Consider the following 60,948-nt stretch of genomic DNA (forward strand, 5'->3'; position numbering starts at 1 on the left):
GAGGGAGGAATAGACAAATGTGTCCCGAGCCTTGTTCTGGAGCAGACAGAATGAACAGCTGAAACGTATAACATCCAACTTGAATTGGTGAAGAAGATTCAGCGGGTGATACCGTTTGCAGCTGGGAAGGGCATAGGATCCCTGAATAAAGGTAAAATCAAGGATCTGGGCAGGAGAGTCTGCCAGACATATCTCTCTCTCTCTCTCTCTCTCTCTCTCTCTCTCTCTCTCTCTCTCTCTCTCTCTCTCTCTCTCTCTCCTTTTTCTTTTCTCTCTTACCCTTTTCTCTCCATTTGATATCATTTGTGCTCTCCTTTCTCTCCCCTAATTCTCTTTTCTCAGGTGGTTAGTTGTAGTGCAGTCATAGGTGTCTTGAGTATATTTGTGCTTTGTTCCCTTTGTGTTGTGTCCTGTTAAGAAGAATTTTATTTTGTTTGGCCAGGAGCTAGAGAGTGAGCCACATTAATCAGACACCTGGAGAGGAAACTCCATTCATGAATGGGTCAATAACACCCCAGACACAACTACAGAGGCAGGAAGAAGGCACTAGTGAGGGAGAGGGTATGAGGGAGGGAGAAAAAGAGGAGTGTGTGGTTATGTGAGGTGTGTGTGTGTGTGTGTGTGTGTGTGTGTTTGTGTGTGTTTGTGTGAGTGTGTGTGTGTGTGTGTGTAGGTGTAAGGCACAGTTAGATCCCGCAGGACATTTAAGGGGCATGCTAAATGGGCTTGCCTAACTACGTAGCCTTGGCTACCATTGCAAACAGTACCAGGAGGCCAGCTTGTCCTCAGAGGCCTAGCCTTTTTGAAGGGGAGAGCTGTTGTAACTGGGAGCCCAGCCTCACCTCCACCCAGGGTGCCCTCAGAGAACACCTGAGACTCTTCAGACACCCCTGCCAGGGATCTTCCACCTCAGCTGTGGTCCCACAGTGAACAAGTCTCCAGCCTGTTCATAGCAGCACGATTTACAATAACTAAGGTTTGGAAACAGCCCAAGTGCCCATCAGCAGATGAGTGAATTAAACAACTGTGGTATATCTACACAATGAAATACTGTGCTGTGATAAAAAAGGAGTTCTTAACATTTGTAACAGCATGGATGGAGATGGAGAGCATTAAGCTAAGTGAAATAAGCCAGTCAGAGAAAGATAAATATCACATGATCTCACTCATTCATGGAATATAATGAACAACATAATCTGATGAACAAAAATAGATCCAGAGACAGAAAAACATAGATCAGACCATCAAACCTCAGAGGGAAGGCAGGAGAGGGTGGAGGTAAAGGGGAGAGATCAACCAAAGGACTTGTATGCATTATTTTAAGCCTAACTAATGAACACAAACAACAGTGGGGTGAGGGCATGAGTGGGAGGATAGGGGGAAAGATGGGGGAAAAAGGACACATATGTAACAACTTAATAAAGAAAATAAAATAATAAAAATAAATAAAATAATAAATTATATTAAATAGACAATTACAGAAATAATCCCTATGATTTAAATTGCTCAATTTCTTTTAAAAAATATATTTATTGATTTCAGAGAGGAAGGGAGAAGGAGAGAGAGATAGAAACATCAATGATTAGAGAGAACCATTGATAGGCTGCCTCTTGCATGAGCTCACTGGGGATTGAGCCTGCAACCCAGGCATGTGCCCTTGGCTGGAATCGAACCTGGGACCCTTGAGTCAGCAGGCTTATGCTTTATCCATCGAGCCAAGCTGGCTAGGGCTAAATTATTCATCTTCTGAGCACTGTGATGGAATCTTATGCCATCCATCTCTGTCCCATCTGGACCTGAATTATCCCTCTGTCCACACTGTATGTGTTACCTGCTAATTATCACTAAGTAGCCGTCTAACTTACCAGATCAACTATTGTGGTATTGCAGTGCTTATGTTTAAGTAACTCTTATTTTATTTACAAACTGGAGGCCCAATGCACGAATTTCGTGCTAGGGGCTTGGCTCTTGCAGTGCCAGCTGCCTTGGCCGGCCCTGGCAGCCTCACCCAGCCCTTGCAGCCCTGGCTTAGTCCAAAAGTCATCCAGAAGGACAGCCGGAAGTTCGCGGGGCTGTTCAGTCTAATTAGCATATTAGGTCTTTATTGTATAGGATAGCTCCAAAGCATAAAAGTAGTAATGCTGGCAACTCGAATATCCCAAAGAGTAGCTATGAGGTCCTTCTTTTAAGTGAAAAGTTATGTATGCATAGGAGAAACGCCATAGTATGTACAGGGTTCAGTACCATCTGAGGTTTTAGGCATCTAATGAGGGTGTTGGAACATATCCCCTCTATATATGGGGGACTACTGTACGTTAGTAATTCTTAAGATGTTTCTACTTCTTCAATTCTGATTATTTCCAAACTCCCACTGATAGCTTCATTTCTACTTTGCTGTTTCCATTATTTTAATTAGCCTGGAATGTTTTATTTGATTTAACTTATTTTAATACATCTTTTCTGTTGTTGTTTTCTATTTTTTACTTGACTCTTAGATTTATAATATTAACTTCCATAACTGTCTTAGAGAGAAAAACTAGTAATGTTACTACACAATGTATCATCTATATAATTTATGTACTTTTAAATTTCATTATTTCTATTTTTTATAGAGCACTGACAAAAAGACTAGGACAGAAATGAAGGCAAGTTCAATTACTTGGAAATATATTTTATAGGTTCACAATGAGGAAAAACATGATGTTTGAGCTTGATCTGAAAGAAGAGAAAGGAGTTCAGTTAAGGTGAGTTGCAGTATTAAATACCTTTGAAAAGATTACTATGAGTAAACCATAGGCACAAAGCAACGGAATAAGTTAGAAGCTGTTAACTATTTAGAAGACTTTCTTCTTTCCTTTTACTCTGATTCATCCAAACTTCTATTTCGTTGAGAGAAATAGTGTCCTTTTGATGAAGTTATTGAAAGCTTGTTTCACCTGCTTGTTCCTCAGGGTGTAAATGAAAGGGTTCAGCAAAGGTGCCACAGAAGTAGTGAGCACAGAAACACCCTTATTTATGGCCACCTCATCCTTCGCTGAGGGCTTGATGTAGATGAAGATGCAGCTGCCATAGGTGATGGAGACCACAATCATGTGGGAGGAGCAAGTAGAAAAGGCCTTTTTTCTTTGCTGGGCAGAGGGGAATCTCAAAATTGTCCTCATGATGTACGTGTAGGACAGAACCACACACAGGAGGGTAATAATGAGTGCAAACACAGCCACCAGGATAACCATTTGTTCAATTACCCATGTATCTGAGCATGAGATCTTTAGGAGGGGGCCTGCATCACAGCTGAAATGATCAATAGCATTGGAGTCACAGAATTCAAGCTGGAGGCCCAGGCTTAGGGGTGGGAGAATGATCATCAAGCCAGACAGCCAACAGCAGAGGATTAATAAGGTACACACCCTATTGTTCATGACGGTCATGTAATGAAGGGGTTTACAGATAGCAACATAGCGGTCATAGGACATGGCCGCCAGGAGAAAAAATTCTGTGGCTCCAAAGAAAATAACAAAAAATAGTTGGCTTGCACAAGCATTATAGCTAATGGTGTGATCCCCAGTTGATATACTGTACAAGAATCTAGGAATGCAGACGGTGGTAAATGAGACTTCTAAGAAGGAAAAATTTCTGAGGAAGAAGTACATAGGAGTTTTCAGATGGGAGTCCAGCAGTGTGAGGGTGATAATAGTCAGGTTCCCTGTCACACTGAATATGTAGGTGAGAAATAGAAAGATAAAAAGCAAAATTTGTAATTGCGGATCACTTGTTAGTCCCAGCAGGATAAAAGTTGTTACTGGTGTGTGGTTTCTCATCACTGAAGTTTGAAATCCACCCAATCAACCTGTAAAAATAAGAGATTTTTGTGACGACATAGGTATTCAAATTCTATAGCAAAAGACTATATTTAAAAACCAAGCAAAGCAGTCTACATTTATTTTCTCCTTTCTCATTGTGATCAATATTGCCACTATTTCAATAAATTTCCAGAATATTACTTGTATGAGCAGTAGATTATTCTTTCAGGATTCCGGTTTTTGTTAAATAATCCAACTTTTTCTCAGATCATTATTTACTCTTCAAAATTTATAAATGTCCTTTATTATAATTTATTATATGAATTGGATTTACAAATAAATTAGGAAAAAATGATGATATTGCTTAAACCTTCTTTATCCAAGACAAACCTTAGATATAGGACATATCCAGATGATTAAGAACATGAATTCTCTTCAATTGTTCCAATCAAAGGATTGTTTTAAGAGTAAACTGCATTTCTCCTGGAAAACAAACAAATAACAATGACAACAAAATATAATAATGGATCTTGAGATTTTTCTTTGTCTATTTATTCTTCTTCACTTTTATTCTTTCTTCTTAACCCTAAGATGGTACAATGGATAATTAAATTATCGATAGTGTTAGAAAATGTTGTGTTCAAGATGTTTACAAAGGAGTATCTCCATCTGTTATTTTTCAGTTAATTGACTCTGGTATCTTTTTTTCTCAAAACCCTAAGGCTAAAATTACATTTAATATCACTAACTACAGTATAGTCTTCCAGGCAGTGCCTTTTGCATTATGTTTTTAATTTCTTTAACAAGAGAGCAGGAGTAGTTCTACCTTTTCCTCTTACCTCTACTTAGTTTAGGCTTTAAGCCTCTGCAACCTGACTTTCACTTCCAACCCCTCCCTACTGATTTTCTAACACCTACAGGAACTTCATTACTATAAAGCCCAAGGCTAGGCTCTGTATTATAAACCTTATTTAAGTTATAAAAAAATATTCACTTTAGTTCATTAAAGCCAGGCACCAGGGAAGAGGGGGTAGGTGACAGTGGAGAAATTAAAAATCAGAATAATATCAGTATGATAATCAAGTGTTTCATATGCATATTAATATTTGAGAACCATCCAGACAGTTAAGGAAGTTGTTTCCCAAACTTGACATCACCACATACACTGAATGGCCAGATTATTAATATTATTAATATAATCTCTGAACGCATAATAATGTGGCCACTTAGTGTACATCCTATATAATAAAAGGCTAATATGCAATTTGTCCCCTTGACCAGCAGGCAGGCTGGCCAAACGCCCATGTCCCCTCCCCCTGGCCTGGCTGGCTGGACCACACAAACATACACACACACACACACACACACACACACACACACACACACTAGTGGCCAGATTATTATGCGTTCAGAGATCATAATAATCTGGCCACTCAGTGAATATCCACATCTCCTTTCCGATCGGTGCTGTTCATTATATCATTGTAACCACTTAAGTTCTATATTTACATTATAATTTCAGATACACATGAAGGATGAGTAGGATACTAACTGGCTTCTTTTTCCTCTATTATGAGTCTTATTTTGTTAATATTATTTTTGAGCATTATGTATACTCTATTTCTAATTGCTTCTCGTCATTAACCATCATTAATTATTTTCAATGATAACTATGAAAATATGTCGTATCTGAATACATAGTCTTTAGGATTTCTGTTAGCTTTTTCCTTCACTGAATAAAATGGGATCTCCCCAGGAGACATTAATTAGTTTTTCATATGAATCCTTTTTCACTCGGTTGCTTTAAAATATATCCTACAAATAATGGCCCTCTGAGTCTGGAAAATCGATTCCTTTGTTTCTATGGACATGTGTCTTATAAAATTCCATGAGACGCACATAGCAAAGCCAATCTTGCTTTGAAGGCACGAACAAAAAAAAAATAAAATGGATTAATAACGAAAACAGATTCCTTAGATGATCCTTCTACTACCAAAGGAGTAATCTCTTTTTGAGCCTTCAATCAGTAGCTTATACAAGGTAATCTGAGATTTTTCGTGCCCCATCACCCTCTTTCTCTATGCAAATTCTATTTTTGCTTTTGTTAGATAAGATCAGTTTATTAGTGATTTTTCTTACATGCAAGTGGTGAAGACTAAACCTCATTTAAATTAGCACTGGGAGGGCCTGAAGGTGAAGATCACACCCTACCTACCACTCATTGTCTTCCCTCCAACAAGATGTTTTTCTATTCTCCTCCTCTAACAGGAAGAAGAAAGATCTTCCCTCAATAGACAATCACTCAGCCAAGCAGAGACCGTTAACAATCAGCCAAAGAAAAGCCACTGGATGTTAAACTGCCATGGACAAAAGCCCGTCTGAATTACCACTTTCCTCTCCAAAAGAACCTCCTCTCTTATTTCTTTGGATGAGCACAAAGATGGCCATTAGGTCACATGCCCCAAAGAGTAATTTTTTGTGGTCTAGTTATTTAAATTTATTGAAATAAAATATCATATATAATAAAAATATTAAGGGTGTTATTACTGGTTACAGTTTTCAGTATATTAATAAGAAATCCAACATTTTAATCCAAGAATGACACCAACTTTGTGTCACAGCGACAAACATGAAATTAAATGTTGAATACCAAATTGTGATTCCTTTTTTTCTGGTGAAATATCTGGCTGTATATTTGTTGAAGGCCAACAAAGTGAAATTGTGTGCTAAAAATTTGCTATGCTTAATTTATCCTTTGCTTTTTCCTTAAATTTGATTTATCTTGGAAATATTTTTCTCCCAATGACTCTAGGACCATAAAAAGGAACAAACTATAAAGTAACTAGAAATTGACAAACTTGCTCTCATCTTCTTTTCCATCCTTCTCCTTTGAATACACAACAGGCAAAAATGGTCTTAGTGAAATAAGCTTTTCAATTTTGGAAAAATGTGTTTTATTCTTGGAAATCGTAGAGAGAGCAGTTGAGAGTCTAATAAAAAAGAACCAGAATAGTATGTGAATGTGTGTGATCAGGCTTCCATAACCCTAAATGGGTCATGCTTCTTGTACCAATACAGTTTTCTTACACCTCTGCGGAGTACTTCTTAAGCAACGCCCTCTTAGGCTCTCAAATGATTGCCAGGTGTATTTAAAACCACCTTTTTTTCTCCCTATTTTCCTCTTCCCCCAGCCTTTGACAAACAGTATTCCTCTTTCTGTTTCTAGTAATTTGTTTTAGGTATTTTTTAAAAATATAATCATATAGTTAACACACACACACACACACACACACACACACACACACACACACAGAGAGAGAGAGAGAGAGAGAGAGAGAGAGAGAGAGAGAGAGGGGGGGGGGGGAGACTATTTTCAATCTTGCTGCTATCTTGTGCAATAAAAAGTGTCTCTCAGTCATTGAATTACTGAATTACTCTGGTGACTAATTTAGATATTAAAGAAACATTTCTGTTGAACTAATAAATGCGTAGGAAGAATGGAATAGCATCTGCTTAAGGTTTTAACAACAGAAAGATATTAACAAGTTAGAAAGTGTTCAGACTTGCCCTGGCTGGGTAGCTCAGTTGGCTAGAGTGAGGTCCTGACACACAATGGATACAGATCTCACCCTGGGTCAGGGCACACACAGAATCAACCAATGAATGCATAAATAAGTGGAACAACAAATTGATGTTTCTTTCTCTGTCTCTGAAATCAACCAATAACATTTGTTTTTCACATCCTAAAGGTTTGGCTCAGTGGATACAGTGTTGGCCTGGGGACTGAGGCATCCAGGTTCAATTTCAGTGAAGGGCACACGCCTGGATGGCAGGCTCAATTCGCAGCCGATCAATAATTCTGTTGCATCATTGATGTTTCTATCTCCCTCTTCCTTTCTCTCTGAAATCATTATATATATATATATATATATATATATATATATATATATATATATATATATATATATCTTATTTGAAAAGCAAAGAAATTGTTCACATTTTAAGCAATGTAATATTCTTTTGGGTATAAATTCCAGGGATTTGGAAAGTATATTTCTGTATGTTCTTGAGATTGCACTACATGGGTGGCTACCTATGGATAAAAAATATAACCCTGGCTTTGCCCTTAGTCTTAGAAAGGACTATTGTATAATTCATAACATTTATACCACAATTTTCCATATTAAACATTGAAACAAGCTTAATTAACCATGTTACAGAACAATATGCCAACAAATACCTTTTTTTTAAAATCACTCAAAAAGGAAGGTAACTCACATATCTATCTACCTTATGACCCTTGTCCTTTTGACAATTTTCCATGGTTTTCACCGGCAGCTCCTCATTGTTTTTAACTGTGCCTTGGGCAGGAAGACATGTCTCTATGCCGGTCTAACAGGGTTATCAACCTACCCTTACTTTCCAGGGATCTTCTCCCGTTCTTCAAATTTCTCATTTCATATCATGTTAAGACTCTCATTAGTTATTATTAGTTATTCTTTCTTACTGTAAATGCTGGAAACATTTTCCTTTGTTCTCTGTCACAAAGGGAAAAAAATCCTGAGGTAAGGGAGGAGAATAAAAGAACTTCTTCTGGGTTTTGGGAAAACTATGATGGCTTTGAGCAGGAAGTTGGCTTTCCTACTCCCCAAGTAATTATATTTATGTTTTTCTGCTCAGTCTTCTGGAGGTGCACTGGGATCAACTGAGTGAATAAAATAAATAATCACTGGAGACCCAGGTTCTAATCTCACTAATAAATCTTTTGCATCATAAACTTTGGCAAAGCAACTAAAGTAGCAGCATCAGGAATGCTGTCCTTTGAGACACTAAGATAGAACAATAGCAGTAGACAGAGGCCAAGTGCTCATCCTAGTATTAAAAAAAAAAAAAAAAAAGCACAAGCCTGATTTAAGTATAAGCCTGATTTAAGTATAAGCAATTTAATAGCTGAAATATTTTGGTTTACCTAATTTCCCATGATATAATTGCTTGTAAAGTATTTAATATGAAAATATACACCAAGACAAATTCTTATGTAATCAATGATATTGTCGATTAAATTTATATTTTTTAATCATACCCTGTTTCCCCAAAAATAAGACAGTGTCTTATATTAATTTTCTCTCCCAAAGTTGTGCTAGGTCTTATTTTCAGGGGATGTCTTATCTTCCCATGCGCTAGGTCTTATTTTCGGAGGAAACACTGTAGAAGCATTTATCTACTTTTGAAAAACTGGAGAAATATCACATATATATTCTTTATTCTGCCTACAGATGATACTTTTTAAGACCATTGTTATATGGATGACTCAGAAACAGTTTACTTATTTAAAAAAAAAACAGTGATCTAATGATTTTGGCTTTGAAATATTTGCCCCTGAAATTTTGAAATATTTTTATATTTTAAAAGGAACCCATCTGAGAATATTTTAAAGACAGAACATTACCTTAGAAACCTCCTCTTAGTCCATCTCTAACTACATTCCACTTTATCCTTAATTGATGAATTCATGGGGCCTTTTGTTTTTGTTTTTGCTCTTCATCCTGCTCAGATATTTGGGGAAGTGGGGAAACTTAGCAAAAATAAACCAACATTTTTGGATGCTCATATTCCTGTGACCCATGTATCATTCTTAACACTGTGGCCAACTAGTTTAAAATATTCAAGGCAAAACAGGTAGAGGACTAGTTAGGAAACAACTCTAACTTCACCTTTACATTTCTATATGATTTCAACATTGGCATAAACCCAGGATATATTTTAATAAAGCTATTCTCTACCAATAAGAAAATTAAGCATAATCCATTTGATAGTGAATACATTCAATGCTAAAAAATATAACTTCTTTGACATAGTAGCTGGTTGTTGAACATACTATTATAGAAAATTAGGATATCTAAAAAAAAACCTGTTTCTGACATTGTGTAGCCAGTGTCACCCCAATAAAAATGAAAAAAAATTATGTGTTAATTAGTTTCAAATGGTTACCTTATTGCTTAACATGAACATTTCCTAATTAGATATCAGGTGCCTAAAATTATATATGTGCACACAAACACATATACTAATACATATGAAGACAACTTCTTTAAATAGAAAAAAAATCCACATTGTAATTTTTATAAAATTATATTTGTTTCTAAAATAATACATGTTTGGTGATGAAGTCTCTAATAATTCAATTACTAATTAAACCTCGGTTTTTTAAGTACCCCTTTAAGTGCAAGGGCTGATGCTCTAACCACTGACTCACAATAGCCAGGACTCATTGTAGGTTTTTTTTTTTTAAAATATATATATTTTATTGATTTTTTTTTACAGAGAGGAAGGGAGAGGGACAGAGAGTTAGAAACATCGATGGGAGAGAAACATCGATCAGCTGCCTCCTGCACACCCCGCACTGGGGATATGCCTGCAACCAAGGTACATGCCCTTGACCAGAATCGAACCCGGGACCCTCCAGTCCGCAGGCTGACGCTTTATCCACTGAGCCAAGCCGGTTTCGGCTCATTGTAGTCTTAATTTGTAATTCTCAGATGATTAGTGATGTTGAACATCTTTTCATACGTCTATTTGCCATCTGTATGTCCTCTATGGAGAAGTGTCTATTCAGCTATTTTGCCATTCTTTTAATTGGATTGTTTGTTTTCTTGGTGTTGAGGTGTATAAGATTTTTATAAATTTTGGGAAATTAATTCTTTATCACATGTATCATTGGCTAGTGCTTTCTTCCAGTCAACCTTTTAATTTTGTTGATGGTTTTCTTTACTGTGAAAAAGATTTTAATTTTATGTAGTCCCATTTGTTTATTTTTTGTTGTTGTTTCTCTTGCTCAAGGAGATGTATATCAGAAAAAATATTGGTACGAGAAATGTCTGAGATTTTGCTGTCTATGTTTTCTTCTAGAATACTTATGGTTTTGACTTACATTTAAGAAGCCAATCACAAAAGAACAGATATTGCGTAATTTCACTTATATGAAGTACCTAGACTAGTCAACATCATAGAAATAGAAAGAAGAATAGTGGTTGTTTGATCTGAGGAGAGGAGATTTGCTGTAAGCATGGTGCTTTCAGTTGTCAGTACTGCATTGTGCACTTAAAAATTTTGTAAGAGGGTAAATCCCATGGTAAGTGCTCTTCTTTCGATTAAGAAAAATGTCCCCTTTCACCAAGCCATTGTGGTTCAGTGGTTGAGTGTTGACCTATGCACCAAGAGGTCACCAGTTCGATTTTGGTCAAGGCACATGCCCGGGTTGCAGGCTCGATCCCCAGTCAGAGGCATGCAGGAGGCAGCTGATAGATGTTCCCATCTCTCTCTTCTTTCTTCTCTCTCTCTCCAAAAAAATAAAAAATAAGAATCAATACAAGCAAATTTAAAAAAGCCAATAAAAGGGGCCCTTTCATGTTCTCTTCTGGGAAGCTCTACAAACAGCTTCACTAGAAGGAAGAGGGAGGAAGCACATTTGGAACCCAGCCTGTAGGCTCCTAAACAGCCCCAGACAATATCCGGGCAACCGTGAGGTGTAGCAGCAATAGGAGGGAGATGCCAGATGCCTAAAGATTTTCAGCAAAGGTAATCTCTGATGGGATGCCTACAGGGAGGTGAAGCCATATAAGAAAGACAGAATAGGCTGACACCCAATATAAAAGCCTGTGATTACTTTAGGATAATGTTTGGCAATCAGAAACCATTTTACGGTGATGGGGAGAGGAATGCTGTTTTTTTCAACTCCAGGGATCATACAGACCATGAATCTTCTTGCTGTGTTTGACATTATATGTGCTCCCATACATTGTTCCTAGTTTCTTAGCAAGCACGATTTGTTTGTAATTCATATGTTATTGTAGGAGCCATGGCCAGGAAAAGAATAAATAGGTAGGCAGTGTGATGTATAAAAAGGTAATGGTATTGGAATGTAGATATAAATTTGCCCTGATTCTTTTGAAACTTGTGAACACAAATAGCAGCATGGTGTTTGTCACAGGGAAGAGGCTGAGGGGAAAATAGGGTCCTAATATATGGTGAGAGGAGAAGATTTGACTTTGAGAGGTGGGCACACAGTGCAGTATGCAGATCTTGTAACATAAAAACCCACATGCAAAACCTATATGATCCTGTTGACCAATGTCATCCCCAATAAAATTATTGTTTTTTTTCAAATTTATATTTGACCTGATTCACCTGCAAAAGTTGCTTTCCTTTTTCTGAGTTTCACTTTCTTGATCTCATAAGTGAGAAACTGGTATTATATCAGGAATACAAATTAATCTCATCTTACAAGCCAACTTTTGTACTGGTACTGTATCGAGAAGGATTCTGAAGTCAGATTCTCACTTTTTAAGAAATAATTATGCAACTGATTTTCAGTTGTGTGATATATCCAAGGCATAGTGAGGTAAAGAGGCATATCTCCTTTAAATGCTATCCCTGCATGAGAAAAGATCTATAATTCCCTCAGGATGAAAAATTTATTTATTCTAAACATTTTATTTTCTTGATGCTTGAGAATGGAAATATTTTATTAATTTCTATTGGTCATTTTATTTTCTATTAATTTTTAATTCTTTTTATTGATTTTTAGAGAGAGAGAGAGTGGGAGAGGGAGGGAGAAACATTGATTCATTGTTCTCCTTATTTATGCATTCATTGGTTGGTTCGTTTTAAAAAAAATATATTTTATTGGTTTTTTACAGAAAGGAAGGAAGAGTGATAGAGAGCTAGAAACATCGATGAGAGAGAAACATTGACCAGCTGCCTCCTGCTCACCCCCTACTGGGGATGTGCCCGCAACCAATGTACATGCCCTTGACCGGAATCAAACCTGAGACCCTTCAGTCCACAGACTGACGCTCTATCCACTGAGCCAAACCGGTTTCGGCTATTGGTTGGTTCTTGAATGTGCCCTGAGTGGGGATTGATCCCAAGACCTGGGCATATCTGGACAACTCTCTTACCAATTGAGCTAGCTACTCGCCCAGGGCTCTTCCTGATCATTTACCCTACACCAATCTTCTACAAAAATATAGGAATATAGACTTTGTCTTTTTGGTATCAAAAAATTTATAAAACATGTAAAAAGTGCAGAACCTAGCCATTCAATTTATGAAGATTTCAGTTCCTTCCACTGTATGTTCTGGTTGTGAACTCTGATAAACATGACTAAACTGCACCCTTTGGAATCACCCTTCCCCCCACACACATAGTTTAAATAAATGGTTTTTGTATCTAAAATATATACATATAATACAATAAAATATTGGGAAAGTTTTGATAGCACAGCTCTTAGAATTTATTTTTAGTATGTTCTTCTATGGTTAAAATATGCATTTAGATTATCTGTTGTCTTAAGAGTATTTTATTTATTTTTTTTATTTTTTATTTTTTTATTTTATTGATTTTTTACAGAGAAGAAGAGAGAGGGATAGAGAGTCAGAAACATCGATGAGAGAGAGACACCGATCAGCTGCCTCTTGCACACCCCCTACTGGGGATGTGCCCTCAACCAAGGTACATGCTCTTGACCGGAATTGAACCCTGGACCCTTAAGTCCGCAGGCTGACGCTCTATCCACTGAGCCAAACCGGTTTCGGCTTAAGAGTATTTTCTAAGTAACACTAACATCCTAAAAAGTTAAAAATAAGAATGTTCTGATATAATTAGTATCATAATTACATTACCATAAATTATATAATTTTACCATTTGCTCAGCATCTAAAATATTTTAATTTTATAATATTTATGTTTCACATTTTTATAATATTATAATTGCAAACATTTTTATTTTTAGTAATTCGGCTTTACATTAGTCCAACTATTTTCTTTATTTTTATTAATTTCCATATTATGTTTATTTTCTTTGAATTTTTACATGTTGGATTTTTATTTTTCAGTTATTAGGGTTCTGATTCTCACCTTTAATTTCAATATTCTCAGTCCTACTAATTAAGTCAGTGTTTCCCAAACTTTTGACATATGTGTACCCCTTCTATAATTTTTGTAACGCTGAGTACCCCTCGTACTCATGGGAACGTAGAATTAGGCACAGCTAAGCTCGGTGCAGTGCGTATCCCCACCAAACTCCGGTGCAACATGTATCCCCACCAAACTCTTCCTGTACCCCTGGGGGTACGTGTATCACACTTTGGGAAACACTGAAGTAGAGTGAGCTACATAGGGTGATTGTTTGAAAACAGTGAAGGGAAATGATCTTTTAACTCTCCTTATCTGAGTACCAATAAAATGTGTTCTCTGCTTCTTATGTGCATATTAAATAGGTGTGTGAATATTTAGCATTGATTTTCAATGACTGAGTTTTTATGATTTCCCACTTCTTTCTTTTTTCTTGTAATGTGATATACGAAAAGAGTCACTGCATGTAGTGTAAAACAGCCATTTCTAATAACCCTGTTTATAGCACTCACAAGAGATCAGCCTTCCCAAGAGCAGCAGCCTGTATAATCCAGTTTACTGTTTAATAGGAGGTGTGTAACCCAAAAAGATGTTGGTAAATATTTTGGTGCATAGAGTTGATGGGAAAGTAACCTCACAGCTCCAAATAATCCACTTTCATCTCAGAAGATGACTATTTATCAGCTATTTTTTCCCTATATAGATTCTGAATAGTAGATTCAATAGAATAAGGAAATTAAAGTAGGGAGGACATCAAGCCCATTGCTAGACATGATCATAAAGCATAATTTTCTAAGTATTTATTCCATCACTAACTCTGCTTTGTTGTATATTTTATTTCTGGTCATTTATTTTTATGTAGGACTTAAATAGTTTATCTAGAGCTTAGTATTTATCATTTGAAAATAACATCAATACTTAAAGTCATACGTCACAATCACTTCATGTTGTACATGTGTGAAATACTGAGGATGGGTATATAGACTTGGGAAAATTACAGAAAAAAAGGTAAAAATACAGAAAAATAATTTGAATATAGAAAAATAAAATAGAAAAAAAAGCTATAAAATGACTTTCAAGTCTTTGACCACCAAATGTAATTTGAATTCTACACCTATTTCCTTAAAATATTTCAGTTTTCCCCCCATAGCATTGGCCACCACTAAAGTACTAGGTAATTTACTTTTCTATTATGTTGACTATTTAATGTATATTCCCTCACAATGGCTGAAACTTGTGCATTCTTTATTCCCTGTGCATGCCTACCACCTAGAACAATGGTCTGTATTAATGTGTGGTTTATTTGTGTTTCAGCTACGAATTTCATAGCGGGTAGTGTTTGTTTGTCAACAACATATTTTTGGGGAAATCAATAAGGGCCTGTTTCACTTGCTGGTTTCTTAAGGTATAAATACAAAGATTCAGCCTGTAAGCAACAGAAGGATTAAGTACTGCTACCCTTTTGCTCAAAGTCACATATTCTTTTGCAGATACTTTCACATATATGAACATGGTCCTCCCATAAGAAATGGAAACCACAATCATATGGGAGCCACAAGCGGAAAAGGTCTCTTTCCTTTGCTAAGCAGAGGGGATCTTCAGAATTGTTGGAAGGATGAGAGTGTAAGAGAGAACCAACACGGCCAAAGTTACCATGAGAGTGAATACTGCTAAGAAAAATGCCATAGGATCTAGAAACTTTGTGCAAACAATCAGCCACAAAAGAGAAGAGTCACAAATGAAGTGGTCAATAATGCTCAAGTCGAAGAAACACAGTTGGAGTCCCATAATCCCAGAGGACAGGCATTGAGGAGTTGATTACAAGTTGGAGTCGATTACAAGTTGGCTGAAGACTTTGTTACTCATGATAGTTGTGTAATGTAGTTTTGTAAATCTCCACATAGTGATCATAGTACAGAAGAAAAAACTCTTGTAGAACCCACAAAGATAAAAAAATGCTTGGGTCACACAAGCCTTACAGAAAATGGTTGTATCTCCTGTCCTGTAGTGATGCTGACCAAAATCCCGAGAATACAGACTGTTTTGAATGAAATGTCTAAGACAGAGAATTTCCTGAGGAAGAAATACATGGGCTTCTTCAAACTAGCATTTGATAGTGTTAACATGACGATGGTCAGTTTTCCAGTGATACTATGTGAACAGCAGAAAGAATGTCACAGCTTGTAACTCTGTCATCCCTAAGTCCCAGGAGAATGAATTCTCTAAATTCTTAGGTCTGTAGGTAAAAGTTGCCATAGATGTCAACTCCTGAGATGATTTTAAGTACGTTTGTAGTGTTCTTATTCTACAAAACAACAATGAAATGTGCAGTAACAAAAAGGACAGTATAGTTCTCCATCAAAATTGCAAACTCATATCAGCAATTAATTTGCTTGTTTTGCTTAACAATCTTAGGTTTTAATCACAGCTTTTATAATTCCCTGTTTTACATTTCTGATTACTTACTTAACACAGAGAAAGTTTTTTTTTTAAAGTCATAAGAATGGGTAATAATTATAAATACTTCATTTACTTCACTGTGGAAGTAATTCATTTGGGAAGATTAAATAAGCTATTGAAACATATATTTTTGAAAACTTAATATTCATAAAAGTCTGCTTGCTAATTTTGCCAGCAAAAAATTTATTGAGTCAGAGTACATTCATTTTCTAAATATGTCTTGGTTTCTGTTATAGTAAAAATTAAGCAGAAAATACAATACTTGTGGCCAATTCATTGAAATTCATTCCCATTTGCCTTTAATCTACACTTACTCTATTTGCTCCTTTTTGACTAAAATTTGCACAACACAAAGCCAAACCTTTTTAATACACAAGGTTGTATGGTAAAAGTTCTATTTTGAATCTTTAAATATAATCAGTCATAAAACTAATGAAAAAAATAAGAACATTCCTTGTAAGATTAAATAATTATTCTAGAAAGTTGTTACATTATAGCCTTTACCAAGCTCAGCTTTCAAAAATAATAATTAGATAACTTTCCTGTTTACCAAACTGTAGTTTTGGAAGATGTGATATAGAAAGAAAATCATATTGGAAGGAAGAAACATAAAAACAGCAATAACAACAATAATAAAATTTATAAGAAAATATAATGAGTTTTATTATTATTGTCACATTCATTATTATTTCTATTATACCAAAGATCTAAATGTGCCTTAAAATACTTTCAGTAGGTCCTATTGAGAACCTCATTTTGAAAATGATGAAATTGAGGTACTGAGCGGGTATGGAACTTGCCCGAGGTTACATAAGCAGTATGTGTAGATAGGTGAGCATTTGGTCTGTCTCCTACTGCACCATTCCTAGTGCTTAATGCAGATTCTGATTCAATTTTATTTGATGAATTAAAACATGAATTAATGATTGAAGAGTATATATGCATCCCATATTAGAACTGTTCTCAAAATCCAGAGATTTCTGTAGCTACGCAGGCATAGCTCTGCATCATGAATCAATTGTTCTGAACTAGTCAATCCTGACATGAAGATACCAGAGCGGTGTGTGTCAACAAAATGGGAACCTTAGGTAATGAGAATTTGGAATCCTAAGGAGGTAGGTAAACAACCTCCTGAGAGATATTAACCTGTATAGGTCAGTATGGTGCTACATCTTGCTGCTACCCATACTGCCATTTGAGACATAATGTATGGACTTTGAAAATATTATACAAAGCAAAATAAGTCAGTCAGAGTAAGTTAAGAACCATATGATTTCACTCACTTGTGTGACACAAAACTGAAACTCATTTGCACAGACAATAGCGTGGTGGTTCCCAAAGAGAAAGGGGTAGGAGGTAAATAACGGGAAAAGGGGGCCAAATGTATGGTGATGGAAGATGATTTTACTTTGGATGGTGGGCAGACAATGACAAATGTATCAATTTTGTGATATTCTTAAGTAGCCAGTTTTGGTTTCATTGATATTTTAAATTTTATTTTTCTGGTTTCTATTTCATTGATCTTCATTATTCCCTTTCATGTTTTGTGTGGTACTGGAAAGAATGAGTATTCTGTTGATGTTGGATGGAATATTCTAAAAATTTCAATTAGATCAATTTGGTTTAAAACATTCAAGTCTTCCATATCTTTATCTGTTTTCTTTTTCAATTTTTTTGTGTGAGTTATTGAAAGTACTGAAACATCTGACTCCAATTGTGCATTTGAGTGCTAAATTCAACTACATAGTGTTAAGTTAAAATACAATTGTCAAGCTGCTTGATTTGCAAAGATTGGTTGGCTTTGAATACGTAATTGGGAAAAATCAATAAAATAATTCTGTAAAAATCTATTGAGTACACAGAATTTACAACAAAGTTTATTGTATATTTTATTATTTGCTAACTTATATTTGTAAAATTTATAATACGTCTGTTTATAAATTCTTTTCTGATAACTAGTTATTAAAACTGACTGGCACCCTATTTCTCTCTGCCCATATACATTGAAGGACGTGGACTTTATTGAGCACTGGATTGCTAGAGTAATGTCTCCATCAATGGATGCAAAGCAAGTATTTGGATTTATGTAGAATCTCCAAAGTAAAAACGGCAAAAATGAAAAGCATTGTCATGCAGAGAGAGAGGAAAACCTATAATTTTAGAATAGTAGGAGAATTCATATCTATACTGCCTAATAAGAGAGTCCATTATATTTCTCAGTACTCACTGAAGTTACCATCAAATTGAGCAAAATACTCTTTACAAGCAAATGTAGCAAATGTTTTTGCTGAGACACAAAATTTAAATATTTTATGGATGTTTTAGACATTAATACTCTCCAACACTTCATTAATTCTTATCTGTGTTTGATTCAGGGTAACCCTGTTTCTATAAGCACTTGTTAGAAGAAGTCAAACATATATTTTTTAAAATATGTATTTTTACTGACTTCACAGATGAAGGGGGAGGGAGAGAGCGATAGAAACATCAATGGTGAGAGGGAATCATTTATGGGCTACCTCCTGCACACCCCCCACGGGTTGTCGAACCTGCAACCCTGGCATTTTTCCTAAACAGGGATCAAACTGTGTCCTACTTATTCACAGGTTGATAATCATTGAGTCTCACGTGTTGGACAGAAGTCACATTTTAATGGTGATATCAGAGAATCTGAGCACTGAGAATTAAAACAAAGAAAAAAGGAGGTAGAGAGTTAGACATTTGTAATACTTTTAACAATAAAGTAAATTTAAAAATGAAAAGAAAATGTTTACTTAAAAATAATATTAAGCAAGAGTGTCCCGATGGTACATTAAATGATGTTACATGTTCATGCGTCAGAGATGTTTTCTGGTAAGAGTAGTAGTGTCCTCCAGAAATATCAATACCATACATGTAGGAACTTTGAAATTCAGTTCCAAAACATCATTAACAAAAATATGTTGTAACATTAAAGGATAGAATGGACAATGAAGATATAACATCTATGTCCCAAGTAGCGTAGATAAACATTCATAATGTAAAAAACATATTAAATATGAGGACAAATTAAGGACATTAGATTTAGGAGACTCTATCTCCAGAAAATCTTATTTTAATGCTCTGTGCATATATCCTGGGAGAAATATATTTTTAGAATTCCTTGGTGATAACATTCTTTAATTTTTGATTAGTGTCCAAAGGAAAAGATCTTCAATGATTTTTAAACAAGATTTTGGCATTTTTTTTAAACTCATTTTCATCTATGTAACATTAAATGATTCATGTTCAGAAAAATTTCAGGGCATGTAGATTTTAAAAGATATTTGATCCAAGTGAGGTAAAAATGGCATAAACAGAGTATCAAACTTGAAGGAAAAGGAAGTATAGCAGTGGATGAAGAAATACAAGAATATTAATGTTATATGAGGCATAAAGTTTCATTTAAATAAAGTTCAGGCCATAAATTTATGATGAAAATTTATTTGAAAAACATTTCTTGACCAAGTTCTTAAAGGACTGCTTTACCTGCTGGTTTCTTAAGGAGTAAATAAATGGGTTTAGCATTGGGGCAACAGAGGTGTTGAGCACTGCTATACCCTTGGTCAAAGCCACTCCTTCTTTTGCTGAAGTTTTGACATACATGAAAATGCAACTTCCATAAGAAATAGAGATAACAATCATGTGTGAGGAACAAGTGGAAAAGGCCCTTTTTTATGTTCAACAGAGGGGATTCTCAGAATCATTTTCAGGATGAATACATAGGAAAGAATCACTAATGTCAAGGTTACCACAAGCGTGAAAACCGCCACAAAAAAGGCCAGGCGCTCTAGGATGGCTGTGTCCGTGCAGGAGATCAGTAGTATCGGGGACGAATCACAGGCAAAGTGGTCAATGATGTTGGAGTCACAGAATTCCAGTTGAAGTCCCATGATCACAGGTGGGAAGATAACGAGAAAGCCAGTCAGCCAAGAACTAATGACAAGCAGGTTGCAGATTCTGCTATTCATTATTACTGTTCAGTGCAGTGGCTTACAGATAGCCACATACCGATCATAGGACATAGCAGTCAAAAGGAAAAATTCTGTTGCACCAAGGAGAATGAAGAAAAATACCTGGGCCATGCAAGAATTATAAGAAATGGCCATATCGCCTGTTGCGAGGCTGACCAGGAATCTAGGAATAGAAACTGTTGTAAATAGGATTTCTAGGAAAGCGAAATTCCTGAGGAAAAAATACATGGGGGTTTTGAGGTGTGAATCTATCAAAGTAAGGGTGATGATTGTCATGTTTCCAGTTATGCTCAGGATGTATGTGAAAAATAGAAATATAAAAATTACAACATTTAACTCTGGGTCATCTGTTAATCCTAGAAGAATGAACTCTTTTGCAGATGTTTGGTTTTTCATTTCTTATTGTTAACTTCTTCCACATCTGTAACTGCAAAGAGAAAACAATGATTTAGTGAGTACAGGATTTTTTTTTTTAATTCACTTCTGCCAAGAAGAGGAAAGTAGGAGGGATCTCAATACCACACTTCAAACTATATTACAAAGCCACTGTTCTCAAGACAGCCTGGTTCTGGCACAAGAACAGACATATAGATCAATGGAATCGAATCGAGAAACCAGATATCAACTCAAATCACTATGCTCAATTACTATTTGACAAAGGAGGCATGAATATACAATGGAGTCAGGAGAGTTTCTTCAATAAATGGTGTTGGGAAAATTGGACAGACACATGCAAAAGACTGAAACTAGATCACCAACTTAGATCATTCACAAAAATAAACTCAAAATGGATACAGGACTTAAACATCAGACGGGAAACCATAAAAATACTAGAAGCATCCACAGGCAGCAAAATCTCAGACGTATGCCAAAAGAACTTCTTCACTGATACTGCCCCTAGGGCAATGGAAGCTAGAGAGAAAATAAACAAATGGGACTACATCAAAATAAAAAGCTTTTTTACAGCAAAAGAAACCATCAACAAAACAACAAGAAAGCCCACGGTGTGGGAGAACATATTTGCAAATAATACCACTGATAAAGGTTTAATCTCCAACATTTACAGACAGCGGATACAACTAAATAAAAGGAAGATGAATGATCCAATTAAAAAATGGGCAATGGACCTAAATAGAATATTTTCAAAAGAAGACAGAAGGAAGGCTAAAAGGCACATGAAAACATGATCAAAGTCACTAATTGTCCGATAGCTGCAAATCAAAACAACAATGCGGTACCATCTCACTCCGGTCAGAATGGCCAACATCAACAAATCAACAAACGACAAGTGTTGGCGAGGTTGCAGAGAAAAAGGAACCCTTGTGCACTGCTGGTGGGAATGCAGACTGGTGCATACACTGTGGAGAACAGTGTGGAGTTTCCTCAAAAAACTGAAAATGGAACTCCCATTTGACCCAGTAATCCCACTTCTAGGAATATATCCCAAGAAACTAGAAACAGCAATCAGAAAGGATATATACACCCCTATGTTCATAGCAGCACAATCTACAATAGCCAGAATTTGGAAACAGCCTAGGTGCCCGTCAGCAGATGATTGGATCCAAAAACCATGGTACATCTACACAATGGAATACTATGCTGCCATAAAAAAGAAGGAATTCTCATCATTTGTAGCTACCTGGATGGAATTGGAGAACATCATGCTGAGTGAAATAAGCCAATCAATGAAAGAGAAACACCACATGACCTCACTCATTTGTGGATGATAAAGAACATTATAAATTGATGAACCAAGAGACAGATATAGAGACAGTAAAGCAACAGGCAGACTGTCAAATTACAGTGGGGAGGGGAGGAAGATCTGGGGGAGATAATAGATCAACTGAAGGACTTGTGTACATGCATATAAGTACAACCAATGGACATAAAACTCTGGGGAGGGAGGGTATGTATGGGAGAGAAAGAGGAGGGCAAAAAAAATCAATAAAATATATTAAAAATAAATAAAATAAAATAAAATAAAATATAAAAAATAAATTAAAAAAAATCACCTCTGCCAGCTTAAAAATTACTGTTTTTAATATAATGGGCCAATACATTAGGTACCAAGTTTTACTGAATTCTGAAAATACATGTGAGCCAGGACAAAGAAACTTATACTTATCAACTGCCTTGTAGATCACTAGCCATTTAATATTAAATGAGTCACTTGATAGGTCTAATGAATACATCTGTACAAGAAAAATATATTTAATCAGCTGGTGTGGCTCAATGATTGAACATTGACCCAAGAACCAGGAAGTCACAGTTTGATTCCCAGTCAGGCATGTGAGGGTTTGCGGGATCAATCTCCTGTAAAGGGTGTGCAAGAGACATCCAATCAATTGTTCTCTCTCATCATTGATGTTTCTCTCTCTCTGTCTCTCTCTGTCTCTCTGTCTCTCTGTCTCTCTGTCTCTCTCTCTCTCTCTCTGTCTCCTTCCTCTCTGAAATAAATGAAAACATATTTAAAAGAAATAAAAACATTCCTTACCAAATGTCTTTTACTCTCTCTTAAATAGTTGTTCATATGTGTATAAAAATGAAGTATAAAATGCAAAATATTATATTAGTTTCATTAGACTATTTCACCAATGACCACATGTTTTATTTTCTGAATTCTCTTTTATTCATTTTTAAAAATTGTTTATTTTTTACATATGTGTCCTATTCCCCCATTACTCCCCACCCCCCACTAATGCCCCACCCCACTGTTGCCTGTGTCCATTATTAGGCTCATATGCATGCACACAAGTGGTTGATCTCTTCCCCTTACTCCCACTGACCCCCACCTTCCCAGAGGTTTGACATCATGATCGACGTTTCTCAGTCTCTGGATCTGTTCTTGTTAATCAGTTTATGCCGTACATTTTGTTCCACAAATAAGTGAGATCATGTGATGTTTATCTTTCTCTGCCTAGCTTATTTCATTTAGCATAATACTCTATCATTCTTTGAAAATGAACCATTTTAAAGTTTAGTTTTTTAGAGAGTTTTTCCCCCAAATTTTCTGAGAGTATTTTATGTCAGCCCCACCTATATAGATAATTAATAATAGCAAAAGAATCTGGACTATCAAAACTACCCCCTCCCCCACACACACAGACACACACACACACACACATTAGTACATATATATTACTAAATAAGCAAACAAAATGTAAATTTATTCTTTATGAATTAAATGATAACCTATTGCTTTTTAAAGGAGATTCTAACAGCCAAAGTTAAGGGACCTAAGTTACTGTATAAGCTGATTAGAAATCGGGAAAAATAAATGAGGTGAGAAATGAAAAAAATTTCTTATAATAATATAATCCCATGTAGTAGCAATTTGATTGTTGAAACCCAAACACTCTGCTGCCTTACTTTAATTGTCAGTGTTTGATGCTTAATTTGGAGCATTTCATAGATTTCACAACTTGCTTCTGCCTTTGAATTCCTTATGTGATAACATACTTACATAGTGTGTTGGTGGGACTTGGTGAGATGAACCTGGTTGCATAGAGTGAGATGGAACATATGGAAGAATAAGTCCAGTACAAAACTGTTCTTGAAGCGAGGAGGCCCTGATAGAAAGGTGACATAGTCCCAGTTGCTGGTAGAAGGTGCTACATCCAGACTGTAAGCAAAGTATTCAAGATCCCTTGCACTTGTGACCAAGGAAACTGATGAACAAAAATAGATCCAGATGTAGAGAAGCATGGAACAGAGTGTCAAACCCAGAGGGAAGGCATGGAGGGGGGTGTTAAGAGATCAATTAAAGGACTTGTTTGCATGCATAGAAGCATAACCAGTGGACACAGACACTAGGGTGCTGAGGGTATGTTTTGGGGGCTGGGAGGAGACAGGGAGAGGCCAATGGAGGGAAAAGGAGACATAAGTAATACTTTAAACAATAAAGAATTAAAAGAAAGATCATTATAAACTGATGAACCAAGAGATAGATATAGAGAAAGTAAAGCAACAGGCGGACTGTCAAATTACAGTGGGGAGGGGAGGAAGATCTGGGGGAGATAATAGATCAACCGAAGGACTTGTATACATGTATATAAGTACAACCATTGGACATAAAACTCTGGGGAGGGAGGGGATGTGTGGGAGGCAGGGAGGGGGGCAAAAAAATCAATAAAATATGTAAAAATAAATAAATAAATTAATTAAAAAAATAAAAAAATAAAAAAAATAAAATCATGAAAAAAAAAAGATAAAAGCCTCTAGTGCCTTACTCTTCACCAGTCCTCACTTCTAATGCCCACAGTAGTAGTCAGCACAGATCCCGGACTTGTACCAAACCCAGAGCCCCTGCTCGTAATCGGTCCATGACGCTCTTTACCATAATGTGCTGGTAGGACAGAGAAGAGCTGAGGTCATTCAAAATGCCTAATATGCCCTGACTGGTTTGGCACACTGGATATAGCGTCGGCCTATGGACTGAAAGGTCCCAGGTTTGATTCTAGTCAAGGGCATGTACCTTGGTTGCGAGCACATACCCAGTGGGGAGTGTGCAAGAGGCAGCTGATGGATGTTCCTCTCTCATCGATATTTCTAACTCTCTATCCCACTCCTTTCCTCTCTGTAAAAAAATCAATAAAATATATATATATTTTAAAAGATGACTAATATGTTAGTGCTAACTGTGCTTACACAATACATGGAGATTGCAGGTTCTGCTCACTTTCTAGACCTTCTTAGAGTCATGGATTCCAAGGAATTCTATGGACCCATTTTTCACTGTTGTGGGAGAGAGAAAACAAATAATACAAAGAGCAGAACAGAATAGAAAAAGAGATGAAGGGTGAGTGGTGAGTAAAACAAAAGCACACTGGCCACCCTTTGGTGGGTAAACAGAAGTGCCAGGAAAGGAGAGTAGCCAGGTGCTCAGTTCCAAAGGGAGCCACAAAAAAAAAAAAAAAAAAAAAGAAAAGAAAAAAAGAAAGAAAGAGTTGGTGAAAGCTCTATGTGCAGTTTCAAGTAGTTAATCTATATTTAATCTGAAAGTCCGAAAAAGCCCTGTCTTAAATTTTGAACTGATGACTCAACAGAATCAGAAGCTATATTTTCTCGGAATGTGGGTAACACTGCATAAAAAACTAAATATGTAAAAGAAAAAGAAAAAGGGGGATCAGGAAAATATTTAGCAGTAAAATTGGTAGAGTTGAGGAAGTTCTATATTTTCTGGATAATTAAGTAAAGCTCTTAGTTCATAAGAAAAAGGCTCAATAACATGAGTGAAAACCAAGAAATAACAACTGTGGAAAAGAAGGAAGCTTCATTACACAGGAGTAAAAGTGTTAGAAAGAAAATTCTCACAATATAAAGAACTATCTCCAGTTACATTAATCCAAAGCCAGACATTTAGTTAGCTCTTCTTTTCCAAAATTTGCTTAAAATAAAATTTTAACCTTAAATGCTAGAAAAATCTTAATTAATCTTAGATTCTTCAGTAAAAGAAAGATTATAGATATATAGATATATAGATATATAGATATATAGATATATAGATATATAGATATATAGATATATAGATATATAGATATATAGATATATAGATATATAGATATATAGATATATAGATATATAGATATATAGATATATTGATATATTTACCTTCCAGCAGGAACCCTGGTTTTCTAACTATTGTTTTGAAAACAGAGTGGTTTTATGTGATTTTTCTCCTCAAAATAGTCACAAGGGATTCTTGCAAAGAAATGGAATTAAAATGTCTCTAGAGAGGAATGGTACTGATGAATACACTCTAAATTGAGTTGAATAATTTTAATGAGTTGTTCTTGAAAAATTATTGTTTTAAACATTAAACATCAGAGAGGTTTAGTACAAACAACCATGAAGAGTTTAAACCCAGCACCTTAGACTGCTTGACCACACCACCAAAACCAAAACCTGGCAATGATAACACACACACAGGAAGCCTAAGAGAGCATTTCCTCAAATGAATGCATTTGCAAAAATAATAAACAAAATACTAGTAAATCGAATGCAATAAAACATTAAAGAATACATCACAATCAAAGGGGGTTCATTGCATGGGCACCAGAGTGGTTCAGCAGACTCAAACCAATCAATGTAATATACCATGTTAACAAGATAAAGGAAAAAATACTGTGGACTTATCTATAGGTGCAGCATTCATTTATGATTAAAACACTCAAGAACATGGGCATATAAGGAAAGTGCCTCAACTTAATAAAGGCCATATATGAGAAGCTCTCAGCTAATATACAGTAAAGGTGAAAAAGTGACAGCTTCCTCTAAGGAACAAGACAAGGAGGTACACTTTCCCCCTCTAATTCACCAGACTCCTGGAAATCCTAGCCAGAGCACTAAAGCAAGAGAAAAAAAAGGCATCCAAATTGAAAAAGAAGTTTAAGTGTCACTTTTTTGCAGATGACATGATTTTATATAGAAAACCCTAGACATGCCACACACACACACACACACACACACACACACACACACACAAAAACCAAAACAAAACAAAACAAAAAACTATTAGAAACAATAAACAAATATAGTAAAGTTTCAGGATACAAAGTCAATGTACAGAAATCCAATGCATTCCTGTATACTAACAATGAAATTTCAAAAAACAAACAAAGAAAAAAAAAACAATTCCTTTTACAATTGCAGGAAGAAAAAGAAACACTTAGAAATAAAGGGTGTGAAATATCTGTATGCTGACTTCTAGAAAGCATTATTAAAAGAGATTGAAAAAGACACAATGAGATGCAATGATGTACCATGCTCATGGATTTGAAGTAGCAACATAGTTAAAAGCAGTCATATTATACAAAGCAATACAGTATATAGATTTAATGTAATCCCCATCAAAGTCCCAATAACATTTTAAAAAGAAACAAAACAAAACAAAAATCATTAAATTGGTCTGGAACCACAAAAGACCCCAAATAGCTAAAGCAATCCTGAGATAAAAGAATAAAGTCAGAGGTATCACATTCCCTCACTTTAAATTACCAAGATACAATAATCAAAACAGCATGGTATTGGCAGAAAGACACACAGACCAACGTAACAGAATTGAGAAACCCAAAATAAACCCATTTTTATGTGGACAAATAATTTAAAAAATATTTTTATTGATTTCAGGGAAGAAAGTAGAGGGTGGGAAAGAAACATCAATGATGAGAGAATCATTAAAAACTGCCTCCTGCATGCTCCCTACTGGTGATCCAGCCCACAAACTGAGCAGGTGCCCTGACCAGGAATTGAACCATAACCTCCTGTTCATAGGTTGATGCAACTAAGCTATGCTGGCCAGGCAAGTGTTATTTTATTTTTACTGGAATAAATGTCAAGGCAATATAAATCCAGTTATATGTAAACTTGTGAAGAAGCAGATAATAGCAAGAGGAAAAGGCCACTAGGATAAAGAATGACCTACTTAAACATTTCATTTGTTACTAAAAATATATTGAACATACATTTTAGGCACAATATAGCTAATAGATAGACACTACATCAAAATACAGTAAAAATTGAAAGACTAATATATAAAGATAAAACTCATGAGCTCGGTTTACCTGAAAAAAATCTGTTTTTTCAGGTAGACATGTATTATCTCTTCTTTTTTTGGGGGGGAGGAGGGATTATGTTTCACAATAAGTATTGTTTCTTTCACATTAAAAAAATGAAGTAAACAAGATTCAAATATTGTTCTATTATTTTTATCTAAGTTTTCCTCCTTAGCAATTGGAATCTGGTACATTTTATTTTCAGTATGTTCTCTATAGATGCCAAAGTTGATTTTTTTTGTACTAAGAATTATGTATTTGTATTTCCTGGACTTACATTTTTGGTGAATGATACAAAAGAAAATTTTCAGAACACATCAGCAAACAGAATCCTTACAGAATTCATTTCCATTTGCCTTCAGTCTAAAGTGATTCTACTTGCTCCTTTTTGACTAAAATTTGCACAACACAATGACAAACCTTTTTAATACACAATGTTGTATGGTACAAATTCTATATAAATCTTTAAATATAAACATACATATAAATAATGTAAAAATTTAGAACATTTTTTGTAAGATTAAATAATTATTCTAGAAAGTTGTTACATTAAAACCTTTTTCAAGTTCACCTTTCAAAAATAATAATTAGATAACTTTTGTGTTTAACAAACTGTAGTTTTGGAAGATATGATATAGAAAAGAAATATAATGGAAGGAAGAAACATAAAGCAGCAACAACAATAAATTTTATAAGAAAATATAATGAGTTTTATTTTTATTTATTTTTAAAAATATATTTTATTCATTTTTTTTTTTGCAGAGAGGAAGAGAGAAGGATAGAGAGTTAGAAACATAGATGAAATAGAAACATCAACCATCTGCCTCCTGTACACCTTATACTGTGGATGTGCCCACAACCAAAGTGCATGCCCTTGACTGGAATCGAACCTGGGATTTTTAAGTCTGCAGACCAACACTCTAGCCACTGAGCCAAACTGGTTGTGGCAAGTTTTACTATTATTGTCACATTCATTATGATTTCAATTATAATATACCAAAGATCTAATTAGCCTTTAACCTGTGCCCCAAAATGCTTTCATTAGGTCGTGTTAAGAACCTCATTTTGAAAATGATGAAATTGAGGTACTGAGGGGGTATGGAACTTGCCCGAGGTTACATAAGCAGTATGTGTAGATAGGTGAGCATTTCGTCTGTCTTTTACTGCACCATTCCTAGTGCTTAACGCAGATTCTGATTCAATTTTATTTGATGAATTAAAACATGAATTAATGATTGAATAGTATGTATGCATCCCATATTAGAACTGTTCTCAAAATCCAGAGATTTCTGTAGCTATGCAGGCATAGCTCTGCATTCATGAATCTATTGTTCTGAACTAGTCAATCCTGACATGAAGATACCAGAGCAGTGTGTGTCAACAAAATGGGAACCTTAGGTAATGAGAATTTGGAATCCTAAGGAGGTAGGTAATCAATCTCCTGAGAGATGTTTACCTGTATAGGTCAGTATGGTGCTACACCTTGCTGCTACCCATACTGCCATTTGAGACATCATGTATGGACTTTGAAAATATTGTACAAAGCAAAATAAGTCAGTCAGAGTAAGTAAAGGACCATATGATTTCACTCAGTTGTGGAACACAAAACTGAAACTCATTGGCCCAGACAATAGTGTGGTGGTTCCCAAAGAGAAGGGGGTAGGAGGTAAATAATGGGAAAAGGGGGCCAAATGTATGGTGATGGAAGATGATTTTACTTTGGATGGTGGGCAGACAATGAAAAATGTATCAATTTTGTAATATTCTTAAGTAACCAGTTTTGGTTTCATTGATATTTTAAATTTTATTTTTCTGGTTTCTATTTCATTGACCTTTATCATTCCCTTTCATGTTTTGTGTGATACTGGAAAGAATGAGTATTCTGTTGATGTTGGATGGAATATTCTAAAAATTTCAATTAGATCAATTTGGTTCATAACGTTGTTCAAGTCTTCCATATCTTTATCTGTTTTCTTTTTCAATTATTTTTTGTGTGAGTTATTGAAAGTACTGAAACATCTGACTCCAATTGTGCATTTGATGTTAAATTCAACTACATAGTGTTAAGTTAAAATACAATTGTCAAGCTTCTTGATTTGCAAAGATTGGTTGGTTTTGAATGCGTAATTGGGAAAAATCAATGAAATAATTCTGTAAAAATCTATTGAGTACACAGAATTTACAACAAAGTTTATTGTATATTTTATTATTTGTTAACTTATATTTGTAAAATTTATAATACGTCTGTTTATTCTTTTCTGATAACTAACTATTAAAACTGACTGGCACCCTATATCTCTCTGCCCATATACATTGAAGGACCTGGACTTCATTGAGCACTGGATTGTTAGAGTAATGTCTCCATCAATGGATGCAAAGCAAGTATTTGGATTTATGTAGAATCTCCAAAGTAAAAACCGCAAAAATTCAAAGAGAGAGGAAAACTTATAATTTTGGAATAGTAGGAGAATTCATATTCATACTGCCTAATAAGATAGTCCATTATACTTCTCAGTTCTCACTGAAGTTACCATCAAATTGAGCAAAACACTCTTTCCAAGCAAATGTAGCAAATGTTTTTGCTAAGACACAAAATTTAAATATTTTATGGATGTTTCAGACATTAATACTCTCCAACACTTCATTAATTTTTATCTGTGTTTGATTCAGGGTAACCTGTTTCTATAAGCACTTGTTAGAAGAAGTCATACATATATTTTTTAAAATATTTATTTTTACTGACTTCACAGATGAAGGGGGAGGGAAACGTCAATGGTGAGAGGGAATCATTTATGGGCTACCTCCTGCACACCCCCCACTGGTTGTCGAGACTGCAACCCTGGCATTTTTCCTAAACAGGGATCAAACTGTGACCTACTTATGCACAGGTTGATACTCAATCCCTGAGTCTCACCTTTTGGGCAGAAGTCACATTTTAATGGTGATATCAGAGAATCCAAGCACTGAGAATTAAAACAAAGAAAAAAGGAGGTAGAGAGCAAGACATTTGTAATACTTTTAACAATAAAGTAAATTTAAAGATTAAAAGAAAATGTTTACTTAAAATGAATATTAAGCAAGAGTGTCCAGATGGTAAAGTAAATGATGTTACATGTTCATGCGTCAGAGATGTTTTCTGGTAAGAGGAGTGGTGTCCTACAGAAATATCAATACCATACATGTAGGAACTTTGAAATTCAGTCCCAAAACATCATTAACAAAAATATGTTGTAACATTAAAGGATGGAATGGACAATGAAGATATAACATCTATGTCCCAAGTAGCATAGATAAACATTCATAATGAAAAATGATAGAAAATATGAGGACAAATTAAGGACATTAGATTTAGGAGACTTTATCTCCAGAAAGTCTTATTTTAATACTCTGTGTATATATTCTGGGAAAAATATATTTTTAGAATTCCGTGGCGATAACACTCTTTAATTTTTGATTAGTGTGCAAAGGAAAAGATCTTCAATGATTTTTAAACTAGCTTTTGGCATTTTTTAAAGTCATTTTTATCTATATAACATCAAATGATTCATGTTCAGAAAAATTTCAGGGCATGTAGATTTTAAAAGATATTTGAGCCAAGTGAGGTCAAAATGGCATAAACAGAGAATAAAACGAAGGAAAAAGAAGTATAGCAGTGGATGAAGAAATACAAGAATATTAATATTATATCAGGCATAAAGTTTCACTTAAATAAAGTTCAGGCCATAAATTTATGATGAAAATTTATTTGAAAAACATTTCTTGACCAAGTTCTTAAAGGACTGCTTTACCTGCTGGTTTCTTAAGGAGTAAATAAATGGGTTTAGCATTGGGGCAACAGAGGTGTTGAGCACTGCTATACCCTTGGTCAAAGCCACTCTTTCTTTTGCTGAAGTTTTGACATACATGAAAATGCAACTTCCATAAGAAATAGAGATAACAATCATGTGTGAGGAACAAGTGGAAAAGGCCTTTTTCCTTTGTTCAGCAGAGGGGATTCTCAGAATCATTTTCAGGATGAATACATAGGAAAGAATCACTAATGTCAAGGTTATCATAAGCGTGAGTACCGCCAGAAAAAAGGCCAGGCGCTCTAGGAAGGCTGTGTCCATGCAGGAGAGCAGCAGCAATGGAGAAGAATCACAGGTGAAGTGGTCAATGATGTTGGAGTCACAGAATTCCAGTTGAAGTCCCATGATCACAGGTGGGAAGATAACGAGAAAGCCAGTCAGCCAAGAACTAATGACAAGCAGGTTGCAGATTCTGCTATTCATTGTTACTGTGTAGTGCAGTGGCTTACAGATAGCCACATACCGATCATAGGACATAGCAGTCAAAAGGAAAAATTCTGTTGCACCAAGGAGAATGACAAAAAATACCTGGGCCATGCAAGAATTATAAGAAATGGTCATATCCCCTGTTGCGATGCTGACCAGGAATCTAGGAATAGAAACTGTTGTAAATAAGATTTCTAGGAAAGCGAAATTCCTGAGGAAAAAATACATGGGGGTTTTGAGGTGTGAATCTATCAAAGTAAGGGTGATGATTGTCATGTTTCCAGTTATACTCAGGATGTATGTGAGAAATAGAAATATAAAAATTACAACATTTAACTTTGGGTCATCTGTTAATCCTAGAAGAATGAACTCTTTTACAGATGTTTGGTTTTTCATTTCTTATTGTTAATTTCTTCCACATCTGTAACTGCAAAGAGAAAACAATGATTTAGTGAGTACAAGATTTTTTTTTTAAATCACCTCTGCCAGATTAAAAAATACTGTTTTTAATATAATGGGCCAATAAATTAGCTACCAAGTTTTACTGAATTCTGAAAAGACACGTGAGCCAGGACAAAGAAACTTATACTTATCAACTGCCTTGTAGATCACTAGCCATTTAATATTAAGTGAGTCACTTGATAGGTCTAATGAACACATCTGTACAAGAAAAATATATTTAACCAGCTGGCGTGGGTCAATGATTGAACATTGACCCAAGAACCAGGAGGTCACAGTTTGATTACCAGTCAGGGCATGTGACGGTTTGAGGGATCAATCTCCTGTAAAGGGTGTGCAAGAGACATCCAATCAATTGTTCTCTCTCATCATTGATGTTTCTCTCTCTCTCTCTCTCTCTCTCTCTCTCTCTGTCTCTCTCTCCTTCCTCTCTGAAATAAATAAAAACATATTTAAAAGAAATAAAACCATTCCTTACCAAATGTCTTTTACTTTCTCTTAAAAGTTGTTCATATGTGTATAAAAATGAAGTATAAAATGCAAAATATTATATTAGTTTCATTAGACTATTTCACCAATGACCACATGTTTTATTTTCTGAATTTATTTATTTATTTATTTATTTATTTATTTATTTATTTATTCTTTTATTTATTTTTAAAAATTGTTTATTTTTTACATATGTGTCCTATTCCCCCATTACTCCCCACCCCCCACTAATGCCCCACCCCATTGTTGCCTGTGTCCATTATTAGGCTCATATGCATGCATACAAGTGGTTGGTGTCTTCCCCTTACTCCCACTGACCCCCACCTTCCCAGAGGTTTGACATCATGATCAACGTTTTCTCAGTCTCTGGATCTGTGATTGTTAGTCAGTTTATGCCGTTCATTTTGTTCCACAAATAAGTGAGATCATGTGATGTTTATCTTTCTCTGCCTGGCTTATTTCATTTAGCATAATACTCTATCATTCTTTGAAAATGAACCATTCTAAAGTTTAGTTTTTTAGTTTTTCCCCCAAATATTCTGAGATTATTTTATATCAGCCCCACCTATATAGATAATTAATAATAGCAAAAGAATCTGGACTATCAAAACTAAACTCACACACACACACACACACACACACACAAACACACACATTAGTACATATATATTACTAAATAAGCAAACAGAATGTAAATTTATTTTTTATGAATTAAATGATAACATATTGCTTTTTAAAAGAGATTCTAACAACCAAGTTAAGGGACCTAAGTTACTGTATAAGCTGATTAGAAATAGGAAAAAATAAATGAGGTGAGAAATGAAAAAAAATTCTTATAATAATATAATCCCAAGTGGTAGCAATTTGATTGTTGAACCCAAACACTCTGCTGCCTTACTTTAATTGTCAGTGTTTGAAGCTTAATTTGGAGCATTTCATAGATTTCACAACTTGCTTCTGCCTTTGAATTCCTTATGTGATAACATACTTACATAGCGTGTTGGTGGGACTTGGTGAGATGAACCTGGTTGCATAGAGTGAGACGGAACATATGGAAGAAAAAGTCCAGTACAAAACTGTTCTTGGAGCAAGGAGGCACTGATAGAAAGGTGACATAGTCCAAGTTGCTGGTAAAAGGTGCTACATCCAGACTGTAAGCAAAGTATTCAAGAAACCTTGCAACTTGTGACCAAGCAAACTGATGAACAAAAATAGATCCAGATGCCAAGAAGCATGGAACAGAGTGTCAAACCCAGAGGGAAGGCATGGAGGGGGGTGTTAAGAGATCAACTAAAGGACTTGTATGCATGCATAGAAGCATAACCAGTGGACACAGACACTAGGGTGCTGAGGGTATGTTCTGGGAACTGGGAGGAGGCAGGGAGAGGTCAATGGAGGGAAAAGAAGACATATGTAATAAAGAATTAAAAAAAGATAAAAAAGAAATAGTTGGTAACATTGTGGCTGAAGCTCTATGGGCAGTTTCAATTAGTTAATCTATATTAAGTCTGAAAGACCGAAAATAGCGCCGTCTTAAAATTTGAACTGATGACTCAAAAGAATCAGAGGCTATATTTTCTTGGAATGTGGCTAACAATGCATAAAAAAACTAAATATGTAAAAGAAAAAGAAAAATGGGGGATCAGGAAAATATTTAGCAGTGAAATTGGTAGAGTTGAGAAAGTTCTGTATTTTCTGGTTAATTAAGTAAAGCCCTTAGTTCATAAGAAAAAGGCTCAATAACATGAGTAAAAATCAAGAAATAACAAGAATGGAAAAGAGGGAAGCTTCATAGCACAGTAGTAAAAGTGTGTGAGAAAGAAAATTCTCACAATATAAAGAACTATTTCCAGTTGCATTAATCCTAAACCAGACATTTAGTTAGCTCTTCTTTTCCAAAATTTACTTAAAATATCATTTTAATTTTAAATGCTAGAAAAATCTTCCTTAATCTTATATTCTTTAGTAAAAGAAAGATGGATTATAATATATATACCTTCCAGCAGGAACCCTGGTTTTCTAACTATTGTTTTGAAAACAGAGTGGTTTTATGTTAGTTTTTTTTCCTCAAAATATTCCCAAGGGATTCTTGCAAAGAAATGGAATTAAAATGTCTCTAGAGAGGAATGCTACTGATGAATAAACTCTAAATTGAGTTGAATAACTTTAATTAGATATCCTTGGGAATTTATTATTTTTAAAAAACATTAACATCAGAGAGGTGTATAGTACAAACAACAATGAGGAGTTTAAACCCAGCACCTTAGACTGCTTGGCCACACCACCAAAACCTGGCAAGGATAACACTCACACGGAACCCCTAAGAGAGCATTTCCTCTGATTAACACAGATGCAAAAATTCTAGACAAAATACTAATAAATCAAATGATTGGTGTTTCTACTTTCTTAGGATATATTCCTAGAAGTAGGATTACTGGGTCAAATGGAAGTCCCATTTTTAGCTTTTTGAGGAAACTCCATTCTGTTCACAGTGGCTGCACCAGTCTGCATTCCCAACAGCAGTGCATGAGGGTTCCTTTTTCTCTGCATCCTCACCAGCACTTGTCAGTTGTTGATTTGTTGATGATAGCCATTCTGACAGGTGTGAGATGGTACTACATTGTCATTTTGAATTACATCTCTCAGAAAACTAGTGACTTTGAGCATGTTTTCATATGTCTTTTGGCCTTTTTTCTGTTTTCTTATAAAAACTATCTATTTAGGTCCATTGCCCATTTGTTATTGGATCATTTATCTTCCTTTTAGTAAGTTGTATGAGTTCCCTGTAGATGATGGAGATTAAACCTTTATCTGTGGTAACATTGGCAAATATGTTCTCCCATACAGTGGGGTTTCTTGTTGTTTTATTGATAGTTTCTTTTGCTGTGCAAAATCTTTTTATTTTTATGTAGTCCCATTTGTTTATTTTCTCTTCAGTTTCCATTGCCCTAGGAGCAGTATCGGTGAAGAAATCGCTTTGGCATATATCTGAGATTTCATTGTCTCTGGCTTCCTCTAGTTTCTGTATGGATTCCTGTCTTATATTTAAGTCCTTTATTCATTTTGAGTTTATTTTTGTGTATGGTGTAAGTTGGTGGTCCAGTTTCATTTTTTTTTTCATGTGTCTGTCCATTTTCCCCCAATACCACTTTTTGAAGAGGCTGTCTTGAGTCCATTGTATGTTCATGCCTCCATTCTTGAATATTAATTGAGCATAGTGGTTTGGGACAATTTCTGGGTTCTCTATTCTATTCCATTGAGATACGTATATATATATCTGTTCTTGTGCCAGTACCAGGCTGTTTTGAGAACAGTGGCTTTGTAATACAGCTTAAAATCTTATATTGAGATCCCACCTACTTTGTTCTTCTTTCTCAGGATTGCTGTGGCTATTTGGGGTCTGTTTTGTTTCCAGATGAATTTTTGGAGAGTTCTTTTTAGGTCTTTGAAGTATGCCATTGGTATTTTAATGGGAGTGCATTGAATCTATAGATTGCTTTGGGTTGTGTGGACACTTTAATGATGTTGATTCTACCAATCCATGAACATGATATGTTCTTCCATCTATTTATGACTTTCTCTATCTCTTTTATAAGTGTCCTGTAGTTTTCTGTGTATAGGTCTTTTACCTACTTACTTGTTTATTACTAGGTATGTTAATTTTTTTGGTGCTATGGTAAATGGGATTGCTTGTATAGTCTCTCTTTTGTAAGTTTACTGTTGGTGTATAGAAATGCCATAGATTTCTTGGTGTTAATTTTGTGTTCTGCTACATTGCCAAATTCATTTATTATGTCTAATTATTTTTTTGATGCAGTCTTTCAGGTTATTATGTACAATATCATGCCATCTGAATATAAGGACAGTTTTACTTCTTCTCTTCCAATTTGGATGCCTTTTATTTCTTCTTCTTGTCTAATTGCAATGGCTAATACTTTCAGTACTATGTCAAATAGGAGTTGAGAGTGGGCATCCCATCCATGTCTTATTCCTGTTCTTAGGGGAAATGGTTTTAGTTTTTGCCCATTGAGTATGATGTTGGCTGTGGGTTTGTCATGTATGGATTTTATTATGTTGAGGTATGATCCTTCTATTCCCACCTTGCTGATAGATTTTTTTTTTTTTAATCAAGATATGGTGTTCGATTTTGTCAAATGCTTCTTCTGCATCAATTGATATGACTATGGGGACTTTAATCTCTCAATTTGTTTATGTGATCTATCATATTTGTTTATGTTTGTTGATTTCTGGATATTGTACCATTCTTGCATCCCCAGGATAAATCCTACTTGGTCATGATGTACTGCTGGATGCGATTTGCTAGAATTTTGTTGAGGATTTTGGCGCTATGTTCATGAGGGATATTGGCCTGTAATTCTCTTTCATTGTGTTGTCTTTATCTGGTTTTGGTATGAGGATGATTCTGGCTTCATAAAATGAGCTTGGAAGTATTCCTTCCTCTTGAATTTTTTGGGATAGTCAGAGGAGATAGGTTTCAGTTCTTCTTTGAATGTCTGATAAAACTCCCCTGTGAAGCTCTCTGGCCTTGGGATTTTGTTTGCTGGAAGGTTTTTGATGATTGATTCAGTTTCATCCATAGTTATTGGCCTATTGAGATTTTAGATTCTTCTTGATTGAGTTTTGAAATGATGTTTTTTCCAGGAATATGTCCATTTCCTCCAGGTTGTCCAATTTGTTGCAGTCAAGTTGTTCATAGTATTTTTTAACAATCCTTTGTATTTCAGAGGGGTCAGTTATTTCACCTCTTTCTGTGAAGAGGTTCATTAATCTTGTTTATCCTTCCAAAAAAACAGCTCTTGGTTTTGTTGATCTTTTGTCTTACATTTTTTTGTTTTGTTTTTGTTTTTTGTTAAGTTTTTGTTTGTTTGTTTTGTCTCTGTGTTGTTTATCTCTGCTCTGATCTTTATTATTTCTTCTGCTTATACTGGGCTTTACTTGTTGCTCTCTTTCTAACTCTTTGAGTTGTAGTGTTCTGTAATTTATTACCATTTTTTCTTATTTTTTGCAGTAGGCTTATATATCTATGAGCTTCCCTCTCAAGAGGTCTGTGTCCCATAGATTTTGGATTGTTATGTTTTCATTGTCATTTGTTGCCATGATGTTTTTATTTCTTCTTTGATCCCGTTGGTAACGCAGTCATTGTTTAAGAGCATGCTATTTAGTCTCCAGTTATTTGATTTTTTTAGATTGTGTTTATTGTAGTTGATTTCCTGTTTTATGCCATTGTGATCTGAGAAGATGCTTGATATGATTTCTATCTTCTAGAATTTTAAGCATCTTTATCTGTGTTCCAATATGTGGTCTACCTTTGAAAATGATCCATGTCACTTGAAAAGAATGTATATTGTGTGGCTTTGGGGTGAAATGTTCTGAAGATGCCAATTAATTCCGTCTGATCTAGTGAGTCATTTAGAATTAATGTTTCTTTGCTGATTTTTTTTGTTGAGAGGATTTGTCATACATGCCCCAGTATTTTAGTCCCCTTGTATGATTGTATTGCTGCCAGTCTCTTCCTTGTTATTGAAATATAGTGGCAACCATACTTTGGTAAAAACTGCTGTTTGAATTTTATCAATAGCTTTGCTATCTGACTTCGGCCTTTGATTACTTGCTGAGGAGTGGGAAATTACTGACCTTGCCTGGAGGGTAGAAAGTTACTCATCCCTCCCCCTCCTGGACCTGAAGGCCAAATCAACAGTCTGGGTTAGTCAAGGCTAAAAGAACAGAACGAACCAAGAAGGGAGATTAGGCCATCTGGCCGATACATACAACCGCAAGGTTAAGCAATATAGAAACCAGTCAGCTCCAGCCCCGTGGACCTCCACCCCCCTTTTTTGAAATGTATATAAAAAGCTGGATTTGTAACTGCTGGCTGCTGTTTGTCGCCTGCTCCATCCTGGTGGCGGCAGCCCAGATTCGAATCTGTAATAAATTTGTTATTTGACTCCGCAATTGGCTATTTGGAGTTGTTTCCTGGGTAGGGGTCTCTGCCTCTTGGGTGGTCTCTGCTCCATTCAACATTTGGGGGCTCGTCCGGGATTAGAGACCCCCAGACGGGCAGACGCCCCATTCTCGTCGTCCGGACTACCTGAACGGCGCCGGTAAGTAGAGGCCTCATTTGTTCCTTGTGTTTCTTGTTCTTGGTTGCTCGCGAGCGCTTGGGATCAGAGAACGGCGGGACGCTGCCAGAAGTTCTCAGATCCGGCCGGAGTGGGGGACGCCCCACCTGCGGTCTTGGTTTCTTGTTGTTCGAGTGGGTGAAACTGAGAGAATGCTGTGGTATGTCTGGTTTTTTGTGTTTCTAAGAATGTTACTTGTCATTTTTGTTTTGGACTTATTTGTTGCCTAACTGTTTATAGATTGAGAAGAAAGAGAGAAATGGGGCAAGGAAACTCGAGGGAGAGTCACCTAAGTCCCCTTGAATGTATGATTAAAAATTTTTTCTGATTTCAGAGAAGGGTGAAGGCTATGGTGTTTCTGTAGATGCCTTCACTCTCCAGAGACTCTGTAAGTTGGAGTGGCCGAGATTTGGGGTTGATTGGCCTTCAACAGGGACCCTAGAAATGGGGTCCTGTACGGGAGTCCGGCGGATAGTCTATGGAAGCCCCGGGCATCCGAACCAAATTCCATACATTGATATCCAGATTGATGTTCTTTTTGATAACCCCAAATTGCTGAAGGAGTGTGGTTGTCTCCTTGACAAAGGAAAATTGGGAAAGAGACCTCCCAGGTCTGTCTTACTCGCCCGGCCACAGGCGAGCAGAGAGAAAGAAAGAAACCTTTAATTTGTTTAAAGCTGAGTGCTCTGATGGCTAGCAAACCGCCCCGAGTGGCCACTGGGATTCCTTTTTCCCAGGAGTGCTTTGCTTTCTGTCAGAGGGGAATCGGCCCGCCTAACAGGATTTATGTCTATGTTTATTGATTTGAAGGTATGAGGTTATAACAATTATAGTCTAAAAAGGTTAAAAGCAAAGACCGAAGTCTAAAAGTAACTATTTACAAGAAGGAAGCTTGAGCTGGCAAAGTCGCCAAGTCTGCCCAGAGAGCTCAAAAACTAAATGAATCTTATTTCAGACACCTGCCTCCACCCAGTCTTCATCAGTGCTGGAGGAACGGTCTCAGAACTGTTTGTTTCAATTAGCCATTTAAATTTAAGGTGATTAATGATTACAGTACATTATAAAATCTTTAAAGGAAAAAGAAAATATTTTGTGGGCCTCTTGGTCCTTGTATGTGTGTCAACTCAAGTTATAATTTTAAAATCAGTAAGAGCTTGTCAGAAAGTTCAAGGAGTGTGATTGCACTGGAAGGGTCACCGATTCCCCCATTGCACCTTTGCTAGCAAGAGGCAAGCGGCGGACAGTCTGATGAAAACGCCCTGGTGGCAGCACTGCCTTCACCACCTGGGACCCGCTCTCTCCCTGCCTCCATTCACCTCCAGGAGTTGTTTGAGTAGCTGGAGGCAGCAGATAAATTAATACTGGTTTCCCAAGTCATTGTAAGCAGCTTTTGAAATTCCCCACCATGAGGTGGAAACTACCTAGTTGATAATGGTAACAAATTTACATGAATGGCTAGGAGTTTTCAGCTAAAGAATGTGATCTGCAAGGAGTGGCAGGTGATTCCATGGCCTTGCTTACAATGTTTAGTTTTTATCATTGATATCAGCTAAGCAGAGTCATAGCTACTTAAGTATAAATTGAATTAGGAAAAAATTAATTGCAGTAACGAAATGCCTAGAATATGGCAGGCTAAACTGTATTACATGTGTTAAGAATAAGCAATAATGATCAAAGATCTCAAGGATTGATTTATTCTCATTTATCAGATGAGGAATCTATATGATGCTTGAGCCCTCTCCAGATTGTTTCATACAGACCTAAGTAAATTTGTTGGGAATTTATAGTGTACCTCTTGTGAGGAAGTAGGCCAAGTCATATATTTTTCTCTTAATGTAGAAAAAGTGATAGCCATATTAATTTGTTTTGTTTTGCTTTTCTCATATGCCATTGTTATCATTTCTAATTGAATTGTAAGCTTGAATTTGGGCTTGTACCTGCATCTTGTATTTTGTTTGGGAATCATTTTTGGTTTCAGTCATGTGTGCCTACTCTATAGATTTAAGTAGACTTCATCACAAAGGTTTATAATTTATTTGGAATTGTGTTAAAACAATGTGAAAACATGGTTTAACCCCCCATGACTGCTTGGACACTTTTCACCCTGTTCTATTAGGGGACTTAAAGGCACAGTTAAAATTCTCCTGTTCCCCTTCTCAGTCTTATCTGTAGGAAGAATGTGGCAGTTTAAAATTCAAGCGGCTACTGGGAACAGAGTGCTAGACTTGCTCTCTCTTCCCTCTGCCTTTCCTAAATATTCTAAAATAATAGAAGATTTGAGGTATGGTTGTAGATTTTTGAAGGACATAGAAAGAAGGTTTAAAAGCTAATAAAGTTTTTATGAAAGTTGTGCATGTGATGAGAAAGAGAAACAGGGAGAGAGGGAAAGAAAAAAGACTCTGGGAGTCCGAGAGGGAAGGATTTAGACAGAAGCAGAAACAAAGATTGGAAGAGAAAGTGATATGAATGTATTAGAGAGGGAGAGAGACAGAAGGTGAGGCCAGAAGAGACAGAGACGGTCTGAAAGAAAGGAAGACTTAGACTCCAAGGGTTTTTAACCTCCAGGAAGAAGACTGACAGGACCAGGGCTCCTTTCAATTAATCCCCCAAGGGTAACCTTACAAGTGAGAAGCAAAGCTATTAATTTCCTGGTGAGCTCTGGGCAGTTTATTCAGTCTTGACAGAGCCAATGGGACCTCTAGGAAGATATCAGTCCAGGGAGCCACCAGACAAACTGACTGTTTTCCTTGGACATCAAGAAGGACTGTAAACCTAAGAAGGGACACGTACAGGAGGAACGCAGCCGCTAAAGTGGACTGAAGTAGAACAACGGGCCTTTGAGGAGCTAAAGAAGGCTCTTATCTCAGCACCTGCCCTAGCCTCGCCAGACGTCACGAAGCCCTTCCACCTTTACGTGAGTGAGGTAAGAGGCATTGCCAAAGGGATTCTCACTCAGACTCTAGGTCCCGGGAAGAGACCTGTTGCCTATCTGTCTAAGAGACTAGACCCTGTGGCAGCAGAGTGGCCAGTGTGCCTCTGGGAAGTGGCCATCATTTGAGGCCATCTGACTCCCAAAATCAGTTGCAATAGTGCACTGCAAAGGACATCAGAAAGGGGAGACAATTAAAGCCAGAGAAAATAGAGCCACAGACCAAACTGCAAAGGAAGATGCCCAAAAACCAGTGGGGCCTTTACAAGTCTTAGTAACCCTGACAGACCCCAACCTACACCAAAGAAGAGGAAGAATTGGCTGAACAGAAGCAAGTCATCGAAGGACCAGATGGTTGGTGGACCCTACCAGATGACAGACTGTTGGTCCCAGAGGCTCTAAGTCAGATATTAGTTGCCCAGTCACGCCAGGTTACCCACTTAGGTATCATCAAGACTTCTGAACTTCTGTGAGGCAGATACTACGAAGCTTAAGTAAGGTAAAAGCATAGTCACTAGAAGTTTGTGTACAAGTATATGCTAGTTTTTATAGACACCTTCTCAGATTAAGTTGAAGCATAGGATAGAAACTGCCTCTGTAGTAGTCAAGAAATTACTCCAGAAGATTATACCTAGAGTCGAGCTGCCAGTAGTCATAGGATCAGATAACAGCCCAGCCTTTGTAGCAAGGTATCTCAAAGTATAACTCAAGCCTTAGGACAGGCATGAGTGGAACTCTAAAAAGTTTAATTAAATTTGTCCTAAAAACCGGTGAAAATTGGACCAACCCCCTGCCCTTCGCCCTATTATAGGCCGGGTGTATCTCCTACTGGGATGGTTTCCCCCCTTCTTTTTGAGATCGTGTATGGTAGACCTCCCTCCATCCTTCCTGGGGTCAGGGAGAAACTGAAAGCTAGAATTCATAACCATTCCCTTGCTCAAGTCCTTACAGGCTCTGCAATTTACCCAGAAGCCATGCATAAGCTTGTTCCAGATACACTGCCAGTGCCCCCCGTGGACCCTGTACACCCCTTCCAGCCCGGAGACTCTGTGGGTAAAGAAGTTCCCTGCCCAAAGACTCACTCCAACCTGAAAGGGACGCTACACTGTTATCCTGAGCACGCCCACGGCTGTTGAAGTAGACGGCACCCAGACCTGGCTACACCACTCCCAGCTCCTGCACAGAAAAAGGACAGTACTAATAGGAACTGTAGTACTAGAGGTTTTGATAACTGTAAAAACATTTTTACTAACCAAGTGAGAAAGTCCGGGGCTAAGTAAGGCTAAATGTGCTAGGGGACTAGAGAGCAAAGAAGTAGGATGAGTCAATGATTTGACTCTTGTACAAAAAAACCAGTGGGGAATGAAATATAGTGGCAACCATACTTTGGTAAAAACTGCTGTTTGAATTTTAGCTTTGCTATCTGACTTCGGCCTTTGATTACTTGCTGAGGAGTGGGAAATTACTGACCTTGCCTGGAGGGTAGAAAGTTACTCATCCCTCCCCCTCCTGGACCTGAAGGCCAAATCAACAGTCTGGGTTAGTCAAGGCTAAAAGAACAGAACGAACCAAGAAGGGAGATTAGGCCATCTGGCCGATACATACAACCGCAAGGTTAAGCAATATAGAAACCAGTCAGCTCCAGCCCCGTGGACCTCCACCCCCCTTTTTTGAAATGTATATAAAAAGCTGGATTTGTAACTGCTGGCTGCTGTTTGTCGCCTGCTCCATCCTGGTGGCGGCAGCCCAGATTCGAATCTGTAATAAATTTGTTATTTGACTCCGCAATTGGCTATTTGGAGTTGTTTCCTGGGTAGGGGTCTCTGCCTCTTGGGTGGTCTCTGCTCCATTCAACAGTTATCTTCCAGAAATTTTTTTTTTTTTTTTGTGTGTGTGTGTGTGTGTGTGTGTGTGTGTGTATTTAGGTGCTCGTCTTTTGGGTGCTTATATTCTTATGAGAGTTATTTCTTCCTTTTGGATTTCTCCCTTTAGTATTATAAAGTGGCCTTCCTTATCTCTTTCTATGTCCTTCACTTTGTGATCTATTGATAATTCATCAAATATAAGTATTGCTACCCCAGCTTTTTTTCCTTTCATTTCCATTTGCATGACAAACATTTTTCCATCCCTTCACCATCAGTTCATTTGGGTCTTTTTTTTCTGAGATGGGTTTCCTGTAGATAGCAGATATATGGGTCTTATTTTCTTATCCATTCCATTACCCTATGTCTTTTGATTGGGGCATTTAATCCATTTACATTTAAAGTTATTATTGAACAGTACTTGTTTGTCCCCATATTTATTCTTTACCCCCATGTTCCTTCTTAGCTTCCTATTTCTTCTTTTTACATCAGACCCTTTAGCATTTCTTGCATTGGTGGTTTGGTTGTAATAAACTCCCTTAGACTTTATTTTTGTCTGTGAATCTTCTGATTTGACCCTCAATTTTGATTGATAGGTACAATATTTTCTGGGTACCTATTCTTGGATTCAGAACCCTCCTTTGCACGACTTTGTATATTTCATTCCATTTCCTTCTGGCCTGATGTGTTTCTGTTGAGAAATCAGTTGCTAGTCTGATGGGGATCCTTTGTAGTTAACTTTCTGTCTCTCTCTGGTTGCTTTTAAGATTCTTGCTTTGTTGTTGGTGTTTGGCAATTTAATTATAATGTGCCTTGGTGTCGGTGTTTTGGGGTTCATTTTTCTTGGGAGTCCAAGAGTTTCTTGGATTTGTGAGTTTTTTCTTCCCTCTATGAGGGAAATTTTCTGTCATTATTTCCTCAAACAGGTTTTCTACTCTTTGCTCAGTTTCCTCTCCTTCTGGCATCCCTATTATGTAGATGTTGTTTTGTTTCATGTTGTCCCACAGTTCCCTTAAGCTCTCCTCCTGCCTTTTAATTTTTTTTTCTCTAGAAGCTGCTCTGTTTGGGTATTTTTTTCCTACCTTGTCTTATAGCTCACTGGTGCAGTCCTCTGCTTTTTCTAGTCTACTATTGATGCTGTTTATTGAGTTCTTTATAGCAGCGATATCATTTTTCATTTCCTCTTGGTTCTTACACATATTGTCTTCAATTCTTTTCATTCACCTTATGACCAAGTCTCTGAATTCTTTCTCTGGCAGAATGCTTCTAATTTCTTCTTTGATCTTTTGGTAACCCAATCAATGTTCTATAGCATGCTATTCAGTTTCCAAGTGTTTGAATTCTTTAGTTTATTTTTATTCAAGTTTATTTGTAATATTATGCCATTTTGGTCTGATGCTTGGTATTTCAATCTTCATGAATTTGGGGAGACTTTGCTTGTGACGCAATATGTGGTCTATCTTTGAAAATGTCCGATGTGGAACATTTTCAAAGATATACTTGAGAAGATAGTATATTCCATGGCTTTGGTGTGAAATGTACTGAAGATGTCAATTAAGTCCATCTGAGCTATTGAGTCATTTAGGATTGTTCTTTCTTTGCTGATCTTTTTGTCCGGAAGATTTGACCGGACTGGCAGGGGGAGGCAGTTAAAGGTAATCACGCTGGCTGGGGAGCAGTTAGGCATTGATCCTGTTGGCAGGGCAGTGGTTAGGGGATGATCAGATTGGCAGGCAAAAGTGGGTAATAGCAATCAGGCAGGCAGACAGGCGAGCAGTTGGGAGCCAGCAATCTTGGATTGTGAGAGGATGTCCAACTGCCCATTTAGGCCTGATCCCACTAGGAATTATCACCCAGGAAATTCTAAGGGATTTAGCAACTCTGTGTCTGCCTGAAAAGTTGTGTTTGCTAATGAAAACTTAGACCTGCTAGGATCTGGCCTAAATGGGCAGTTCGACATCCCTAAATAGGTTCCAGATTGGAGAGGGCATAAACTGGACTGAGGGACAACCTCCCTCCACCCAGTGCACAAATTTTATGCACGGAGCCTCATATTATATATACACACACACTAGAGGCCCAATGCAAAGGTTCCTGAATGAGTGGGATCCTTAAACCTGGCCTGTGCTGAGGGCAAATTCAGTTCCCGCCTCACAGCCTCCATACCTCCTGATTCTCTCATCACCCATGCTCCACCACTACGTAGTTCCCCACCTTCCTGCCTTCTGACCTCCTGGCCTCCTCCTTCCCTCACCGCCTGAAGATTTCCACTGTAAGGTTCCCCACCTCCCAGCTTCCTTGCCTCACTGCCTCTGCTTTCCCTCACAACCTACATCCGCCACCACCCACCCCCAGCTCCCCATCCCAGCCCAGGGTCCAAGCCAGAATCGGAATTGGGCCCTGCTGCCCAGGGGGAGAAGGGACCAGGATATTTGCTGGCATCCTGGTGGCCTGTGGGCTGAGGGCTGCTCCTACATTGAGCATCTTCTCTCTGGTGCTCAGTGAGTGTCATAGTGCTTGGTTGTTCTGTCATAATAGTCTCATAGGCTTTGATAGATAGACAGACAGATAGATAGATAGATAGATAGATAGATATAGATATGTTCATATTAACACCTCTAATTCTAAGACAAAACTATACAGATTACTTTTAAAAACTCTGTCTGCATGTATGATGTTTAATTCCTTCAATAATAAACCTCAGTGTCATTTTCTTCAATAACAACTTGTGCTAATAGCTTAGTCACAACTATGGCATAAACCAACTGTTTTAATGGCATCTCTATTAGGATAATTATACAAGAGTTGTGGCATAATTATGTCCTAAGAGCTGACACTTAAAGAAAAAAAAATGTAATTTCATACCCCAGTTTTGGATGAAAAAGACAGTTTTATCATTATTTATTAAATTTATTGGAATGACATCCCTTATATAAAAAGTGCATGGCCGTCATGCTGTAATGCCATCATGACCAAATGAGTGGCAACTCTCACCAGTGGGCAGGGTGGGGCATGAGCTACTGGCAGTGGAGAGCTACAAGCAGTGAACTGCAGGGCAGTGAGCTACTAGTAGCGGAGAAGTATGAGCAACAGGGAGCTATGAGGGCAGAGGGCAAGTCAATGAGCCACGAGCGGTGATGGGAAGGGCAGCCAGCTGGGGCAAGCAGAAGCGAGCTACTCCTACACAATTTTGGGCACGCTGGGCCTCTATTTACCTAATAAAATGATGCAGGTTTCTAGTGTACAGTTCCATAGTATTTCATCTAAATATTGCATTGTGTGCACACTACTCAAAGCCAAATCTTTCATTACTATATAGTGGGTCCCCTTTACCCTTTATTACCTCCCTACCCACTTCCCTCTGATAACCACCATACTGTTGTCTCTGTCTGTAAATTTTCCTGTTTTTCAAGTTTGTTCATTTGTTGCTTTAAGTTTTATATCCCACATATGAATGAAGTACTTAACTTTTTCTGTCTGACTCAATTATGCTTAACATAATATTCCCAAGGTCTATTCATGTTATTGCAAATTGAAGGATTTCATCATTTGATAACTGAGTAGTATTCCATTGTGTATCTGTGATAGGGGCAGCAATAGAATATTGGGAACCAGCTATAACTGTGAGAAATAATAATCATGTTCGGTTACTTGTGATTGTTTTATTCTGATTAAAGAGGCACACTCTACCCTGGTTGGAGCTGCCTGTGGGACCTGGGAGCTCACCTGGAAATGCAGCCCATCATCCTCATCAGGGAGCCGCCTGTTCTCGTGGAAACATTAACAACTTTGTTGCAGAAACCAGAGCTTCCAGCCCTTTGAAGACCCCAGGCTTTTGAAAATTCCCAGCCCTTTGGTTTTCATTAGCCCTTTGAAGACTCTGAACCTTTGCATACTTGAAGGCCATTGCAAATCTCCAGCCCCAATTACCTGTAAATTGCCCATTTGGCATATCCTTCCCAATGTAATCTTTGTCCCTCTGCCTAAATATAAGCAGCTGGCTTATGGTGGGATACAGAGCATATTTTTGTGGAAGATCTGCTGCTCTCCGATATGGCTGGTAGTTTTAGAATAAACCTTCATTTATGATTCAATCCTGTCTCTGCCAAATTGACTTAAGTAGTGACAAGAAATATGGACCCACTGATTGTCCAGTTATATATGTACCACATCTTCTTTACCCAATCATCTATCAAAGGACATTTTGGTTATTGCTGTGTCTTGGCAACTGTGAATAATGCTTCAATGAACAAAGGGGTGCATATGTCTTTGTAAATAAATGCTGTTTTATTTTTAAAGCACTCATTTGAATGTTGAGAGACTGATACTTTATATCATTTAGGGCCAGAAAATTAAAACAGAATTAAAAGCTAATAATTATATAACAGGTCATAAAGTTCATCATCTATTCCTGCTTGTTTAATATATTAATTGGCATATTCAAAAGATTAAACTTGCTTACATGTTCTTAAAAATTGTGTGAGAAATCAACTACTTTCCTATTAAATCATATTTTTTATTGAAAAAATTTTAAATCTACTCAAATAATATACTAAATAAAATCACACAAATTAAATGTATGATTCATTTAAAGGAAATTATGCTTTTTTGTTATGTTGACATTTAAATTTCAAAAAATAACTTTATAAAATAATTCTTTAAATTATTATTTTAAAGTACAAAATCTCTTAAAGCATCTTAAACAATTTCCATAATGGCAAATTTCATTTTATCTCAACACTTTCCAGAACATGGCTTTTAAATAAAACATGGCATATTTATTGTATTTATAGCTCTTAGAGAACTTCTAGTTTATAATAAAATCAAAATTCTTCATTTTATTCTAACATGCTTTTAGAGAATATAAATTTTGCAATTCTATATTTCTAACATAGTAAGATTTCACTTTGAAGAAAAGGACATTAAATTCAGAATGTAGACCTTTCTAATGCCTCAACCCTTTAAATCAGTTCCTCATGTTGTGGTGACCCTCAACTATAAAATTATTTTTATTGCTACGTCATAACTATAATTTTGCTACTGCTATGAATCATAATGTAAATATCTGTGTTTTTCCGATGGTCTTAGGCGATCCTGCTAGCAGTTCTCAACCTATGAAATCCAAAGAGGACCACACCAAGGCACATCATAATTAAAATGCCAAGGACAAAAGACAAAAAGAGAATTTTAAAAGCAGCAAGAGAAAAACAGTTAGTTAACTTCAAGTGAGTACCCATAAAACTGTCAACTGATTTCTCAACCGAAATTATGCAGGCCAGAAAGGAGTGACAAGAAATATTCAAAGTGATGAACAGCAAGAAACTACAACTAAGATTACTCTACCCAGCAAATCTATCATTCAGATTGGAAGGTCCGATAAAGTACTTGACAGATAAGAAAAAGCTAAAGGAGTTCATCACCACCAAACCAGCATTATATGAAATTCTGAAGGGTATTCTTTTTTTTTAATTTTCTTTTTTATTTTAAAATATATTTTATTGATTTTATACAGAGAGGAAGGGAGAGAGATAGAGAGTTAGAAACATCTATGAGAGAGAGTCATCGATCAGCTGCCTCTTGCACACCTCCTACTGGGGATATGCCCGCAACTGAAGGGTATTCTTTAAGAAGAGGAAGAAGAAGAAAAAGGTAAAGATAAAAATTATGAACAACAAATACCCATCTATGAACAAGTGAATCTAAAAATTAAGTGAATAAAAATCTTATGGACAGAGTAAACTGCTGAATATACTAGAAACAGGGGCATAAAAAGGGAGCGGACTGACAATTATCTGGGGAAGGGAGTGTGAAGAGATTGGAAAAAAATCTTCTACCTATGTACAAGGACAGTGGGGAGGGGTAAGGGCATGGGGTGAAGTGGGAACAGAGTGGAGGGGAGCTATGGTGTGGGGGAAGAGGAACAACTGTAACAATCTGAAGAATAACTATTTATTAAAAAATAAAAGTAAATAAAAAGATGTTTGTGTCACACAAGTCTTATAGAATCCAGTTATATCTCCTGTAGTGATGTTGAGCAAAACCTGAGAATACAGACAGTTTTGAAAGAGATTTCTAAGAGAGAAATTCCTGAGGAAGAAATACATGGTATTCTTCAACTAGCATTTGATCGTGTTAAAATGAAGATGGTCAGTTTTCCAGTGATACTCAATAAGCATGTGAACAGCAGAAAGAAGAATGTTACAGCTTGCATCCGTAAGTCCCAGAAGAATGAATTCTCAAATTTATGTCTTAAGTCTAAATTCTTAGGTCTGCAGGTAAAATTTATCTTAGATGTCAAATCTTAATATAATTTTAAATATATTTGTAGTGTTCTCATTCTGCAAAAAGAACAATGAAACATGTAGTAACAAGCTCATATCAACGATTATTTGCTTTTTTTACATAGTCTTAGATTTTAATCACAGCTTTTATAATTTCCTATTTATACATTAAAAATACTTATATTTTATTGATTTTTTACAGAGAGGAAGAGAGAGAGACAGAGAGTTAGAAACATCAATCAGCTGCCTCCTGCACATTGCCTACTGGGGATATGCCCATAACAAAGGTACATGCCCTTGACTAGAATCAAACCTGGGACCTTTCAGTCTGCAGGCTGAAGCTCTACCCACTGAGCCAAACCGATTTCAGCCTTATTATAGATTTCTGATGATTTACTTAATCCAAAGAAAGTTGTTTTTTAAAGTCATAAGAATGAGTAATAATGATACATATTACTTTAATTCATTGTGGAAGTAATTTATTTGTAAAGATTAAATAAGTTATTGAAACATACAGTATTTTTGAAAACTTAATATTCATAAAAGTCTATTTGCTAATTTTGCCAGTGGAAAATTTATTATTGAGAAAGAGTACAATCGCTTTGTAAATATGTCATGTTTATAGTAAAAATTAAGCAGAAAATACAATACTTATGGGCAATTCATTGAAATTCATTTCCATTTGCCTTCAGTCTAAAGTCTTTCTACTTGCTCCTTTTTGACTAAAATTTGCACAACACAACGAGAAACCTTTTTAATATACAATGTTGTATGGTAAAAATTCTATTTAAATCTTTAAATATAAACAGAAATATAAATATGAAAAAAGAAGAACATTTTTGTAAGATTAAATAATTGTTCTAGAAAGTTGTTACATTATAACATTTATCAAGTTCACCTTTCAAAAAAAATAATTAGATAACTTTTACTTTTAACAAACTGTAGTTTTGGAAGATATGATATAGAAAAGAAATATATTGGAAGGAAGAAACATAAAGGAGCAACAATAATAAATTTTATAAGAAAATGTAATGAGTTTTCTTATTTATTTATTTTTAAAAAATATATTCTATTGATTTTTTTACAGAGAGGAAGGGAGATGAATAGTTAGAAACATCGATGAAATTGAAACATCAACCAGCTGCCTCTTGTACACCTCATGATGGGGATGTGCCCACTACCAAGGAACATGTCCTTGACTGGCATCAAACCTGGGACCTTTCAGTCTGCAGGCCGACGCTCTATCCACTGAGCCAAACGGGTTTTGGCGAGTTTTATTATTATTGTCACATTCATTATTATTTCTATTATACCAAAGATCTAATTGGCCTTTAACCTGTGCCCCAAAATGCTTTCATTAGGTCATGTTAAGAACCTTATTTTGAAAATGATGAAATTGAGGTACTGAGGGGATATGGAACTTGCCCAAGGTTACATAAGCAGTATGTGTAGATAGGTGAGCATTTGGTCTGTCTCCTACTGCACCATTCCTAGTGCTAAACGCAGATTCTGATTCAATTTTATTTGATGAATTAAAACATGAATTAATGATTGAAGAGTATGTATGCATCCCATATTAGAACTATTCTCAAAATCCAGAGATTTCTGTAGCTACGCAGGCATAGCTCTGCATTCATAAATCTATTGTTCTGAACTAGTCAATCCTGACATGAAGATACCAGAACGGTGTGTGTCAACAAAATGGGAAACTTAGGTAATGAGAATTTGGAATCCTAAGGAGGTAGGTAATCCATCTCCTGAGAGATGTTTACCTGTGTAAGTCAGTATGGTGTTACACCGTGCTGCTACCCATACAGCCATTTGAGACATCATGTTTGTACTTTGAAAATGTTATACAAAGCAAAATAAGTCAGTCAGAGTAAGTAAAGAACCATATGATTTCACTCACTTGTGGGACACAAAACTGAAACTCATTGGCACAGACAATAGTGTGGTGGTTCCCAAAGAAAAGGGGTAGGAGGTAAATAATGGGAAAAGGGGGCCAAATGTATGGTGATGGAAGACGATTTTACTTTGGATGGTGGGCAGACAATGACAAATGTATCAAATTTGTGATATTCTTAAGTAACCAGTTTTGGTTTCATTGATATTTTAAATTTTATTTTTCTGGTTTCTATTTCATTGATCTTCATTATTCCCTTTCATGTTTTGTGTGGTACTGGAAAGAATGAGTATTCTGTTGATGTTGGATGGAATATTCTAAAAATTTCAATTAGATCAATTTGGTTCATAACGTTGTTCAAGTCTTCCATATCTTTATCTGTTTTCTTTTTCAATTTTTTTTGTGTGAGTTATTGAAAGCACTGAAACGTCTGACTTCAATTGTGCTTTTGAGTGCTAAATTCAACTACATAGTGTTAAGTTAAACTACAATTGTCAAGCTGCTTGATTTGCAAAGATTGGTTGGTTTTGAATATGTGATTGGGAAAAATCAATGAAATAATTCTGTAAAAATCTATTGAGTACACAGAATTTACAACAAAGTTTATTGTATATTTTAATATTTGTTAACTTATATTTGTAAAATTTATAATACGTCTGTTTATTCTTTTCTAATAACTACTTATTAAAACAGACTGGCACCCTATTTCTCTCGACCCATATACATTGGAGGACCTGGACCTTATTGAGCATTGGATTGCTAGAGTAATGTCTCCATCAATGGATACAAAGCAAGTATTTGGATTTATGTAGAATCTCCAAAGTAAAAATGGCAAAAATGAAAAGCATTCTCATGCAAAGAGAGAGGAAAACCTATAATTTTGGAATAGTAGGAGAATTCATATCTATACTACCTAATAAGAGAGTCCATTATACTTCTCAGTTCTCAGTGAAGTTACCATCAAATTGAGCAAAACACTCTTTACAAGGAAATGTAGGAAATGTATTTGCTAAGACACAAAATTTAAATATTTTATGGATGTTTTAGACATTCATATCCCCCAACACTTCATTAATTTTTATCTGTGTTTGATTCAGGGTAACCCTGTTTCTATAAGCACTTGTTAGAAGAAGTCATACATATATTTTTTAAAATATGTATTTTTACTGACTTCACAGATGAAGGGAGAGGGAGAGAGCGATAGAAACATCAATGGTGAGAGGGAATCATTTATGGGCTACCTCCTGCACACCCCCCACTGGTTGTCGAGCCTGCAACCCTGGCATTATTCCTAAACAGGGATCAAACTGTGACCTACTTATTCACAGGTTGATACTCAATCATTGAGTCTCACCTGTTGGACAGAAGTCACATTTTAATGGTGATATCAGAGAATCCAAGCACTGAGAATTAAAAGAAAGAAAAAAGGAGGTAGCGAGCAAGATATTTGTAATACCTAAACAATAAAGTAAATTTAAAAATGAAAAGAAAATGTTTACTTAAAAATAAGATTAAGCAAGAGTGTCCCGATGGTAAAGTAAATGATGTTACATGTTCATGCATCAGAGATGTTTTCTGGTAAGAGTAGTGGTGTCCTACAGAAATATCAATACCATACGTGTAGGAACTTTGAAATTCAGTCCAAAGACATCATTAAACAAAATATGTTGTAACATTAAAGGATGGAATGAACAATGAAGATATAACACCTATGTCCCAAGAAGCATAGATAAACATTCATAATGAAAAAACATAGAAAATATGAGGACAAATTAAGGCCATTAGATTTAGGAGACTTTATCTCCAGAAAATCTTATTTTAATACTCTGTGCATATATCCTGGGAGAAATATATTTTTAGAATTCCTTGGTGATAACATTCTTTAATTTTTGATTAGTGTCCAAAGGAAAAGATCTTCAATGATTTTTAAACTAGCTTTTGGCATTTTTTTTTTTTAAAAAGTCATTTTCATCTATATAACATCAAATGATTCATGTTCAGAAAAATTTCAGGGCATGTAGATTTTAAAAGATATTTGAGCCAAGTGAGGTCAAAATGGCATAAACAGAGAATAAAACTTGAAGGAAAAGGAAGTATAGCAGTGGATGAAGAAATACAAGAATATTAATGTTATATCAGGCATAAAGTTTCGTTTAAATAAAGTTCAGGACATAAATTTATGATGAAAATTTATTTGAAAAACATTTCTTGACCAAGTTCTTAAAGGACTGCTTTACCTGCTGGTTTCTTAAGGAGTAAATATATGGGTTTAGCATTGGGGCAACAGAGGTGTTGAGCACTGCTATACCCTTGGTGAAAGCCACTCCTTCTTTGGCTGAAGTTTTGACATACATGAAAATGCAACTTCCATAAGAAATTGAGATAACAATTATGTGTGAGGAACAAGTGGAAAAGGCCTTTTTTCTTTGTTCAACAGAGGGGATTCTCAGAATCATTTTCAGGATGAATATATAGGAAAGAATCACTAATGTCAAGGTCATCATAAGTGTGAATACCGCCAGAATAAAGGCCATGCGCTCTAGAAAGGCTGTGTCTGTGCAAGAGAGCAGCAGCAATGGAGAAGAATCACAGGCAAAGTGGTCAATGATGTTGGAGTCACAGAATTCCAGTTGAAGTCCCATGACCAGTGGTGGGAAGATAATGAGAAAGCCAGTTAGCCAAGAACTAATGACAAGCAGGTTGCAGATTCTGCTATTCATTATTACTGTGTAGTGCAGTGGCTTACAGATAGCCACATACCGATCATAGGACATAGCAGTCAAAAGGAAAAATTCTGTTGCACCAAGGAGAATGAAGAAAAATACCTGGGCGATGCAAGAATTATAAGAAATGGCCATATCCCCTGTTGCGATGCTGACCAGGAATCTAGGAATAGAAACTGTTGTAAATAAGATTTCTAGGAAAGCAAAATTCCTGAGGAAAAAATACATGGGGGTTTTGAGGTGTGAATCTATTAAAGTAAGGGTGATGATTGTCATGTTTCCAGTTATGCTCAGGATGTATGTGAAAAATAGAAATATAAAAATTACAACATTTAACTCTGGGTCATCTGTTAATCCTAGAAGAATGAACTCTTTTGCAGATGTTTGGTTTTTCATTTCTTATTGTTAACTTCTTCCACATCTGTAACTGCAAAGAGAAAACAATGATTTAGTGAGTACAGGATTTTTTTTTTTTAAATCACCTCTGCCAAGAAGAGGAAAGTAGGAGGGATCTCAATACCAGACTTCAAAGTATATTACAAAGCCACTGTTCTCAAAACAGCCTGGTGCTGGCACAAGAACAGACATATAGATCAATGGAATCGAATCGAGAAACCAGATATCAACTCAAATCACTATGCTCAATTACTATTTGACAAAGGAGGCATGAATATACAATGGAGTCAGGAGAGTTTCTTCAATAAATGGTGTTGGGAAAATTGGACAGACACATGCAAAAGACTGAAACTAGATCACCAACTTACATCATTCACAAAAATAAACTCAAAATGGATACAGGACTTAAACATCAGACGGGAAACCATAAAAATACTAGAAGCATCCACAGGCAGCAAAATCTCAGACGTATGCCAAAAGAACTTCTTCACTGATACTGCCCCTAGGGCAATGGAAGCTAGAGAGAAAATAAACAAATGGGACTACATCAAAATAAAAAGCTTTTTTACAGCAAAAGAAACCATCAACAAAACAAGAAAGCCCACGGTGTGGGGGAACATATTTGCAAATAATACCACTGATAAAGGTTTAATCTCCAACATTTACAGACAGCTGATACAACTAAATAAAAGGAAGATGAATGATCCAATTAAAAAATGGGCAATGGACCTAAATAGAATATTTTCAAAAGAAGACAGAAGGAAGGCTAAAAGGCACATGAAAACATGATCAAAGTCACTAATTGTCCGATAGGTGCAAATCAAAACAACAATGCGGTACCATCTCACTCCTGTCAGAATGGCCAACATCAACAAATCAACAAACAACAAGTGTTGGCGAGGTTGCGGAGAAAAAGGAACCCTTGTGCACTGCTGGTGGGAATGCAGACTGGTGCAAACACTGTGGAGAACAGTGTGGAGTTTCCTCAAAAAACTGAAAATGGAACTCCCATTTGACCCAGTAATCCCACTTCTAGGAATATATCCCAAGAAACTAGAAACACCAGTCAGAAAGGATATATACACCCCTATGTTCATAGCAGCACAATCTACAATAGCCAGAATTTGGAAACAGCCTAGGTGCCCGTCAGCAGATGATTGGATCCAAAAACCATGGTACATCTACACAATGGAATACTATGCTGCCATAAAAAAGAAGGAATTCTCATCCTTTGCAGCTACCTGGATGGAATTGGAGAACATCATGCTGAGTGAAATAAGCCAATCAATGAAAGAGAAACACCACATGACCGCACTCATTTGTGGATGATAAAGAACATTATAAATTGATGAACCAAGAGACAGATATAGAGACAGTAAAGCAACAGGCAGACTGTCAAATTACAGTGGGGAGGGGAGGAAGATCTGGGGGAGATAATAGATCAACTGAAGGACTTGTGTACATGCATATAAGTACAACCAATGGACATAAAACTCTGGGGAGGGAGGGTATGTATGGGAGAGAAAGAGGGGGGCAAAAAAATCAATAAAATATATTAAAAATAAATAAAATAAAATAAAATAAAATAAAATATGAAAAATAAATTTAAAAAAATCACCTCCGCCAGCTTAAAAATTACTGTTTTTAATATAATGGGCCAATAAATTAGCTACCAAGTTTTACTGAATTCTGAAAATACATGTGAGCCAGGACAAAGAAACTTATATTTATCAACTGCCTTGTAGATCACTAGCCATTTAATATTAAATGAGTCACTTGATAGGTCTAATGAATACATCTGTACAAGAAAAATATATTTAACCAGCTGGTGTGGCTCAATGATTGTACATTGACCCAAGAACCAGGAGGTCACAGTTTGATTCCCAGTCAGGGCATGTGAAGGTTTGTGGGATCAATCTCCTGTAAAGGGTGTGCAAGAGACATCCAATCAATTGTTCTCTCTCATCATTGATGTTTCTCTCTCTGTCTCTCTCTGTCTCTCTGTCTCTCTGTCTCTCTGTCTCTCTCTCTCTCTCTCTCTGTCTCCTTCCTCTCTGAAATAAATGAAAACATATTTAAAAGAAATAAAAACATTCCTTACTAAATGTCTTTTACTCTCTCTTAAATAGTTGTTCATATGTGTATAAAAATGAAGTATAAAATGCAAAATATTATATTAGTTTTATTAGACTATTTCACCAATGACGACATGTTTTTTTCTGAATTCTCTTTTATTCATTTTTAAAAATGTTTAGTTATTTTTTACATATGTGTCCTATTCCCCCATTACTCCCCACCCCCCACTAATGCCCCACCCCACTGTTGCCTGTGTGCATTATTAGGCTCATATGCATGCACACAAGTGGTTGATCTCTTCCCCTTACTTCCACTGACCGCCACCTTCCCAGAGGTTTGACATCATGATCGACGTTTCTCAGTCTCTGGATCTGTTCTTGTTCATCAGTTTATGCCATTCACTTTGTTCCACAAATAAGTGAGATCATGTGATGTTTATCTTTCTCTGCCTAGCTTATTTCATTTAGCATAATACTCTATCATTCTTTGAAAATGAACCATTTTAAAGTTTAGTTTTTTAGAGAGTTTTTTCCCCAAATTTTCTGAGAGTATTTTATGTCAGCCCCACCTATATAGATAATTAATAATAGCAAAAGAATCTGGACTATCAAAACTACCCCCCCACACACACACAGACACACACACACACACATTAGTACATATATATTACTAAATAAGCAAACAAAATGTAAATTTATTCTTTATGAATTAAATGATAACCTATTGCTTTTTAAAAGAGATTCTAACAGCCAAAGTTAAGGGACCTAAGTTACTGTATAAGCTGATTATAAATAGGAAAAAGCAAATGAGGTGAGAAATGAAAAAAGTTCTTATAATAATATAATCCCAAATGGTAGCAATTTGATTGTTGAAACCCAAACACTTTGCTGCCTTCCTTCAATTGTCAGTGTTTGAAGCTTAATTTGGAGAATTTCATAGATTTCACAACTTGCTTCTGCCTTTGAATTCCTTATGTGATAACATACTTACATAGTGTGTTGGTGGGACTTGGTGAGATGATCCTGGTTGCATAGAGTGAGATGGAACATATGGAAGAATAAGTCCAGTACAAAACTGTTCTTGAAGCGAGGAGGCCCTGATAGAAAGGTGACATAGTCCAAGTTGCTGGTAGAAGGTGCTATATGCAGACTGTAAGCAAAGTATTCAAGAAACCTTGCAACTTGTCATCAAGGAAACTGATGAACAAACATAGATCCAGATGTAGAGAAGCATGGAACAGAGTGTCAAACCCAGAGGGAAGGCATGGAGGAGGGTGTTAAGAGATCAATTAAAGGACTTGTATGCATGCATAGAAGCATAACCAGTGGACACAGACACTAGGGTGGTGAGGGTATGTTCTGGCAACTGGAGGAGGCAGGGAGAGGTCAATGGAGGGAAAAGGAGACATATGAAATACTTTAAACAATAAAGAATTAAAAAAATGACAAAAAGAAATAGTTGGTGACATTGTGGCTAAAGTTCTATGGGCGGTTTCAAGTAGTTAATCTATATTATGTCTGAAAGACCGAAAATAGAGCCCTGTCTTAAATTTTGAACTGATGACTCAACAGAATCAGAGGCTGTATTTTCTTGGAATGTGGGTAACACTGCAGAAAAAATTAAATATGGAAAAGAAAAAGAAAAATGGGGTATCAGGAAAATATTTAGCAGTGAAATTGGTAGAGTTGAGAAAGTTCTGTATTTTCTGGTTAATTAAGTAAAGCCCTTAGTTCATAAGGAAAAGGCTCAATAACATGAGTGAAAATCAAGAAATAACAAGAATGGAAAAGAGGGGAGCTTCCTAGCACAGTAGTAAAAGTGTGTGAGAAGGAAAATTCTCACAATATAAAGAACTATTTCCAGTTGCATTAATCCTAAACCAGACATTCAGTTAGCTCTTCTTTTCCAAAATTTACTAAAAATAACATTTTAACCTTAAATGCTAGAAAAATCTTACTTAATCTTAAATTCTTTAGTAAAAGAAAAATGAATTACAATACATATGAATATATATATTTACCTTCCAGCAGGAACCCTGGTTTTCTAACTATTGTTTTGAAAACAGAGTGGTTTTATGTTATTTTTTTCCTCAAAATAGTCACTAGGGATTCTTGGAAAGAAATGGAATTAAAATGTCTCTAGAGAGGAATGCTACTGATGAATAAACTCTAAATTGAGTTGAATTACTTTAATTAGATATACTTGGGAATTTATTATTTTTAAAAAACATTAACATCAGAGAGGTGTATAGAACAAACAACAATGAGGAGTTTAAACCCAGCACCTTAGAGTGCTAGGCCACACCACCAAAACCAAAACCAATAACACTCACACGGAACCCCTAAGAGAGCACTTCCTCTGATTAACACAGATGCAAACATTCTAGACAAAATACTAATAAATCAAATGATTGGTGTTTCTACTTTCTTAGGATATATTCCTAGAAGTGGGATTACTGGTTCAAATGGAAGTCCCATTTTTAGCTTTTTTAGGAAACTCCATTCTGTTCACAGTGGCTGCACCAGTCTGCATTCCCAACAGCAGTGCATGAGGGTTCCTTTTTCTCTGCATCCTCACCAGCACTTGTCAGTTGTTGATTTGTTGATGATAGCCATTCTGACAGGTGTGAGATGGTACTGCATTGTCATTTTGAATTACATCTCTCAGAAAACTAGTGACTTTGAGCATGTTTTCATATGTCTTTTGGCCTTCTTTCTGTTTTCTTTTAAAAACTATCTATTTAGGTCCGTTGCCCATTTGTTATTGGATCATTTATCTTATTTTAGTAAGTTGTATGAGTTCCCTGTAGATGAAGGAGATTAAACCTTTATCTGTGGAAACATTGGCAAATATATTCTCCCATACAGTGGGGTTTCTTGTTGTTTTATTGATAGTTTCTTTTGCTGTGCAAAAGCTTTTTATTTTTATGTAGTCCCATTTGTTTCTTGTCTCTTTAGTTTCCATTGCCCTAGGAGCAGTATCGGTGAAGAAATCGCTTTGGCATATATCTGAGATTTCACTGTCTGTGGATTCCTCTAGTATCTGTATGGATTCCTATCTTGTATTAAGTCCTTTATTTATTTTGAGTTTATTTTTGTGTATGGTGTAAGTTGGTGGTCCAGTTTCATTTTTTTTGCATGTGTCTGTCCATTTTTTCCCAACACCACTTTTTGAAGAGGCTTTCTTGACTCCATTGTATGTTCATGCCTCCATTCATGAATATTAATTGAGCATCGTGGTTTGGGACAATTTCTGGGTTCTCTATTCTATATTTTTATATATACACACAAAATATATATATATATAGACAGCTAGATAGATAGATAGATACATACATACATACATATATATCTGTTCTTGTGCCAGTACCAGGCTGTTTTGAGAACAGTGGCTTTGTAATACAGCTTAAAATCTTATATTGAGATCCCACCTACTTTGTTCTTCTTTCTCAGGATTGCTGTGGATATTTGGGGTCTCTTTTGTTTGCAGATGAATTTTTGGAGAGTTCTTTCTAGGTCTTTGGAGTATGCCATTGGTATTTTAATGGGAGTGCATTGAATCTATAGATTGCTTTGGCTGTGTGGACACTTTAATGATGTTGATTCTACCATTCCATGAACATGATATGTTCTTCCATCTATTTATGACCTTCTCTATCTCTTTTTTAAGTGTGCAGTAGTTTTTTGTTTATAGGTC

At 36.2% G+C, this 60,948-nt stretch overlaps 3 protein-coding genes and 1 pseudogene across 4 annotated transcripts; all 4 read right to left on the bottom strand.

The window, feature by feature from the left end:
- Nucleotides 1-2,879: 2,879 nt before the first annotated feature.
- Nucleotides 2,880-3,818, bottom strand: LOC311618755 (olfactory receptor 6C2; the record flags this gene model as incomplete). Its single annotated transcript, XM_084876334.1, has 1 exon — nt 2,880-3,818. One exon carries the CDS (start codon nt 3,816-3,818, stop codon nt 2,880-2,882), a length of 939 nt encoding a protein of 312 aa, XP_084732460.1.
- Nucleotides 3,819-19,622: 15,804 nt separating this feature from the next.
- Nucleotides 19,623-20,563, bottom strand: LOC311618750 (olfactory receptor 6C76-like; annotated as a pseudogene). Its single transcript has one exon. The product of its transcript is annotated as an olfactory receptor 6C76-like (transcript).
- Nucleotides 20,564-31,448: 10,885 nt separating this feature from the next.
- LOC311618751 (olfactory receptor 6C65-like) lies at nt 31,449-32,390 on the bottom strand (the record flags this gene model as incomplete). The annotated part of the gene is made up of 1 exon (XM_084876330.1): nt 31,449-32,390. One exon carries the CDS (start codon nt 32,388-32,390, stop codon nt 31,449-31,451), a length of 942 nt encoding a protein of 313 aa, XP_084732456.1.
- A 21,844-nt stretch (nt 32,391-54,234) lies between these two features.
- Nucleotides 54,235-55,176, bottom strand: LOC311618753 (olfactory receptor 6C76-like; the record flags this gene model as incomplete). Its single annotated transcript, XM_084876332.1, has 1 exon — nt 54,235-55,176. The coding sequence occupies one exon, from the start codon at nt 55,174-55,176 to the stop codon at nt 54,235-54,237; it is 942 nt and encodes a 313-aa protein (XP_084732458.1).
- Nucleotides 55,177-60,948: the final 5,772 nt, after the last annotated feature.

This window comes from Pipistrellus hanaki (assembly GCF_964339955.1).
Source record: "Pipistrellus hanaki genome assembly, chromosome: 3".
NCBI classification, from domain to species: Eukaryota; Metazoa; Chordata; class Mammalia; order Chiroptera; family Vespertilionidae; genus Pipistrellus; species Pipistrellus hanaki.